The sequence below is a fragment of the Canis lupus genome, chromosome 34 (assembly GCF_003254725.2).
Source record: "Canis lupus dingo isolate Sandy chromosome 34, ASM325472v2, whole genome shotgun sequence".
Lineage (NCBI taxonomy): Eukaryota > Metazoa > Chordata > Mammalia > Carnivora > Canidae > Canis > Canis lupus.
The window spans coordinates 12397515-12469186 of NC_064276.1; the positions used below are offsets into that span (position 1 = coordinate 12397515).

Here is a 71672-nt window from a genome sequence, read left to right on the forward strand (position 1 = left end):
CATGCTCAGGGCTCTGACAATAGGTACAATGGGTCAGAGTAGCAGAGATGACAGCAAGAGGAGTGGAGTCAGTGGACAGCAGGTAGGACGGCCAGGGTGCAGGGGGAGGCCGGCTGGATGCCGGGCAGTCAGACCCTGGGAAAACAGGGGGGCCTCTGCTGAACAGTCCCTGTGCAGCATCTTCCCACTCCTGGGTGCCCGCATGTGCAGCATCTTCCCACTCCTGGGTGCCCGCATCCTGAATCTACAACCCCAGCAATTACTGTGCACACCCATAATCCTCCTTGTGGCCAACACTCGCTGCCCCTCGGTGCTGGGGACCCGGCTTACCCCTCGGTGGCCACTGCAGGAAAGAGGGTCCTGCATCAGGCGACCTGGTCCTCAACCCAGGGCTCCCATCTTGCGGGGTCTCTGAGAGGACAGGGGTCTCTGGACGCTGCCGCACCTAGCCAGAATGGCAGTCCTGCTCTCTGGAAAGACCGGGTCCATTCAGAGCTTTGAAGGCTGTGGGCCCACTGGGGTCAGGGCATGGGGGAGGAGGCCCCTGCCAGGATGCCCCCCACTGCCCGCCTGGTGCATGAGGAGACCCTGATATTTTGAGTTCTGGGGCCTTCTCAGGCTTCTTCATTCCAGGATTCCCCAAACTGCTGAGTTTCTAGGCCCATCACGATCACATTCTAGACAGAGCTCATCCCAAGCTGAAGAAGCACATGGGGAGTAGATGCTCCCCAGGGGCTCTCTGCCCTTGGCCCCGGGGCAAGGGGTGATAGCACAGCCCTTCTGAACTGGCCCAAGTTTCGTGTCAAGTTCCTCCTCGTGGGGGCCTGGGGTGCCCTCGAGCCAGGGAGGGGCCATGGGGAGTGTGTCCACCTGGATCCACGGGGCTGCAGTATGGGGCCTGAGCACCTCCTGCCCTTCTGCCAGGACGAGGAACAGATGTTCACTGGCATTTACACCCCCAAGTGGTTCCTTCAGTGTTTCATCACTCAGGTAAGGCCACCCCAGGACTCCTGCTCCGTCATCCTGGCCACTGACCCCAAGGAGGGCCCAGCTCAACCCCACCCACCAGACAAGCCAGGCCCAACCCTGGGGCCCTAAGACGAGGCTCACAGCCCAGACCCATCTGTGGAAGCCCAGAGGGTCCCTGTAGGAGGTTCCAGGGGACAGGCTGTCTCTGCCTCAGCTCCCCCAGGGAGGCCTGGTTAGCTTGGGTTTTGGATGAGCCCTTGGCCCATTCTGCAGTTAGCCTGGGGTCCTCTCATGGCATGTAGGCAGAAATGGGGGCAGCATCTGTGCCCCCCAGGTCTGTAGGTAGTGCTGGCCAGGATCAGAACCTGGCCCAGTAAGATGACATTGTAGGGATCCAGATACCTTTCCTGCCCTATGGCTATAGAGCTCAAGTCCCTCGCTGGACAGGGATAGGCAGGGCCCGGCCAGAGCCAAGGCAGCACTGTACCCGCAACCCCAAGACCCCACAGAGTCCCGGGGCCATCTGACCTCTGCCTCCACAGGGAAGCTTGATGCACCTGGGATTCTGCAGCAGAGCAAAATGGTGAGGGTGTGGGCCCTGAGGCTCTGACCAGCTGACACCATGAGCTGCCTCATCTCACTGTCCTTCCTGAGGGCACCCCCCACAAGGCAAAAGCCCCTGAAACAGAAGTCCCTTGGGTGGCCTCTCCCCAGGCTCTGGGAGGCAGGGTCGACATGAACCCCACCAGGGTCAGAATGCAGACTGATGGATTGAACCCCCTGAGGCCCTGACCTGTTCTGGATTCTGCCCCAAAGCTGAGCGACCCTCTCAGCGGATGTGGCCTCCTGGGACCTGGGCAAGCCCCACAGATCCAGGTCGCTGACCTAGGAGAGCGCTGAGAATAACAGGACACCTCAGGGTAGGGGTAGCAGGGGCAGGCCGCTGGGCCACACCCTCATCCACACTAGGATCTCCACATGCTGGGTGTCCAGCAGTCAGTCCCCTGGCACCAGTGGGCCAGAGTCCGGGGTCCAGCTGGCCTGCTGGGACCCAGCGAAGGAACCTCTAAGTTGCAGGTCCAGGTCAGGTCTACTGTCCTCAGAACTGCCTCTCAGGCCCCAACCTCAGAACATGTGCCCCTATTCGGGGTTGGCACAGCCTTCCAGCTGAGGGACTCTAGCACTCACTCTCCCATGTGATTTTGGCTTTCCTGTAAAGGACAAGATGATCCCTCTCCCGAGGGGAAGGCGTGCACCCTGAGCAGACCTGAGCCCCTGTTTGCTGTAGAAAGTTCAATAAAGTGAGGTTGTGTTAAAATGCACGGCAAGCTCATTTTTGCATCTGCCAGAGCTCTGTGCAAGAGGAGGGGACAGACCCCCAGAAAGGAGGAGGAGGCCCTGCCCAGTTCCCTGATCTGCCCCTGCACAGGTGCCACCAGGCACACAAGGCTCACCTGCCCCCATGCCTTCCAAGGTTGGACAGACGCCAGGGGCTGGACCATCACAGACTTACTGCGACTCAGCCCATGCCCCACAGGCCAGGACAGGGCTGGGATAGAGTGTCAGATGGGGGCTGGTGGCCTCAGTTCATGACGGTCTCTGCAAAGTGCCCTGGGAGGTCTGTGCTGCGTCTGTCCAGGGAGCCTGGACTGGCCGGGCTCCCGGTGTGCTTCCATCCTTCTTCACCCCGAACCTTTTCTCCTGGGGCACACAGAGCCATTGGGGCGGGCAATGTGGCCCTGGAAGGGAGGTCAGGACAGCAGGCACTTGCAGCTCACGCTCCTGGGGCCCCCTCACCTGGCGGGCTCAGCTTATGAACCTTATGCTATGGCATCTCCTGCACCAGCCTGTGGGAGGATCCTCCACGTCCTAGGGAGTAGGGTCTAGGGGAGAGGGGGGCTCAGCCTGGGGGCCTGGAGCACAGGGGACTGAGGGACCCTGGCCCCAGCTGACCCCCAATGTCCTCTCACCACCTATGTCCTCTGTCCATACAGGGTTGAACCCCGTATCCCATCCCCACCCAGGGACACCCACCATGTCCCTCCCGGCCCAGGGCTGACCCTCAGCCCCCTCCTCGACCAGGAGAGCTGAGCACAAGCCTTCATGCAGGCTCCACAGGCACGGTGGGCACCTGTGCTGTCCCTTGCCACACAGAGGAAGGAAGGAGGTTTCTGAAGGACACACTCACATAGTGCCTAGCAGTGCTCCTGCTTAGGATGGCTGTTGGTGACAGTGTTTTGTGTCCCTGATGCTGGCTCCACCTCCCTGATTCTCCCCACATGAAATGAAGGAGGAGACCCAGTCTCCTCCTGGGACATCAAACAGATCTAGATATCAACAGAAGATTCCTCAGTCACATCATGGTCATGTTCTGGGACTGCTTTGGTGTCAGGTGAGGCTGCTGGGCAAGTGTGGTTCCGGGGGCCCCAGAGAGGCCCAAGGGCTTCTGGGTAAGGAACATGGGGTGTCTGAGGCCAGGTAGAACTGCGCTGGTAAACAAAACACTGCTGCATGGTAAAGTGCTCGGGATGACCCACATGCTCCCCCCGGGGTCCCTGGGATGGGGTGGCCACCAGAATGGGGCCTCCAGATGTCACTGTGTGAGCTGAACCCCCAAGGGGCTGTGGAGCTGCCCCATGAAGAGCAGGGCGCAGGGATAGGTGCCGTGGGGAGGCAGAAAGGGGACCTGGGGCCCCAGGCAGCACCACCACAGCTGGACTAGGACACACATGGACCAAATGAGGGTCGGCCGGGTCAAGGTGACACCCACCCTCAGTGTTTTTATGTATTTTTGAATGTTGGCATTGAATTTTAGACAATTTGCACTGCTTGTAAATATACCTAGTATGATGAGCCCCCGAATGTCGTCCCCTGTACAGCCGACCACACAGGTCCCCGGCAGCAAGTGTGTCACAGCAAACCCCAGACCTGGGGTTGAATTTATCTATAGCTCGTCCAGGTGGCCTTGCACCCTGCTCTCTTCAGCATCTGGGAGCATCTTGTGGGAGCCTGGGCTGTGAGGAAGCCATAGGAGCCTGACGCCCTAGCGGGGAGGACTCAGAGGGGCCTCATGGGTAGACACCCTCCATCGGGCAATGGCTCTTGCAGGGGGTGGGCCACTGCCAGGGCATGAACCAGATCGTGGCCATCCTGCTGATGTTCCTGACTGAGGAGGATGCCTTCAGGGCTCTTACCCAGCTGATGACCTACGGGAGACACGCCATGTACTTTATGGGCTGATGGGCCACTGGACGGGACAATAGCTCAGAAGAGCCTCCCTGCAGGGCTACTCCAGCCATGGGGCAGGTGGGGACCCCCAGCCAGCCTGCTTCCTCACTGGCAAGGGCACTGCCTCCCCAGGTGGCCTTGGGCTCCTGGAGCAACGGCCACCTGTACCACTATTTGCAGACTAGTCTTGCACTCCCGCTGCTCCCTCAGCCCTGTCTTTGGTTGCCTTCTTGCCCCCTAGACCCCCTCCAGCTCACAGCAGATGAAGCCCCAGTGCAGCATCTCCCTACTCCCGGGTGCCCCTATCCTGAATCTAAAGCCCCAGAGAGGGCCATGCACACCCATCAGTCTCCCCGTGGCCTATACTCGCAGGCCCCTGGTGCTGGGGACCTCAGGCCCCTCACCCCGCCAACTACCACAAGGAAGCCCCATGGCTTCCTCCATCGGGTGGCTTCCTCCAGAGGAGTTCCCTGACAGGGCTGCCCATACATGTTGCTCCCAGCTTCAGAGGCATCAAGGAAGGAGAATCAGCTGGCGCTCAGCTGGGACCCACTGCCAGACACATGAATGTGGCCCAGTTGGACCTTCAAACTCAGCGGACCCTCCAACAGAAAGTCACTACATGAACAAGACCAGGGTTGACCAGGACATACCAACTATCCACCCAACACCAGCACCTACAGTGATAAAGATTGTGGATTCAACCCAGAGCTATTAGGATGACACATCCCAAGGCCACATACCTGCACAGCGAGAGAGACACACACACACCCCAAAATGAACAAACGTCAGAATCCCCCTGGATGTTATTGAACAGCAGCAGAATGGTTACATACATGATGCTCTAGTCACTCGGGAGAATAGAATGAAGATCCTACAAATCACGACTACACAGAGGGGTTGAAGGCATGGAGATGTGCCTGTTGGGTTCTGACAATGAGCCAGGAGCGGTAGGAAACATCTTAGGGAGGGTGGGCTTCCTCTTAGCAAAGGACACCTGATCCCTTCGAAGACGGCACATGGTAAAATCTGTACTTCTCTCTTTCTATTTCTGGTTTTCCCCCTATTTTGTTCTTCATAATTCTATTTCAACCTCCCCCTTTCACCCAAGCCAATGACCACACAGGCTTTTTTATGACATTTATTCCTACAAGATGGCAGAACTTTGCCTACCGGTTTCAGAAATGATTATTGCAGATTTGTGCTGATCCAACTAACTCATGCCTTCACAGCTCTTCTCTCCTTGCAGAAGGAGAGGAAACACAGGTCTTACAATGGAAGAAGCCCACTCCCACTCAGGCGGGAACTTCACTTGTGGTGAACGACATCTGGGCAAAGTAGTGACCCAGGGAGCAAATTAGAATAGGTTGTAGGTTAGCCATAGTCTGCTTCAAGTTTTTCCTGATGGAAGCACTTACTTTCGTTTTTTTTTTTTTTTTTTTTTTTTTTTAAGCACTTACTTTCGATGTCATGTTTTATATCTTCATCCATTTATTAGTTTTAAAGATTTTATTTTTATGTAGTCTCTATACCCAACATGGGTTTCAAACTCACAATGCTGAGATAAAATCCATCGACCAAGTCAGCCAGGCATCCCAGTGCCATGTTTTATATCTCTTTGTTGCTTGCCAATCTCTGCATCCTCTGGAACCTTGAGTCCATGACGAGGGAGCTTTAGCTACCTCCAAATCCTGGAACTTCCTGCTATACCACTTTCCTAGTATGACGTGTGCCACTGAATAGCATTTTAAATCAATCGTCAGTAAAATAACTACTCGTAAAGGATCGAGTAGATCATGTGTGCGCCCCGCTCACTGGACTCCCCGGGAAGCTATACTTTCTTTAACATTGATAAAGGTCCAAATGACTCCACCAAACCTCAGAATTTGGGCTGAATTTCTCCCCTAACTCATGCTATATGTCTGGTTCAATTAATAGGTATCAATCCATCAAAGGGAGCCTGGCTGGATCAGTGTGGTTGATAAGAACAAGTGACTCTTGATCTTGGGCAAGTGAGTTCAAGGCCCGTATTAGGTGTAGAGATTACGGAAGAAGAAAATCTTTAAAAAAATCAATCAATCAGTTGATCTGGGGAGACACAGCTCCAGATCCCACAGGGGCAGGGAGCCAGCTTACAGGTCTATGCAGAGTATCATAAGCAGCAGAGCACAGATTCAGAACAATCATAGTCGGATAGCATGGGGGACACACCAGTCTTAATGGTGCTCAGGTGGTGAAGTGAGGGGCAACCATGGGGTGTGCTTAGGGTCCAGGGGTCACAAGGATGGTGGTGCCAACTGTTCCCAGGCACAGGAGTGGGAAATGGGCTGAGAGCAGTGGGTCTAGGGGCCAGCTTTCTTCCCTGTGTGGCCATGAACTGCAAACCCCTGAGCAGTCATGGGACCGGTTTACAGGGACCGGCCAGCAAAGCAGAGAAATGAGAGGTGACCCTCCGGGGCAGGGGAGGCCCTAATGTTTGGAGTTTTGAAACTGAGTCGCTTCTCTGAGATTTAAAAAATTTCAAAAGCTCAGACACAGGCAAGTGAACACAGGGTTCTGACACAAACTGCAGAGTAAAGAGGGCTTGATGGCTCTTCCGTGAAGGCTCACTGCAGCTTGGGGGACGGGACATTCAGCTCCAGGGCCAGGGAACCCAGGGCCCCCCCACCCATTCTGCCCATCAGCCCTGGGAGTCTTCAGGGAGCAGCACAGCGCCGCCTGGTGGAGGCCAGAGGCTCTTATACCGATCCCTGCCTCTGAGACCTGCAGGTGCATCTCCACTAAAACAAGTGGGCACCTGACAATCAGGGGAAGAGGCCCCCCCCCCCAGAAGACTGGTACTGATCCCAAAGGCCTGCAAGGCTTCAGCTCTACAGAGAAAGCAGCGTGTAGCTTCCTTTGTACTTTGTTCTTTCTTTATTATTTTTCATTTATTTTGTACAATCATTTTTTATTAGGTCTTAATTTTATTTGTTAAAGACTTATATTTCTTATTTTTGATTACTCTCATTGTACTTTAATTTTGTTTCTTATTTTAGGATCTAGATTCTTTTAATGATTAATTAATAATTAACAAGCGGGCTAAAACACACCCAGGATCTATGGGGTTTTTTGGAGGGGGTGGATGTTGTTTATAGTTATTCTTTCTGTTTTTCTTTTTCTTTCTTCCATCATTTCTGGGAAACATAATTATATGGAGAAGTTCACCCGCAAAGAGAACACGAGGTAGTACTCACAGCCAGGGATTTAATCAATGCAGATACTAATAAGATGTCTGAACTAGAATTTAAAACAATGATTATAAAGATAGTAGCTGGGTTGGAAAAAGGAGCCCAGAAGACACTACACAATCCCTTACTGTAGAGATAAAAGAACTAACATGTGGTCATTTCAACATCGAAATGCTAAAACTGAGATGCAGTCCCAAGTGGAAGTCCTAAAAAGAAGAAAGTTAATGGACCACAGAGGCAGACTTAGGGAACACGGTTACTTATTAAAACAATAACATTTACATCATAGGAGACTCAGAAGCTGAAGAGAGAGAAAGAGGGGCACAAGTTTTATTTGAACAAATGGTATAAACTTTTCTAATGTGAGGAAGGCCCCAGACACTGAAACCAAGAGTAAAGGGAACTCCCACTAAATTCAAGAAAAGCCGGCCATCGCCAAGGCACATCAGAGTCAAATTCACAAAATACACACACAAGGTTAGAATCCTGAAAACGGTGGGGTGGTGGAAGTCCTTAACCTACAATGGAAGGCGAATCCAGAGAACAGATCTGTCCACACAAACTTGGCAGGCCAGAAAGTTGAGGAAGGAAATATTCAATATACTGAATGGGAAAAGTATGCAGCCAAGAATTCTTTATACAACAAGGCTGTCATTCAGGATAGAAGGAGAGATTAAGAGTTTCCAAGACAGACAAAATATAAAGGAGTTCATGTCCACTAGCCAGTCTGGCAAGAAATTTTTAAGTGGGACCCTTCTAGTGGGGGGGAGAAATAGAGACCAAAAGCAACAAAGACTACAAAGGACCAGAGAACATCAGCTGAAACACCAACTCTACTGGTAGTGCCAAGGCACTCAATTCATATCTTTCAATAATCACTCTGAATGTAGATGGACTAAAGACCCCATTAAAAGATTTAACATATCATGGATTAAAAAACAAGATCCGGGATGTCTGGGAGGTTCAGAGATTGAATGTCTGCTTCAGGTCGGAACATGATGCCAGTGTCAGGGATCGAGTCCCACATCGGTCTCCTTGTGTGGAGCCTGCTTCTCCCTCTGCCTATATCTCTGTCTCTCTGTCTCTCTGTCTCTCTCTTTCATAAATAAATAAATAAATAAATAAATAAATAAATAAATAAATAAAATCTTTATAAAAATCAATCCATCAATATGCAGCCCAGAAGAGCCTAACTTTAGCCTACAGACACCTGTAGATTGAAACTCTATGGATGGAAAAATCATCTATCATTTTAGTGGACATCAATAAAAAGCTGGAAGAGCCATACTTAGACAAACTAGATTTGAAACCAAAGACAGAAATAAGAGATGAAGAAGGACACTATTGCATAATTAGAGACTATCCATCAAGAAGATCGAACAATGGTAAATATTTATGCACCCAATGTGGGAGTAGCTAGATATAGAAACCAATGAACAACAAACATACTGAAACTCACTGATACTAACACAATGACAGGGGACTTTCATGCCCACTTAGAACAAAAGGACAGATCATCTAAGCAGGAAATCAACAGGGGAACAATGGCTAGATTGACACCCTGGACCAGAAGGTACAACAGACATATTCAGAATATTTCATCCTACACCAGCAGAATACACATTCCTTTCACATGCACATGGGAGATTCTCCAGAACAGATCACATCATGGGCCACAAATCAGCCTCAACAGGTACGAGAAGGCTGAGATCATACCACGTACATTTTCAGCTCATGACACTATGAAACTTGAAGTCAACCACAAGGAAAAACTTTGGAAATACCACAAATACCTGCAGATTAAAGAACACCCTACTAGAGAATGAATGGGCAACCTGGAAATTAAAGAAATTATAAAAATATAGGGAAGGAAATGAAAATGGAAACATGTTTGTCCAAACCTCTGGCATGTAGCAAAGGCAGCCCTAGAGGGGAGTACATAGAAATACAGGCCTACTCCAAGTTACAAGAGAAGTCTCAAATATACAACATAAGCTTACAACAAAGGAGCTAGAATAAGAACAGCAAACAAAGTGTAAAACCTGCAGAAGAAGGGAAATAATAAAGAGCAGAAATAAATGATACAGAAACAACAAGAAAACAGTAGAATGGAATAATTAAACTCAGAGCTGGTTCTAAAAATAATTAATAAAATTGATCATCCTCTACCCCAACTTATCAGAAAGAGAAAGGACAGAAATAAATAAAATCACAAAAGAAAGAGGAGAGATCACATGCAACGCTACAAAAATAAAACTATAAGAGAATACTATGAAAAATTCTATGCTGACAACCTGGGACACCTGAAAGATACGGACAAACCTCAGGAAACGTACAAACTACCAAAACTGAAACAGAAAGAAGTAGAAATATGAACAGACCCAGAGGAAGTCGATAAGTTCAATCAGTAATCAACCCTCCCAACAGGGTACTTGGGTGCCTCAACAGTTGAGCGCCTTCATTCAGCTCAGGTCGTGATCCTGGGGCCCTAAGACTGAGGTCCGCATAGGGCTTGGAGTGTACCTCTCCCTCTGTCTCTGACTCGCTCTCTGTGTCTCTTATGAATAAGTAAATAAAATCTTAAAAAAAAAAAACCTTTCCTAAAAAATGGAGGTCCAGGACGAAATGGTTTCCCAGAGAAATTCTACTGAACATAAAGAAGAGTTAATACCTAAATACCTATTCTTCTCAAACATTTCCAAAACATAGAAATGGAATGAAATCTTCCAATCGGGTTCTAAGGGGCCAGCAATACCTTGATCCCCAAACCAGAAAAGGACCCAGTAAAAAGGACGATTGCAGACCAATTCGCCTAATGAAACATGGAAGCAAAAATTCTTAGTGAAATACTAGCAAATCAAATTCAGCAGTATGTTAAAATAATTACTCACCACAATCTAGTGTGATTTATTCCTGGGTTGCAAGGGTGGTTCAATATTCACAAATCAATCAACATGATACACCACATTAATAAAAGAAAGAATAAGAACCTTATCCTATTGATCTGTCAATAGATGTGGAAAAAACATTCGACAAAATACAGCATTCTTTCTTGACAAAAAAAAACCTCTCAGCAAGGTAGGGATAGAAGGGACATACCTCAGCATCATAAAGGCCATATACCAAAGACACACAGCTAATATCATGCTCAGGGGGGAAAAACTGAGAGTCTTTCCCTTACACTCAGAAACGAGACAAGGATGTCCACTCTCACCATTCCTATTTACATAGTACCAAAAGCCTGGGCCTCAGTAATCAGACAACAACAACAACAAAATATAAAAGCGATCCAAATTATCAAGGACAAAATCAAACTTTCATTATTTGCAGAAAACATGATACTGTATAGAGAAAAGCCAAAAGACACCACCAAAAAAAATTGCTAGAAGTCAAAACATGAATTTGGAATAATTGCAGGATGTAGAATTAATATGCAGAAATGTGTTGTATATCGATGCAACAATAATAAAGGAGAAGAAAGAGAAATTGAAGACTCAATAACATTTATAAGTTTCAACAAAACCAGTAAGGTATGTAGGATTCAGGCCACCAAAAAGGTGAATGCCCTGTACTGTAAATACTATAAAATATTGATGAAAGAAACTGAAGATGACACAAACAAAATGCAGAAAATACTTCATGCTCAAGGACTCGAAGAACAAATATTGGAAATAAGGTTATACTACTCAATGGTATCTGTTCATTCAACGTAATCCCTATCACCATAGCACTAACATTTTTCACAGAACTGGAACAAATAACTCTAAAATTTGTATGAAAACCACAGAAGATTGAAAATGTTGGAGAGGATGCGGAGAAAAGGGAACCTTCTTACACTGTTGGTGAGAATGTGAAATGGTGCAGCCACTCTGGAAAACTGTGTGGAGGTTCCTCAAAGTGATAGAAATAGATCTGCCCTACGACCCAGCAATTGCACTGCTGGGGATTGACCCCAAAGATTCAGATGCAATGAAACGCCAGGACACCTGCACCCCGATGTTTCTAGCAGCAATGTCCACAATAGTCCAACTGTGGAAGGAGCCTCGGTGTCCATCGAAAGATGAATAGTAAAGAAGATGTGGTTTTTGGATACAATGGAATATTACTCAGCCATTAGAAAAGACAAATACCCACCATTTGCTTCAACATGGATGGAACTGGAGGGTATTATGCTGAGTGAAGTAAGTCAATCGGACAAGGACAAACATTATATGTTCTCATTCATTTGGGGAATATAAATAATAGTGAAAGGGAATAGAAGGGAAGGGAGAAGAAATGTGTGGAAATATCAGAAAGGGAGACAGAACATAAAGACTCCTAACTCTGGGAAACGAACTAGGGGTGGTGGAAGGGGAGGAGAGAGGGGGGTGGGGGTGAATGGGTGACAGGCACTGAGGGGGGCACTTGACGGGATGAGCACTAGGTGTTATTTGTATGTTGGCAAATTGAACACCAATAAAAAATAAATTTATTATTAAAAAATAAATAAATTTACATAAACAAAATAGCCAAAGTAGTGTTGAAAAAGAAAATCAAAGCTGGGGCACCACAATTTCAGACTTCAAGTTATATTACAAATTTCTAATAATCCAAAGAGTATAGTGCGGGAACAACAAGAAGACACATAGATCAATAGAACAGAGGGAAAACCGAAACAAGACATAACCCATAAACTCTAGGCTGAATTAATCCTCGACAAAGAAGGAAAGAATATATAATAGTTAAAAGACAATCTCTTCAGCAAATGATGTTGGGAAAATTAGACAGCCACCTGCAGAAGAATGGAATTGGAACACTTTCCTACACCATGTATAAAAAATTCAAAACGGATCGAAGACCTAAATGTGAGACCTGAAACCATAAAAAGAAGGAAAGATAGGCGGTAACACATTTGACTTGGCCGTAGGATCTTCTTTCTAGATATGTCTCTGAGGCAAGGGAAACAAAACCAAAAATAAACTGTTGGGACCTCATCAAGATAAAAAGCTCTGCACAGTGAAGGAAATAACCAAAGTTAAAAGGCAACTTACAAAATGAGAAAAGATATTTCTAAACGACAGATCCACTAAAGATTTAGTATTAAAAAATAAATCTGAACATTCAAACATGAACTATCCAATTTAAAATGGGCAGAAGAAATGAATGGACATTTCGTCAAACAAGACATGCAGATGGCCACCAGACACATGGAAAGACACTCAACATCACCCATCATCAGGGAAATGCAAATCAAAACCCCAGTGAGATATCACCTGACACTTGGCATAATGGCTAAAATTAACACAGCAATCGCTTCTCGGCCTTTTGGCTAAGATCAAGTGTAAAATTAACACAGCAGACAGCAGGTTTTGGTGGGGATGGGGACAGAGGAGAACCCCCTTACACTTCTGTTGGGAAAATAGGTGCAGCCACTGTGGAAAACAGTATGGAGGTTCCTCAGGAAGTTAATAATAGAACTACCCTATGACCAGAAATGCACAACTAGGTATTTACCCAAAGGATACAAAGGTACAGATTCGAAGGGGGATCTGATTTTCTTCACGTGCGTTGCAGGTGATTGGCCATGTCTTCCCGGGTTTCCCAGGTCCCTAATCGCGCTCTCCTTGGACACCTCATGTCCCTGCAGACTTGCCCAGCAGAGAGGGATCAAGAGCGAGGACAAGTATCTGGAGGCTGTCTGACCACAACATGATGGGCTCTGACGGAGTCCACACTCTTCTACCCGGGGGGAGGCCGGAATCCGAATGAGCCGGTAGAGGGCATTGCCTCCGTGGCCCCAGGACGTGGTAACACAGGCACGTGCCCTGAGGGGTCCTCGATCATGGGTGCTCTGCGTTCTTTCCTTCAAGGTTGTTGGTCCCTCGTGCCCACAGGCAATCCATCGTGGTGCCACCCATCCCCACACGGAGGATGATGGCCGGCGCTGAAGGTCCGCTCATAGGCCTCCTATCTAAAGGGTCTGATTTCCGACTCCTGCCTGGCTGGCAAGTGCAGCTTCACATGAGCTGCCCGGGAAGCGCCTGGGTGTCATTGGAAACTGCTTCCCCAGATTCAGAGGCTGCCTCCACACCAAACTGAGAGGCTGACCGGTCCATATTGGCGGGCCAAGGGTTCAAAATGCAAGGAGACTACAAAGTACATGTTTTAAAAAACACACCCATATATATATATATATATAAATGTATATGTATATGTATTATATCTCCAAATTACAAAGTCATTGCAACAAATACACCTAAAGAGGAAAAGCAGAACACTCCCAATGAAAAATGACCAAAGTGAAAAGAAAGAATCCACACAACTTTAATTGAAACAATTTAAATAAATTAAGGAAAACGAATTAAAATGACTTTCCAGGGAGGTGAAGCAGGAGGCTCGTGCCCGGGGGCCAGAGGTGGCCTGATTTCCACACGCTTGGGCCAGAATCCTGAGTGATTGTACGAGAGCCACGAAGGGGTCCGGCCAGAGACATGGTGCACAGGGGCTCCAGGGCAAGTCTCTGTGTCAGGGCTGAGATCCAGAGAGGCCTGTGGGTGCCGGGAAGGTGCCCGTCCGGCCAAGGGCAGGAGGCGGGCCCTCGAATGCAGGCCCAGCTCCAACTGTTGCTTTGGGTGGTCCCGAGGCCCCGGTCCCGGGAGACCTCCCTGGTCCGCCAAAGGTCGGCCCCACTGAGGGCAGGGCCACCCAGGAAGCTGTCGGAAAGCCGAGGGCTGGGCCGTCCTGGGGTGGGTCCTCCCAGGCCAGGGTATGTCCCGCGCTGCCGCGTCCTGCTCACTCGACCTGATGGGGCCGCGGGAGCCGAGGGCCGCCTGCAGCATGGCTTCCAGCAGCACCCCCGGTGGCAGTGAGTGGCCAACGCGAGCCCCGCACCTGCTGGGATGCTCCAAGGGCCCTGAGGACTTTTCAGGCTTAAGGACAAGAGAAGTGACCTCCCCGATGGCTGTACACCCGTGGGAGGCCTGGACTCCCCTGGGGTCTGGGCGAAGGGGCTGGAGAGGGGCTTGTATGGGGCTGCCATTGAAGGGAACCCTGGACTGGGCCGAAATTCCCAACCGGAGTCCCGCTTCTGTAAGGCCGCCAGCTGGATCTCGGGGTGCAGAGAGCGGGTCAAGGTGGATCACTTCTTAGACGAGTTGAGGATTATAGAACTTTCACCTCAATGGACCCACCATGGGCAGGGGTTTTCACATGTTCCCTTGAGGTTTCCTCATGGACACATGTTCCTCTTAGGTTTTGCCAAGGAGATTTTCACCCCGCCCCCGCCCCCAACCCCACAAGGACCCCCACCAAGGGTCTTCTCCATATCTTGGCCTGAAATCACATAGCTAGCTCAAGGCTGCCCTTTCCCTAGATACCTGATGATCACCCATTCCCAAAGGCACATGCGGAACTGCCTGTGTCCTGTGGAACAGCCCCCTCAGGCTTCGGTGTGTCCATGAGTTGCAAAGGGATGGTCATCCCTGAATGGGGATGTTTTTGACATCCCAGAAGGGGAGTGCTGAGAGAACGTCACCAGTCGATGCTCCTCAAAAGACTTCTTCCTGTGGCTGCCCTCTTCCCCACACAGGCCCACTCCACGAGGACCCTGACGAAGGAGGCTCCTGTTGACGGTGAGCCAGAAAGGGGCCCTGCAGGCATTCTTCCAGGAGAACCCTTACCCTGGCAACGATGCCAGGGAACACCCAGCCGGGTATCTGGCCATCCCTGAGTCCAGAATCCGGGTATGCAGCCTCAGTGTTTCTCTCATGGTCTTTGGGGGAGGAGTCATGCACACAATGGGGCTAGGCCATTGCCCGTCCTTCTGCGTGGTCAGCTGGGAGCTCAGAACCTATGGCCTGGGCAGGTGCGGTCCCTAGTGGACCTTGCCCTTCAAGGTCCTTCTGAGACCTTCACACGTGGCACGAGGGAACATTGGGACCAAGGCCTGAGGCCTGATGTCAGGTCCATGCCCATGGCCTGCCTGTCCCGAGAGATCCTGTGTCCTGGCCAATCGCTTTCCACACATGAAACACTGTGACTCCTCCTACACGGGAGTGGAAGACATGAAGAGATGCATGGGTGCCTATCCATGACGACACTTTTGTCTTTGCCTCCAGCGGAGAGGAAGCCTGCACACAGGTCCATTTTTGAGGAGAATGACACCCGTTTCTAGTGTTTCCTCGGGTCAAAGTCTCCTCAGCTCCCTTCAATGGACTGTGGCAGAATCTCCATCATCTGCCCATGCAGATGACCAAAGAAGAAATTACTCTTGTTCCCACATCGTCTGTTGTAGGTTTCCCTACAGATCACACTCCTTGGGTGAGACCAACGCCTTCTTCCTTTCTTCCTTGTACACAAAAGGGCTGTGCAAATACAGGTGTCACTGGAGGCACCAAGATGACTCTTGTCCCCACACCATCTTTTGTGTGTTTCCCAACAGCTCCTGCTCCTGGGGTGAGACCAATGCCTTTTTCCTGGTACACCAGAGGGTCATGCAAATAACACGTGCCACTGGAGGTGCAAAGACAGCTCTGGCTTTCCACGGGGCTTGGTTGGTCTTGGGACCTCGTGTCTCTGCCACGTGTGTGGGGTATCCTGCCCTCCTGTATTACCTGACCATTGCTTCTTCTTTTGACCCTTAGGTCTGGTTCCAAAACCAGTGAACAAGACAGCTAAGGTAGAGCTGCCGACTGGGCTCCACATTCTCTCAAGGAGAAGGGCCTCTGGGTGGACAGAAACAGCCTCCAGGTGACTCCCTAGCATCCCAGAAAGGTCCCCTCCTGAGCCGCTCCTTGACACAAGAACGTGTCACTGTGTGCTGACCGGGCTGTGGCAAAAGCCTCAGGAAGGGCCCCAAGATCTGCTATCAGGCTCCAGCCACCCTTGTGACCCCAGATGGCAACACTGCACCTGCCAATGCTGGGATTGCAGCAGGCGGGCTGTTTCTGGGCCAGGAAGGATCTGTGTCTTCTTGTCCTGAACCTACTAGCCAGGACACAGCCTCTTCGGCCATCTACTCATTATTGTTATCCAAAAGCTGGCTTCTGGGGTGGGTCCAGGCTCTGGCTCTTTGGCCTCAGGGAAGGAGAGGCTACGCATGCACACACTGTCACATACCATCACACACACCATGACACTCACTTCTGTCTCCAACTTGGTTGTGCTATTGGCGTCCAAGCCCTCCTCTCCAACCTTGTTCTCTCTTTAGGTCGTGTCCTGAAGGAAGGCAGGAGACAATGGACATCCATTTCTGCATCTCAAGCCAGTATCCTCCTTCAAGCCTTTGAGGAAGAGCGGTTTCCTGGCATTGCTATGAGGAAAAGCCTGGCCAGAAGAACAGGCATTCCAGAAGCCAGAATTCAGGTGAGTTTTTACAGTGTGTCACGGGCATTGTTCCCTGTGGAAGAGAGGGTACCCCTTAGATGGTGTAGGGTAGATGTGGCCTCCTGGGGCGGTGGTACCCGCGGGGTGTGGGACAGAGGCACCAGGGTCAGAGTATTGACCATGCAGTGGGAACCCATCCAAAGGAAGAATTTCCAAATTCAATGTGTGCTTACCAAACACGCTTGTAGTAATGGTGACCAGACCAGAGTGGGAATACGTCTAAGTTGGTCCCTCTTGAGAGAAGCCAAACTCTCAGCTTCAACAACTCAGCCCAGTTATCCACTGAGTAGGCCCCAAAATACCATTAGTGTGTGTGGGCTTGCCGTTCTGTGTGTGGAGATGGGTGTGATGGAGCCACAGGAGCCACACCTTGTGTGGATAACCTAATAGCCTGGATTACAAGCCCTAATCCAGGTGAGGGTGGGGCATAAGTGAGCACAACTGTGTGCCGCTCTTCTGCCTTAGTTCTGCACACAGCACTTTCTGGGACTGGAGGTGTGAGGCAGCTTTCAGGTAGATATAGGCAGACTCTCTGACTCTCGGTTGGTGCAAGAGCGTGAGGAGGCTGCTTCAGGTGGCACGCCTTGGCTTTCCTCTGACGTGTCTTTTCCAAGGTCAGAGGGGAACCTCCAAGTGCTCACCTGAGCTCCTCTTTTCCTCCAGCCAGGTGGGGAGGGAAGGCTGATGCAAACGCAGCTGTTCTGGATGTGGACGATTGCCTGCCCACGCCTTGCCCATGGCCCAGCACAGATGTGCCTGCAGACAGGTCAGGTAACCATGAGGCCAAGTCTCCGAGGCAGAGATTGTGGTTTTCCACAGGTTCATACCCAAGAGTAGACAGGGACAGAGGTGTTGAGGGCAGCCGGGAGCAGACCTCAGGACGTGGAGTACCCTGGCTAAAGTGGGGCAGGCTGTCTCCGAGTCTCAGTCCCAGGACTCAGGGCACAGCTGATCCCCAGGCTGCCATTCGCAAGGAAGGTAAGGGCAAGACAGGGAGTGAAGAGCAGGGAAGCACCTGCCAGGGAAAGAGACCTAGGCCCAGTCCTCTCCCGGCCAGGTGACCGAGGTCACCCAGGGCGTGCAAGGGCCTTTGGAAAAGGTAGGGAGAGCCGTGCCCCAAGATTCAGCCCCAAACATTCACTACCTCTTCCCTGGAGAGAGCACAGGGTGGGGTCCATGTGTGCAGTGGGTGAGGTGGGAAGGGCAGGGCATGGGCAAGAAGACTTGGCATCCTATCCTTCTTCTGAGGCCACGACCCCTCCTCTCTATCCCAGGATTTGTTTCAGAAGAGAAGAGCTCGGCACCCAGGGCAGAGCCCAAGTGGCCCTGTGAATGCCTTGGTGGCAAATCCCAAACCCATGCTCCCAAGACAGTCCCATTGGACCAAAGCCACCTGTCCAGGGTCCCCAGGAGCTCTCTGAATCTGGCTCCCATCGGTCCCCTGGGAAGCATGCAGACGCAGGTTGCAGGGACACCTCCTCTCCCCTCTGTGGAATTTGCCCATCCAGTTTTCTGTGGGGGCTTGGGGAACCTGAGTCCTGGGGGCCAGCCTGGTCCCATCCAATTTAGGTGGGGAGGAGGAAATGCTGCTGCTCCCAGAGACCTGGGTAGCCGTTCCTGCCCAGGACTGACTCCGGGAGGGGGCCTCTCACCAGGTCACGCTGACCTTGGCCTTCCCTCCGCTGAGAGAGGCAGGCAGCTGCATGAGCACTCCAGAAAGCACCCTTGCCCTCCCATGGTGACCCACGGCTTCCACCTGCTGATCCACCAAAACACTGGAGCGAAGGAGATTCCACGGGTAACAACCAGGCCACACTGAGGTGGAGCCAGGGGTCCCACGCTGTCACGGGCACAGAAGCGGCCCAGGATGGGACAGGGCTACAGCCCGCTCCCAGGGAGAGCCCTGCTTGGTGGCAGCAGCCTCCCATCCTGCAAGGCCCTGTGCCCCGCCTTCCCCACAACACCAGCTGTGTGCAGACACCTCCAGTTTCCTACCAGAGCTTTTCTCAGCCGATGAGATGGAAGAAGACACGCACCTCTCGTGGATTGGGCCTCTGCAGGAGGACCCCTGGAAGCACCCCTCAGCGAGGATGATTTTCCCACACTGCTGGACATGCTGCATGACTCCTTGTGGCCTCAGGCCTAGGAGTAGGGAGGCCCTGTCCTCCCCACGCTCAACCCATTCATTCAGGCCTCTGGGGGAACATGGAGCCCTAGCGTGACCCTTAGGAGAGGGAACCCACAGTACGGCCCGGAGACCATTGGAGCCTGAGGCCCAAAGGAGCAGCCATCACTCACCAAGACGGAGGAAGCGCTCCTCTCGGTCCCTTGGGCGGGTATCCATGGCCTTCCCTATGCTCCTCCAGGCCCCCAAAGCCTCCCTAGGCACCCTGGTCCCCGGGCCAAGGACACTGTCCCAGACACCCAAACCATCAGGTGCATGGTCAGCATGCACCAAACCTCCTCCTTGCCGTCACCCTTTCCTTCAGAGCCTGGGAATCCCCAGACCTGGTAGCCTGACCAAGCTGGGAGACCAGGGTCTGAAGGACTCTTCCGCGTGGCTCTTCCCACCGCCAGGAGGCAGTGTCCTGTCTCCATAGGGAGCCCGCAAACAAACACGGGAGGCTCAGGGTCTGGACTTTGCAGCTGGGGGACACAGATGCATCTAGGCTGTCAGGGCAGGATCTGGCCTAACAGGCAAAGCCTGGGGTCTCCCACTAGCAGCCTCCTGTCCCAGGCTACGGCTGGAATGTCCTGGGGCCTCGGCCTGGCATCTCACCCGGAGCACTGCCAACGGTCAGCAAATGGCAGCCAGAGGGGTGGTCACGGCCACGTGGGGCGGTCAGTGTGACTTGGTCCCACTGGGGATCCTTCCAGAACCTCAGCCTCGTGTGTGTGTGTGTGTGCGTGTGTGTGTGTGTGGGTGTGCATGTGTTTTCCTTCTGTGGGGCCCATCAGCAGGCCCCAGGACCCTCAAGGTTCCCTGGCAATTCAAGAAGCAGCAGACGTTAGCTGTCAGCCTGTCGCAGATCTTCCCTCAGCCAGGTCACCTCTCTTCCCTGCCATGGACACTTGAGGAAACCTCATCCTGATTGTTCAAGCTCCATGGGATGACCCATGGCTACAATCAACCACTCCCTGCCTCCCCTATATGATCTCTTGGTGTTGTCATTAATGCCCCGGGCCTTGGCACAGACACACTCACAGGCCTCATTCACCCTTCCCCCACCCAGCCACCATCACTGGGAGGAGGCGCTGCTTGTGCGAGCACTCTTCCAAGGGCTCAACGAGGATGCCTAGGGACACACACTCCAGGCACATGATCTGACCACGATGCTCTCAGCTGAAACCCAATTCACTCCTAACCCCGATGCTCCTGGGTGGGCAGTGAATCTACCCACTCCTCCCACATGGTCGCCTCCTCCCTCTCTCCTTGTCTCCCTCTATTTCTCTAAAGCTCTTTCTGTCTCTCCTCTGTCTCTCTATCTGTATCTCCGATTCTCTGTCTCTCTCTGTCTATCTCTGTCTCCTGACTCCTCTATCTCATGTTCACTCACAGGTAGACACACACAGAGGTCACACTGTCACGGGAGTGGCTTTAACAACTTACTGCCCGGCCTTCCATCCGGGGAAAAATCTCCCTTGGTCATGGTGAATAATCTTCTTAATGTATTGTTGGATCCTATTGGCTAGTATCATGTTGAGAATTTTTGCATCCATGTTCATCAGGGATATTGGTCTATAATTCTCCTTTTTGGTGGGGTCTTTATCTGGTTTTGGAATTAAGGTGATGTTGGCCTCATAGAACGACTTTGGAAGTATTCCATCTCTTTCTATCATTCTGAACAGCTTTAGTAGAATAGGTATGGTTTCTTCTTTAAACGTTTGATAGAATTCCCCAGGGAGCCATGGACTTTTGTGTCTTGGGAGGTTTTTAATGACTGCTTCAATTTCTTCCCTGGTTATTGGCCTGTTCAGGTTTCCTATTTCTTCCTGTTCCAGTTTTGGTAGTTTGTGGTTTTCCAGAAACGTATCCATTTCTTCTAGATTGCCTAATTTATTGGCATATAGCTGCTCATAATATGTTTTTAATAATCATTTGTATTTCCTTGATAAACTCAAAATGGATGAAAGATCTAAATGTGAGACAAGATTCCATCAAAATCCTAGAGAAGAACACAGGCAACACCCTTTTTGAACTTGGCCACAATAATTTCTTGCAATATACATCCATGAAGGCAAGAGAAACAAAAGCAAAAATGAACTATTGGGACTTCATCAAGATAAGAAGCTTTTGCACAGCAAAGGATACAGTCAACAAAACTAAAAGACAAACTACAGAGTGGGAGAAGATATTTGCAAATGATGTATCAGATAAAGGAATAGCATGCAAGATCTGTAAAGAACTTATTAAACTCAACAGCAAAGAAACAAACAATCCAATCATGAAATGGGCAAAAGACACGAAGAGAAATCTCACAGAGGAAGACATAGACATGGCCAACAAGCACACGAGAAAATGCTCTGCATCACTTGCCATCAGGGAAATACAAACCAAAACCACAATGAGATACCACCTCATACCAGTGAGAATGGGGAAAATTAACAAGGCAGGAAACAACAAATGTTGGAGAGGATGTGGAGAAAGGGGAACCCTCCTGCACTGTCGGTGGGAATGTGAACTGGTGCAGCCACTCTGGAAAACTGTGTGGAGGTTCCTCAAAGAGTTAAAAATAGCTCTGCCCTACAACCCAGCAATTGCACTGTTGGGGATTTACCCCAAAGGTTCCGATGCAATGAAACGCCGGGACACCTGCACCCCGATGTTTCTAGCAGCAATGTCCACAATAGCCAAACTGCGGAAGGAGTCTCGGTGTCCATTGAAAGATGAATGGATAAAGAAGATGTGGTCTATGTATACAATGGAATATTCCTCAGCCATTAGAAACGGCAAATACCCACCATTTGCTTCAACATGGATGGAACTGGAGGGTATTATGCTGAGTGAAGTAAGTCAATCGGAGAAGGACAAACATTATATAGTCTCATTCATTTGGGGAATATAAATCATAGTGAAAGGGAATAAAAGGGAAGGGAGAAGAAATGTGTGGAAATATCAGAAAGGGAGACAGAACATAAAGACTCCTAACTCTGGGCAATGAACTAGGGGTGGTGGAAGGGGAGGAGGGCGGGGGGTGGGGGTGAATGGGTGACGGGCACTGAGAGGGGCACTTGATGGGATGAGCACTGGGTGTTTTTCTGTATGTTGGTAAATTGAACACCAATAAAAAATAAATTTATTACTAAAAAATTTTAAAAAACAACAGACACTGCTCAGATTGACACCACGTCCCCAGTTCATTATCAGGAGTATAATAACCTGGGGACACCTTGTATGAACAAGCCCCAGATGAATTTCATGGCAGGTCAGTGTCATACCCCCCAAACAAAGGCTGCAACTTTCCCTCAGAAACACTAGGAGCTGGCCTATGCCAGGGAAGCCATTTCAGTACAGACAAGAGGCTAGTATATCCCCAGGTTCCTGATAGCCTAGGAAATTTCTGACATGGGCCATCCATCCATGAAAATGATTTCGTAAAGGAACGACAGGTAAGAGGATACTGGACTTCTAAAGAAAATGGGAAGTGACAGGCTCTAGGGCTGTCAAGGCCAGAAGGAAGCAAGTGTTTCTAGAGCAAGCCTTTTTGTATGTACTAACTCATTTTATCCACCCCCTGCCCCCCCCACCAAAGAAATACGGGTTTTTGTGGGACTTATCACTGTTTTCTGATATGGTGAGGGAAACACAGGGGGCAAGAAGGGTGCTTGATATCACACATGAATAAACAAATGGTGTTGGGATGCTAAGACACCGAGTCCTGGTTTTCTCAGTTTCTAAAGCAGAATGACAAGGCTTAGTCATGGAAATTAAGTTAAAAGAGCTAAGTCTTGAAAACGCACCTCGCAACATGGCTGGGTTGACAATGAGGTGATCAATAGTGATTACAGAACTTCAATGGCTCTGGAACCATTGTAGTAGAGGAGATGTCCCCCATCCTGCTGGTGGTTCCTTGTGGCTCTGTAGAGGCTTCGTGAGTGACCTTTAATTGCCACATTTCTAATAGATTCTGCACTGATGATTAGGAATGAAGAACCTGGGAAAGTACTAGGCCCTCTACATGCACTGGTGTCCAGGTGTCTGAGCCTGGTGACTGGATCTTCTGGGATAGGGTGCCTACCCCCTCCAATCCCCAAGCACACACACATGAGCATCTCACCCACGAGCTAGCTCACCCTCACGCAAGCTTGGGCTTTCCTGTTCCCACACCTTTGACTTTTGTGTCTAGAAATAATGTCTGCTCACATCAGTTCTGCCTTCCTGGAAAGGTGGCTCTCCTGGGTGCCTCCACAGTCATCAAGGAGAATCCTTGTGTCTTTTATGTGAACAAGGCCCTGATCAGTTCTGACCTCTTCCTGATCTCAGGGGCCTTTTTTTATTATTGAAGTTTGATTTGCCAGCATATAGTATAAACCTAGTGATCATCCCTCAAGTGCCTCCCTCAGTGCCTGTCATCCAGTCACCCCATCCCCCCACCCACCTCCCCTTCCACTACCCCTTGTTCATTTCCCAGGGTTAGAGATCTCTCATGGTTTGTCTCCCTCTCTAATTTTTCCCACTCACTTCCCTTCCTTTCCCCTATAATCCTTTTCACTATTTCTTAGATTCCTCATATGAATGAAACCCTATGATGATTGTCCTTCTCTGATTGACTTACTTCACTCAGAACAACACCCTTCAATTCCATCCACCTAGAAGCAAAAGCTGGATCTCCATCCCTTCTGATGGCTGAGTACTATTCCATTGTATATAGAGACCACATCTTCCTTATGCATTCATCTGTCGAAGGACATCCAATCGTGGCTCCTTCCACAGTTTGGCTATTGTGGATATTGCTGCTATGAACATTGGGGTGCATATTTCCTGGTGTTTCACTGCTTCTGTATCTTTGGGGTAAAAACCCCTAACCCAACCCTAACCCCTAATTCTAAACCCTAAAACCTAACCCTAACCCTCTAAGCCTAACCCTAACTCTTTCTGTAACCCTATCCCTCTATCCCAAACCCTAGTTGTAGCCCCTAACCCTATCCCCTAACCCTAACCATTAACTGATAACACCCATCCCAAACCCACACCATAATTCCTAACCCAAATGTAACACTAACCCTAAACTCCTAACCCAACCACAACCCTAACCCTAATACTAAACATTAACCCTAACTCTAAACCTAAACCTCACCTTGACCCTATTCTTATTCTAACCACTAACCCTACCCCCTACCCCCAACTCCAACATTAACTCTAACTTATCCCTTACCTTTTGGTTTTGAAGAGTCCCTCCTGATGTTGGCGTGGACCTGACCAATGCCTCCAGAAGCCTCCACAGCAGGTACTGAAATGCCAATTACTGTAAGCATGTAGGGCCCTACGTCAGCCCTCATACTCACCACCACAGGTCCTGAGGAGGCCAGGCTCGCCCCTGCATGGACGCAGCCCCAAGTCTTCCAGAATCCTTGACAGAGGGTTCCGGGGAGGCTGGAGGCTCCTGTCAGTGTGAACGCGGCCCCACCTCTGCCCGAAGCCTCACCCAGGGGCCTGAGGAGGCCGGGGCTGCTGTCAGAGTGGCCGTGGCCCCACATGCTCCCCAAGCTTCCCCAGTGTGGAGGCTCCTGTTCCTGCAGGTGGAGAAGAACCCTGCACCTGCCTCACTAACTGCACAGGACTTTCACTTCTTATCAAAGTATTCCCGGAAATGTGAGAATAAAGAGATGGAGGCAAGGACTGTTCCTCCCAGGGACATCTCTGATAACCACAGCCCTAAACTTCCCTACAGGAAGTGATACAGAGCCTCAGCTTATTCTTCTTCTGGTGGTTGATCTCATTCCCCTGGAAAGCAGACAACCAAAGTCCATCAGTAAAAGCACCCTGGTTATTACTAGCTGCTAATACCCAGCTCTTTCATGCTGCACTAAGGCCAGGCACACAACGGGGCCATGTGTGCAATGGTGGCAGGACTGTGATCTAGGCCTGGCTATGGGGTCCAGGGAAAGGAAAACAAGGGTCCGCTTGTCGGGAGTCCTGTAGCACAGGAAGGGGAGGCCATGCCTCAGGTGGGCAGTGGCTGCTAGGATCCTTAAGTGCTCACTGATGTGGGAGTCCGGACTTCACTCTGCCCCCACAGGCAACCTCAAAGGCTGAGGTCAACCCAGACAAACCTCGTGCAGCTTTGTATTCAGGCAGCAGACTTGATCCCAGGACCAGTGAGCTAAGTGCAGCCTCCCTTCACTCAGATGAGGTGGGCAAGAAGCCCTAGCTCACAGGAGCAGCTGTGAGGCTGTCATGACGGGAAGGTTTGCCAAGTAATAGGAGCTCAGGGCTCAGTCCAGGAGCTCTCTGCTCCCATGCGTCAGGACTCTGGCCCCTCCTGCCCAGTGCTCAGGCTCACGCACCTCCAGGTACCCCTCCATTGCAATGTCCAGCATCAGCAGGTCAGCAAGGAAGGTGCCAAGGAAATGGACAACACCCTGTGTCATCGGATGTGGGAGGAATGAGTCCCCGCTCTCTTGTATCCACAGGGTTCCTCCCTAGGAAACATTTCAGGCCTCAGGCCAGCACCTGCTTCCCACGTGGGACAGACTAGGACCCTGGTCGGCCTCCTCTCAGTTACCCTTCCCTCACCCTCCAAGAACATCAGAGTCCTCCTAATCATTTCAAGCGCGTGCTTTAGAAAATTGTGGTGTACGTATCTCTGGGCCCCTGCCCACCCACAAACCCATTTAGGTTTTTGTTTTGTTTTTCTTTTATTTAATTATTTATTTTTATTGGAGTTCAATTCACCAGGATATAGCATAACACCCTGTTCTCATCCCATCAAGTGCCCCCCTCAGTGCCCCTCACCCAGTCACCCCCACCCCCGCCCACCTCCCTTTCCACCAACCCTTGTTCGTTTCCCAGAGTTAGGAGTATCTCATGTTCTGTCTCCCTTTCTGATATTTCCCTCTCATTTTTCTCCTTTCCCCTTTATTCCCTTTCACTATTTTTTATATTCCCCAAATGAATGAGACCATATAATGTTTGTCTTTCTCCGATTGACTTATTTCACTCAGCATAATACCCACCAGTCCAACCACGTCGAAGCAAATGGTGCGTATTTGTCATTTCTAAGGGCTGAGTAACATTCCATTGTATACATAGACCACGTCTTCTTTATCCATTCATCTTTCGTTGGACACCAAGGCTCCTTCCACAGTTTGGCTATTGTGGACATTGCTATTATAAACACTGAACACAAACCCATTGTGTATCCAGCTTTATAGACCCTCCTCCCAGTCACTTCGAAAGAAGGATTTTAGAAGCCGTGGCAACAGGATGCAGAGCTGGAGTTGAAAGGCCCCACCTGTCTTGATTTGACAGCTTTCAGCTTTCAGGGAAGACCACTCTCCTCTGGGTTCGAGGCCTTGTATCTTAGGCACACTCACCTTATCTGCCGTCCCCTCTTCCTTGCTCTCTGGACATCCATCCCCAGGGTGCCAAGTTTAGATGCCCACTCCTGCAGGGCCAAGGATAAGTTCCTTGAGACCATAATAACCTCAGTCCACTTCCCCCCTCTGTCTTTGGCATCAGACCCTGGACATCTGACCCAAGTCAGCAGCTAGCAATGCTACATTATTGTTAAGATTGCCATGAGTGATTCTAGAACAATCGTAGTTCCAACATTCATTCCGCGTGTGACCTTAAGCTTGCAGCCTGGCCTTCCTGAGCCTGGTTCCTCATTGGGAAAACTGAGAACTCCATCTACCTCCCACGGCCTCCTGAGGACTCAGTGTCCTATTACTATCATCATTGTTGTGGCCCTCAACCGATCCCAACCCATCACTGAGCAGAGGCCTGTCCTCTGGGCTCTCAAGATTGGTACAGGCCCCCATCTGGACCAGCTAGTGACACAGAGAGCTCACATATCCAGGCTAGGGATTCTGGTTGAGCAGCACCTGCTTGTTCATCATAAACGTCCAAATATGGGTGGATACATTCAATCTTGAGGCGGCCATGAAGGTGTCACATCTAACAAACTATGGACGTGGATGATTACGACATGTAGGGTGATTGACCATCTGACACTCTGATTAGAATTGAGACCGAGAGACTGTATCTACTTTATTCCTTCAACTATCATAGTGACTAGAAATGTGTCTGCAATTACTAGGCACTTAATATATATTAATGGATGAAGGAATCCCAACCAGCACTTTCCATACACTGAGCGGACCTTAAGCTCTTGGGCCAGGGTCCTCTAATCTGGTCACATAAAGGACAATAGCAAGACCAATTAGATGGAATCTCAGAAGTCCTTTGCAAACAGGAAAACTGCGTGCTTTCCATGCATGTCTGTAAACCCAGAAGGGCCATATGCCCGTGAGGGTTGATGTTGAGAGCTTCTTCACTGGGAAGAGAGAACTGCTGCACATGAAGATGCCGAGCATGTCCAGCAGCCCTTTCTACAGAGCCAGGCACCAGATAAGTCTATGCCATGTTTTCTCCCATGATTTCTCACAGTAGCCCCATGAGTTTCATCCTCTTACCATACCACTTTTCAGAAGAGGAAAAGGAAGCTCAGAGATGTGCAGTGACATTCTGAAAACATACCGGTAGTAGAAGCGAGCCTCGCCCCCTGTGCTGTGCAGTGGGTGATCACTCACCTGTTGAACTGTTGGCCCAGGACCTGTTGGGCTGGGGTGAACACCTTACATATGCAGGAAATGATTGGGAAGTTTGAGAGGTTTCTATCCTGGAAGGATGGTATGAGGACTGTACAGAATTCTCCATTGTAACTTCCTTGAGCATCAGCGTGGTACAGGCCTCATCCAGGGACAGGGTTGATCCCTTTTCACACCAGAGAGACAAAGAGGGGCACTGTAGTCAACTTCAAACCAGGAACTGTTGAGGGCAGGGTTTGGCACTCAGACCACAGACTTACGTCCCCTCAGGAACATTGTACAGGACAAGGACTTGAGTGCCCACACAGAAAACAAGTTCTAGGCTTCAAAGTACAATTGTTTTTAGGGGAGAAATGGTAAACCATTGGTAACTAAACACATTCTGTTACCTGAGGAACAACTCAGCGTTTGTAGTTGAGTGTTTCTCCAACTAATAGCTTTTATGAAGACAACTATGCCATTGAGTCATCAGTAAACATCCCCACTACCAGTAGGAGAACACAAAGGGTTAGAACCTCAAATGCTGCTCAAGATCACAAATGCTGGGCCTGAGAATAGACCAAAGCATGGGATGCATGGCATTTCCCCTAAGCTTATGTGGCTTGGTCTGTTCCTGACATGGGAATAAAGGGTCAGGGAAAAACCACCATCTTCTTCAGGTCCCAGGGGAGCCAGTTGTTTCTAGTCTGTGTTCTGGGCTTGACCCGATCATCTCTGGGTCTTGAGATTGGACATGAATGTGGACCTGTTATCACCCCAGAATGCCAATTGATGTAGTTGGTGGCCTGATGCATCTGTGATTGTCAGGGGAGATGGAGTAGTTGAACCCTTGGAGCAGCTCATCAAAGATTTCCTGGGTGGATCTCTAAAATAAGAGAGAGCCAGCTACCAGGGCCAGGAGGCATCAGAGGCCTTCCACTTAATCTGGGGTTCCATGTAATGACAGATCCAGCAACTAAAGAAGTCTGTGGGGTCATGTAGGGTGCTCCTTGCAGCACTGCAGAAATGGCAAGAGAATGGCATCAGGTCAAGTGCCAAGGGCCTTGAAAGGCTGAATCCTGTGGCAGACGGCCTTATTTATAGAGTACTATGAAGATCTATAGGGACATAGCTCATGACCTGTTGGGTCTACAATGATTTGATGAGTTCTGAGAGAGGAAACATTACAGAGAAACATATAGAATGGCTTCATCCCACCCTTCCTTTTGTGTTAAATCACACTCTTTATTTTTTAAAAAATTTTTGTTGTTTTTGTTTTTGTTTTTGTTTTTGTATATCTTTTAATTAGAGTTCAATTTGCCAACATAGAGCATAACACCCAGTGCTCATCCCGTCAAGTGCCCCCCTCTGTGCCTGTCACCCATTCACCTCAACCCCTCTCCCACCTCCCCTTCCACAGCCCTTTTTCATTTCCAAGAGTTAAGAGTCTCTCATGTTCTGTCTCCCTCTCTGATATTTCCCACTCATTCCTCTCCTTTCCCCTTTATTCCTTTCACTATTTTTAATTCCCCAAATGAATGAGACCATCTAAGGTTGGTCCTTCTCCGTAAATCACCCTTTTTAGTGTGATGATTTGTAAGGCCTTGGAGAAGTTCTTCAGTGACAGTGGAGTTGGATTCTACACAGGATATCTGGGACGAGAAGGTGAAATAGTAAAAACAGTAGTAAAATGCAAAGATACTCATAACTTTGTGAAAAACAAAACAAAACAACCCCCCCACGCCCTCAAAAACATGAAATATATTCTGCACTATTCCAACATAGGTGAAGAGTGCCTTCCCACCTCAACATATGGCTGGTGGCTAGGCGTGGAGGTTCAGATCTCTTTGCATTTGGGCCGGTGCAACACTCATGTGGCAACACTATGGGAGGGCTCCAGGTTTCTCTCCATGTTTGTGTGGGGGCCCTCTTTGTTTGTGTGGACAACCCTCTTACCATTCTCACAGCCCTGATCCTTGTATGCCTGGTGCACATGATAATTGTCTAGGGAGTTGTAGTAGTTGAAGGCACAGACCATCTCTTCCAAGATCTCCTGGGTGCAGCACTGCAAATACAGTGCCCCATATATACAAGGCCAAGAGACATTAGGGTCCTCCCTGGACATCGCCGCAAGGGGACACTCCCATTAGAAATTGTGTTCTACAGTTCAGGCCAAGAGGGGCCACTGAAAAGATATCCGGCAAGGAGGAAGCCAGATGAAAGAGATTCTTGGGCTCATGACTAACATTCATAGTTGAGCAACACTAGTAGTAGTCCCCAACACTCACCTTCTCATCTTGCCTGTTATGACCTTGGGTCTGAACACAAATGACGTGTCAGGCTTCCAACACCTGGCAGCTGGTTTCTGCCCAGGAAGGGTATGGTCCTCTCTTCTGTCCCCTCTACACACACACACACACACACACACACACACAACACACACACACACACAATGAGAGGTAAGAGGTGTGGGCCTGCTGAGGTGTGATCACAGTGTGGTCTGCTCTCCAGTGTGCTGCCCCACACTGCCTTGTGGTACCTGTTGGTTTCTCCCGCCACATGACCAGAAGCTTCAGAGTAAAGGCCAAGCTGACATAGACAGTGATGTGAAAGTCTCTCACTCTGGACTCTCCTGAGCCCAGAGTGCCAGAAAGTAGGAATATAGCAACAGAACATCTTGTACACTTGACCATCTGCAGTTAAGTGAGCTAGAAAGTGGAAAGGTCTAGATTGTAGGTTCCTGGTTACCAGAGTTCTAAGTTAGTTGTGGGCTTGTCACTAAGGAAGTGAGGTCACCTTTTCAAGATTCCAGCACCTGGGCCCCTTCCTTCAGTCAGACCTATCCAGAACCCCTTGTTGGCAGAGGACTGCTTATCTCAATGTCATCTCTTTAACTGTACACAATGAGCCAAAAAGGCCATAGCCACTACTCTCTGAAAATGCAAGTAAAGTCCTACTTTGAGGAGACAGAGCTGAATTCAGACCTTTATTTCTCTGTTTGCTTTCCCAGTTCTGTGTCCTGCCCAACCCACTGTGTCTCTCACATAGTCCTCAGTTTCCTAACCTGCACAGTGGGGGCCAGGCTAGAATCTGTTTCCTAGGGACATCATCAGGTATCTATGGATGATGTTTATAACATGTGTGGGCCTCTACCCTGTATATCCGAGGTAGAAATTTAAGGATGGAAGATTTACAAGAAGGGGTGGAATGTGACATGAAGTACCGCTCAAACGTGGCCTGGGTTCCAGCAACGTAATATCACAATAGTCACTTTCCGTCTGGCCTCATTTTAATGGGGGCACCACAATCTGGTGAAAATGCTCCAAGATGCAGACATTGTCATCTTCTTTAAGAAAACTGTCCAATTGTTTCCTATTATATTTAGAATGAGATCCAATTGCCTCACTTTGGTCTCTGAGGGCTGCAACCTTCACAATGGCTTCCAGCGATCCTGACCTGTGATATAGGTATCCCTCTGTAGCTCAGAGGTGCTTAGTGATTAGTTTGCTTTTTTATTTATTTTTGTATCTATAAGAAATGATGGTGTTTAACTAAACTTATTCTGGTAATCGTGTCACAATACAGGAATGTAAAATCGTTACGCTGTTTACCTTGAACATACACAGGGCTGTATGTCAATTATATCAATAAAACTGGGGCAAACATTATTGTAATATTCATAAGATAAAAAAAGTTGACTTGGTAAAAATAATGACACCTAAACAAAACTTAAAACAGCAGACCCTGTCTGTAGTCAGTAGATAATGATATAGATAAAAATATCCAACCATTTGCCTAAAAAGAATCGATTCTGATTTTAAAAATCCCATTGAATTAAAATTGAAGTGGATGCAGAAGAATTTTTAATTTGCCTGAGATTTTAAAAATTGATGGAGGAATAAATTAACCCTGAAAACTACCTTTTCAAAAGCTCTTCCATGTTTTGGAAAATTTGATTTTAATCCTTTAAGTATCTGGGCACGTGATGAGAATATTTTGTTAGAGCAAAGTTGTCTCATGGGAAATGGCTGAGATAAAATAGCAGCAGCAAAATGGGAGGGTATAAAGGGAAGACTACATTGTCCTGTGCTCATTTCTCTGTATTTGCAGCTTTTAAATAGAATATACTTTATTGATATACAATACACGTGATCAAAAACCTACCATCTACAAATCAACCATTTATATATTTTATTAACTACATTAAGTTCAGGGAGTACATTTTTTTCTATTTATTTATTTATTTATTTATTTATTTATTTATTTATTTATTATTTGAGTTCAATTTGCCAACATATAGCATTGTGGGATTGTCAAACAAGAAGAAGAAAATTGATAAAAGAGACAAATTTCCTTCTCAGTAATAGAAACAAAGGCAGAGGAGGATGAATGACAGTTTGTGAGCCCACTCTGAGGGACAATTGGACAGGCAGCATCTCTCATCTGGGATTATTAGAGCCCATGTGTTAAATGAGTGAAGCATCAGATCCTCAGTGAGAATGGAGGTGTTGTAAACACTGCCCAGAGGAAGATCAACAGGAGAGCATTGCCATCGAAGACACAGGGCCACCGGTGTTGATGCAGCTGGCCTCTGTCGCATCCCACATATATGTGGCCCATCGAACCCCTGGCTCAGGAGTCTCAATGGCTGCATAGGGATTCCATTTTCAGCACAGCCCCCTTTCTCCGGTTACTGTGCAGGGGCTGTCCTGAGAACACACATCATAGAGCAAAGCAGAACCAGAGGTCAAATCCCAGCTCCTCCATGTACCTGTCAGGAAAGTCTCCACCTTTCTATACTTGCACAAAGGGGAGTAATCCTCACAGGCAGCTCATAGTGTTGTCAGGAGGAGCACCTAGGTAATGTGCATGAAGCACTTAGTACCGGCACAGAGTCAGCACCACACCAGTGATAGCACTTGAGGAGCTCTCTCAAAAGGAGGTGTGAAAGCATAAGGCACGTGATATATACTTAACTCTGAGAAACAAGAGTTACTAGAATGCAGCTTTCTGCTGACATCCTTATAACCTGTACCAAATATATGTGTGCATGTGTATGTCAACTGACATATTTTAACTCTAAGAAAGAAGTCATCGCACACAGGAAGCGGGTTTTACTTATACTCTTGTGTGTTAACATTAGAAACTATCTCAATAGTGTGTTTGAAAACATAGGATGAGTGCCATATACTAAACCCTGAGAAAGAAGTGTTACTAGAAGGCAGTTTTAAACTAGCATCTTGTTTGATGAATTTAGGGTTAGGGTCAGGTCAGGGTCAGGGTTAAGGTGAGGGCGAGGATCAGGAACAGGATCAGGTCAGGGAAAGGGAGAGGGTCAGGGTGAACGTCAGGGTTAGGGTGAGGTTCAGGATTAGGTTTAGGGTGAGGGTCAGGGTGAGGGTAAGGCTCAGGGTCAGGGTTAAGGTTAGAGTGAGGATCAGGGACAGGATTAGGGTCAGGTAAAGGGTGAGGGTCAAGGTGAGGGTCTGGGTTAGGGTGAGGTTCAGGATTAGGTTTAGGGTCAGGGTCAGTGTGAGGGTCAGGTTTAGGGTAAGGGTAAGGGTCAGGATGAGGGACAAAGTTAGGGTGAGGATCAAGATTAGGGTTAGGATTAAGGTTAGGGTCAGGCTCAGGCTCAGGTTTCAGGTTCGGGTTTAGGGGTTTGAGTTCGGGTTCTGGTTTGGGTACAGTATGAAAGCATTGCTTAGGAAATGTACATTTGTAGTGTTTGTTTCTTTTTCCAAGGAAGCTAAGGATTTTTGAGTCTGTTGGTAAACATGGTTTGTGCTCTATTGTTTCATAAATTTATGTCTAAAGAATTCTGATATGAGGGTTCACACTTGCTCACTACATTGTTTTCAAGGGAGATTAAAGTTTCTAAAAGTTAAAATTCTGCTACATGCCTATAGACTCATAGGAATGAGGGGGAAATTCTGCATGTAGAAAACTAAGAGGTATTTTACAAAGATCTAAGGAATGTAAATGCATTTAGGCTGAAGGTAAAAGAAGGAAATTTTGAAATAAATAAGACTGGTTGTTTGGAAAGATATGACATGGTACAAAATATAGATGCAAACCTAGAGCTAGGAATAGAGCCCAGGAAGTTGGAGGGACATATCTGCCAGTAGTGAGTGTTGGCCTTAAGATTAGGGTTTGAGTTAGGGGTTAGGGTTAGGGCCCACGAGCTTGGATGGTCCTATCTGCCTACTGTGTAGAGAGCTGCCGAGATAGCTGAGTTGAGGACAAGACTCAGAGTGAGGCTCAGGCAGGCGCTGAACATTGGCCTGGGCTCCGGGAGCCCTTAGTCTATCTCTGGCTCCTCCTATCTACCCCTCATACAAATGGCACTTTTTCCAACCGGGGGAGGCCAAAATTTATGGTGTCACTCACTAGTCCCCCTTCATCGAAGGTCATAGCCAGGCCTTGCGACTTGGTCGGGGCACCACCCATATTAGTGTGAGGGTTAAAGCCCAGGAGCTTGGACAGTTAATGGGTTAGGGCTAGACTGGACTGTATGTGATGCCCAGGGTGTGCTTGCATATGTGTGTGTGTGTGTGTGTGTGTGTGTGTGTGTGTGTGTATGTGATCTGAGGGTCATGGCATACTCGGGATGGCTTCTGCAACTGAATTCCCACTTACCAACACTCAAAATCCTGAAGAAGAGGGGGAAGTAGGCTGATGCTGCAATCCGAAATCCATTCCTCCTCCCTAAGTACACACACCAGAACCCACCAGAATCGATTGCCAAACCACCGCCTGCTCTTCCACCTCTTCCAGAGGCCTGTTTTGCAGGAAAAAACAGAAGATTGAGAAGAAGGAACAGGCATAGGCAGAAGGGTGGAAGGGGATGGATAAGAAAAAAAAAAGAGGGACAGCCTGGGTGGCTCAAAGGTTGAATGTCCACCTTTGGCTCAGGTCGTGATCCCAGGGTTCATTCTGTGAGATTATATTATCTCTTTGCTCCCATTCTGCCCCTCTCTTTTATCTCATTTATGTTTTGGTGGTCAATGATGGCATTTCTATAAGTATTGCTGGTATATATAAATTTGGGGTTGAGCATCTTCTAACATACAGAACAAAATACACTCAGGACCAAGAGAATCGCCATCTAGGACCCCTCAGGTAGACTACATTCGCTCTCCACTATCGCTTCTTCACCACCACCATCTGCCAGGACCCCCTTTTCTCTTTTTTTCTTTTTTCTTTTCCTCTTTTCTTTACTTATTTTCTTTTTCTATTTTCTTCTTTGTGGTTTTGGTCTTTTATATTGACTACATTGTTTTAAAATTTGTTTTTCATTTTAGTGGTCCTTTTGCTTTAGTTTGTTGTGTTCTTCTTTTTTCATTTTCCATTCTCTGACCTCTTCAGGGTCATCTATGATGTATCTTGCTTAGGTTGCGGTTGATATTTTTGACTCAGCCTGCTCATACAGCCACTCTGCACTGGAAAAATGACTACAAGGAAGCACTCACCACAAAAGAAAGACCAGGAAACTCAATTCTATGTCACGGAGTTAAAGAATATGGATTTCAATACGATGTCAGAAAAATATTCAGAAGCACAATTATAAAGCTACTGGTGGCTCTGGAAAAAAGCTTAAAGGACTCTAGAGTCTTCATTACTGCAGAATTCATATCTAAGTAGTCCGAAATTAAAAATAGATTAAATGAGATGAAATTGAAACTGGAGGACCTAACTGCTAGGGTTAATGAGGTGGAGGAGAGAGTGAATGACATTGAAGACAAGTTGATGATAGGAAGGAAGCTGAGGAAATAAGAGGAAAACAATTCATAAACCATGAGGAAAGGCTTAAGGAAATCAACGAAAGCCTTAGAAAGAAGAATTTATGTATAATTGGGATTCCAGAAGAGGCTGAGAGGGAGGGGGGTCCAAAATGTATATTTGAGCAAACCATAGCTGAGAACTTCCCTAATCTGTGGAAGCAAATAGGCATTCAGAGCCAAAAGAGAGAGAGGACCGGCCTCCAAATCAATCAAACCTGTTCAACACCTCAACTTTCAATAGTGAAACTTGCAAATTTCAAAGAGAAAGAGAAAATCCTTAAAGCAGCACGAGACAAATGATTCTTAACTTATATGGGGAGAAATATCAGATTAATGGTAGGCCTCTCTACAGAGACCTACCTGGGAGGCCAGAAAGGGCTGGCATGGTCTATTCAGGGTACTCCATGAGAAGAACATGCAGCCAAGAATACTTTATCTAGCAAGTCTGTCATTCAGAATAGAAGGAGCAATAAAGAGCTTCCAGCCAAGGCAGAAACTGAAAGAATATGTAGATTGCAAGAAATAACCCTGTAAAACAAAAAGGAAGCCCAAAGAAACAATCCACAAAACAGGGCCTGAATAGGTAATACAATGACGCTAAATTCAAATCTTTCAATACTTACTCTGGACCACTCTCTTTCATCATACAAAAAGATAAACTCAAAAGGGATGAAAGATCTAAATGTGAGACAAGATTCCATCAAAATCCTAGAGGAGAACACAGGCAATATCCTTTTTGAATTCAGCCACAGTAACTTCTTGCAAGATACATCCACAAAGGCAGGGGAGGATAAATAAATTTATTATTAAAAATAATCAAAATAAAAAATAAAAGGAATTTATTTCCACCAACAGCTTGGAGACAAAAAATATTGCACCCCTGTACGTTCTCTATCAAATTTCACCGTCCATTAACACTGACCTCTTAATACTAATAGCCCTTACATTCGTTTTAGTAGGAGGATGAGGCGGACTAAATCAAACTCAACTACGAAAAATCATAGCATACTCCTCCATTGCCCACATAGGCTGAATAGCCGCTATCATTACTTATAACCCTACAATAATAGTTCTAAACTTAACTTTATATATTCTAATAACACTATCTACCTTCATACTATTTATATTAAACTCATCCACCACGACCCTATCTTTATCCCACATATGAAACAAATTTCCCCTAATCACTTCCATAATCTTAATCTTAATACTATCCCTAGGAGGACTACCCCCATTATCTGGCTTCATCCCCAAATGAATAATTATTCAAGAATTAACGAAAAATAACATAATTATTATTCCAACACTAATGGCTATCACCGCTCTACTTAACTTATATTTCTACCTGCGACTCACATATAGCACCGCACTTACCATATTTCCATCCACAAACAACATAAAAATAAAATGACAGTTCGAATACACAAAAAAGGCAACCCTATTACCCCCCTTAATTATTACCTCAACTATACTACTCCCTCTAACACCCATGCTTCTATCTTGGACTAGGGGTTTAGGTTAAATCAGACCAAGAGCCTTCAAAGCTCTAAGCAAGTATTATCTACTTAACCCCTGATAAACAACACTAAGGACTGCAAATCTATCCTACATCAATTGAATGCAAATCGAACACTTTAATTAAACTAAGCCCTTACTAGATTGGTGGGCTTCCACCCCACGAAATTTTAGTTAACAGCTAAATACCCTAACAACTGGCTTCAATCTATCTTCTCCCGCTGCATAGAAAAAAAAAGGGGGGGGGGGCGGAGAAGCCCTGGCAGCGGCTAGACAGCTTCTATGAATTTGCAATTCAGGGGCACTTGACGGGATGAGCACTGGGTGTTATTCTGTATGTTAGTAAATTGAACACCAATAAAAAATAAATTTATTATTAAAAAATGAGTAATTCACCACAGGACTTGGCAAAAAGCGGACTTAAACCCCTATCTTTAGATTTACAGTCTAGTGCTTTTAACAGCCATTTTACCTGTGTTCATTAACCGATGATTATTTTCCACTAACCACAAAGACATTGGTACTTTATATTTACTGTTTGGAGCATGAGCCGGTACAGTAGGCACTGCTTTAAGCCTTCTAATTCGAGCCGAACTAGGTCAACCCGGTACCCTATTAGGAGATGACCAGATCTACAATCTAATCGTAACTGCCCATGCATTTGTAATAATTTTCTTTATAGTTATACCTATTATAATTGGGGCTTTGGAAACTGACTAGTTCCGCTAATAATTGGCACCCCAGACATGGCATTCCCTCGAATAAATAACATAAGTTTCTGATTGCTCCCCTCATCTTTTCTTCTCCTATTAGCATCTTCTATGGTAGAAGCAGGTACAGGAACTGGATGAACTGTATACCCCTCACTAGCCGGCAACCTAGCCCACACAGGGGCATCAGTAGACCTAACAATTTTTTCCTTACATTTAGCTGGGGTCTCCTCCATTCTAGGGGCAATTAATTTTATCACTACTATTATTAATATAAAACCCCCAGCCATGTCTCAATATCAAACTCCTTTGTTTGTATGATCCATACTAATTACAGCAGTCCTATTGCTATTATCATTACCTGTATTAACTGCCAGAATTGCAATACTTCTGACAGACCGAAATCTAAACACAACATTTTTTGACCCTGCTGGAGGGGGAGACCCCATTCTATACCAACACTTATTTTGATTTTTCGGACACCTTGAAGTTTATATTCTAATTTTACCTGGGTTTGGAATAATTTCTCATATCGTTACATATTATTCAGGGAAAAAAAGAGCCCATACCCATACATGGGTATGGTTTGAGCAATGATATCCATTGGGTTCCTAGGCTTTATTGTATGAGCACATCATATATTTACGGTGGGAATAGACGTAGACACACGAGCATACTTTACATCTGCTACTATAATTATTGCCATCCCAACAGGGGTCAAAGTATTTAGCTGATTAGCAACACTTCATGGAGGAAATATCAAATGATCTCCCACCATACTATGAGCTCTAGGATTTATTTTCCTGTTTACAGTAGGTGGATTAACAGGCACTGTTTTACCTAACTCATCCCTAGACATTGTTCTTCAGACACATATTATGTTGTAGCCCACTTCCACTACGTACTCTCAATAGGAGCACTACTTGCTATTATGGGTGGATTTGCTCACTGATTCCTCTTATCTTCAGGGTACACTCTTAATGACACTTGAGCAAAAATCCACTTTACAATTATATTTGTAGGAGTTAATATAACCTTTTTTCCTCAACACTTCCTCGGACTATCTGGAATACCTCATCATTACTCCGATTATCCAGATGCTTATACTATTTGAAATACTGTCTCCTCTATAGGTTCATTCATCTCACTCACAGCAGTGATACTTATAATCTTTAGGATTTGAGAGGCCTTTGCATCTAAACAAGAAGTTGCAATAGTAGGACTCACCACAACTAATATCAAGTGACTACATGGATGTCCCCCTCCATACCACACGTTCGAAGAACCTACATATGTGATCCAAAAATAAGAAAGGAAGGAATCGAACCCCCTAAAATTGGTTTCAAGCCAATGTCATAACCATTATGTCTTTCTCAATCAGGAGATATTAGTAAAACATTACATGACTTTGTCAAAGTTAAATTATAGGTGAAACCCCTATATATCTCTATGGCGTACCCATTTCAACTCGGATTACAGGACGCAACCTCCCCTATTATAGAGGAGCTACTTCATTTTCATGACCATACACTAATAATTGTATTCTTAATCAGTTCTTTAGTTCTCTATATCATTTCACTAATATTGACTACAAAATTAACCCATACAAGCACAATAGACGCACAAGAAGTGGAAACAGTATGAACCATTCTACCCGCCATTATCCTAATCCTAATCGCTCTACCTTCCCTCCGAATCCTTTATATAATGGACGAAATTAATAACCCCTCTTTAACCGTGAAAACAATAGGCCACCAATGATACTGAAGCTATGAATATACTGACTATGAAGACTTAAACTTTGACTCCTACATAATCCCAACACAAGAATTAAAGCCAGGAGAACTCCGACTATTAGAAGTAGACAACCGAGTTGTCCTCCCAATAGAAATAACCATCCGAATACTTATCTCTTCAGAAGACGTTTTGCATTCATGAGCCGTTCCATCACTAGGTCTAAAAACTGACGCTATTCCAGGACGACTAAACCAAACCACCCTTATAGCCATACGACCAGGACTGTACTATGGCCAGTGCTCTGAAATCTGCGGATCTAACCACAGCTTTATACCCATTGTTCTTGAAATAGTCCCCCTATCTTACTTTGAGACCTGATCTGCCTTAATAGTATAACCTAGACTAGATCTACTCATTAAGAAGCTATAAAGCATTAACCTTTTAAGTTAAAGACTGGGAGTTTTAACCTCTCCTTAATGAAATGCCACAGCTAGATACATCCACCTGATTTATTATAATCTTTTCAATATTTCTCACCCTCTTCATCCTATTTCAACTAAAAATTTCAAATCACTACTACCCAGAAAACCCGGTAACCAAATCTGCTAAAATTGCTGGTCAACATAATCCTTGAGAAAACAAATGAACGAAAATCTATTCGCTTCTTTCGCTGCCCCCTCAATAATAGGTCTCCCTATTGTGGTACTGATCGTCATATTCCCTTCCGTTTTATTCCCAACACCCAGTCGCCTAATCAATAATCGGTTAATCTCCATTCAGCAATGACTAATTCAACTAACATCAAAACAAATACTAGCAATTCATAACCAAAAGGGACGAACCTGAGCTCTCATACTTATATCACTAATTCTATTTATTGGCTCAACTAATCTACTTGGACTATTACCTCACTCATTTACGCCCACAACGCAACTCTCTATAAACCTCGGAATAGCAATCCCCCTATGAGCAGGGACAGTAATTACCGGTTTCCGCTATAAGACCAAAGCATCCTTAGCACACTTTCTACCCCAAGGCACCCCTCTTCCCCTAATTCCAATACTAGTAGTCATCGAAACTATTAGTCTACTTATTCAACCCATGGCTCTAGCCGTTCGATTAACCGCCAATATTACTGCAGGACACCTCCTAATCCATTTGATTGGAGGGGCTACCTTAGCTCTTATCAATATTAGCGCGACCACAGCTTTTATCACTTTTATTATTCTAATCCTACTTACGATCCTAGAATTTGCTGTTGCCTTAATTCAAGCCTATGTTTTTACCTTACTAGTGAGTCTATACTTACATGACAACACCTAATGACCCACCAAACTCACGCTTACCACATAGTCAACCCAAGCCCATGACCGCTGACAGGAGCCCTTTCTGCCCTCCTTATAACATCGGGTCTTATCATATGATTTCACTATAACTCAATATCCCTACTTACATTAGGATTCACAACCAACCTGTTAACCATATACCAGTGATGACGAGATGTGATCCGAGAAGGCACATTCCAAGGACATCATACCCCTATTGTACAAAAAGGACTACGATACGGAATAGTTCTTTTTATCGTATCAGAAGTATTTTTCTTTGCAGGCTTCTTCTGAGCCTTTTACCACTCCAGCCTAGCCCCTACTCCTGAACTTGGGGGTTGCTGACCTCCTACCGGCATTATTCCTCTTAACCCATTAGAAGTGCCTCTACTCAACACCTCAGTCCTCCTAGCCTCCGGAGTATCTATTACTTGAGCCCATCATAGTTTAATAGAAGGTAATCGCAAACATATACTTCAAGCCTTATTCATTACAATCTCCTTAGGCGTATATTTTACGCTATTACAGGCCTCCGAATACTATGAGACATCTTTTACAATCTCCGATGGGGTATACGGATCTACCTTTTTTATAGCCACTGGATTTCACGGATTACACGTAATTATTGGCTCTACATTCCTCATCGTGTGCTTCCTCCGACAGCTATACTACCACTTCACATCAAACCACCACTTCGGATTTGAAGCCGCTGCATGATATTGACACTTTGTTGATGTAGTCTGGCTATTCTTGTATGTATCTATTTATTGATGAGGATCCTATTTCTTTAGTATAACTAGTACAATTGACTTCCAATCAGTTAGCTCCAGATCAACCTGGAAAGAAGTAATAAACGTTATATTAACTTTGATAACTAATGTAACCCTAGCATCCTTACTTGTACTAATCGCATTCTGACTTCCCCAGCTAAATATCTATACAGACAAGACAAGCCCCTACGAATGTGGTTTTGACCCCATGGGATCTGCTCGCCTACCTTTCTCTATAAAATTTTTCCTAGTTGCCATCACATTTCTGCTTTTCGACCTAGAAATTGCACTCCTACTCCCACTTCCCTGAGCGTCACAAACCAACAAGCTAACAACAATACTTATCATAGCACTCCTACTAATCTCCCTCCTAGCTGCGAGCCTAGCGTATGAATGGACCGAAAAGGGGCTAGAATGAACCGAATATGATAATTAGTTTAAGCCAAAAACAAATGATTTCGACTCATTAGATTATGATTTATCTCATAATTATCATGTGTCCATAGTATATATTAATATCTTTCTGGCATTCATTCTTTCTCTAATAGGTATACTTGTTTATCGATCACACCTAATATCATCGCTACTATGCTTAGAGGGCATAATATTATCACTATTTGTAATAATATCTGTAACTATTCTCAACAATCACCTCACATTAGCCAGCATGATACCAATCGTACTACTAGTATTTGCTGCCTGCGAAGCAGCATTAGGACTATCTCTACTAGTTATAGTATCTAACACCTACGGGACTGATTACGTACAAAACCTAAACCTTTTACAATGCTAAAAATTATCATCCCTACTATCATACTAATCCCCCTTACATGAATATCAAAGCCTAACATAATCTGAATTAACACGACAACATATGGTTTGCTAATCAGCTTAATCAGCTTATTCTACCTAAACCAACCAAATGATAATACATTGAACCCCTCCTTAATATTTTTCTCTGATTCCCTATCGGCACCACTATTAGCACTCACAACATGACTTCTGCCCCTTATACTTATAGCAAGTCAACACCATTTATCAAAAGAACCCTTAACTCGAAAAAAACTATATATTTCAATACTAATTCTTCTCCAATTGTTCCTAATTATAACTTTCACAGCCTCTGAACTCATCTTCTTTTACATCCTATTTGAAGCAACACTGATTCCGACCCTGATCATTATTACCCGATGAGGAAATCAAACTGAACGACTAAACGCAGGACTCTACTTCTTATTTTATACTTTAATAGGATCCCTCCCACTCCTAGTAGCTCTCCTTTATATCCACAATTTCATGGGCTCCCTAAATTTTCTCATAATTCAATACTGAATCCAGCCTCTGCCAAACTCCTGATCTAATATTTTCCTATGACTGGCATGCATAATAGCATTCATAGTAAAGATACCTCTATACGGCCTCCACTTGTGACTACCAAAAGCACACGTAGAGGCCCCTATTGCCGGCTCCATAGTACTTGCCGCTGTACTCCTAAAACTAGGAGGCTATGGCATGATACGAATTACAACCCTACTAAATCCCCTGACCAATTTCATAGCATACCCCTTCATAATATTATCTCTATGAGGCATAATCATAACAAGCTCTATCTGTCTCCGTCAAACAGATCTAAAATCCCTAATTGCATACTCCTCAGTTAGTCATATGGCACTGGTTATCGTAGCGGTTCTTATTCAAACACCATGAAGTTATATAGGTGCAATAGCTCTAATAATTGCCCATGGTTTAACATCCTCAATACTATTCTGCTTAGCCAACTCCAATTACGAACGAATCCATAGCCGTACTATAATTCTCGCACGAGGACTTCAAACTCTCCTTCCCCTAATAGCAGCCTGATGACTATTAGCAAGCCTCACAAATCTGGCTCTCCCTCCAACAATTAATCTTATCGGAGAACTATTTGTAGTGATATCCTCATTCTCATGATCCAACATTACTATTATCCTAATAGGAATTAACATTATCATCACCGCCCTATACTCACTTTATATATTAATCACCACACAACGTGGTAAATATTCCCACCATATCAAAAATATCAAACCATCATTCACACGAGAAAATGCCCTAATGACCTTGCACCTACTGCCCCTACTCCTCCTATCCCTTAACCCTAAAATTATTCTCGGTCCCATCTACTGTAAGCATAGTTTAACAAAAACATTAGATTGTGAGTCTAACAATAAAAGCTCAAACCTTTTTGCTTACCGAAAAAGTACTGCAAGAACTGCTAATTCATGCTCCCATGCATAAGAACATGGCTTTTTCAACTTTTATAGGATAGAAGTAATCCGTTGGTCTTAGGAACCAAAAAATTGGTGCAACTCCAGATAAAAGTAATAAATATATTTTCTTCATGCATAATCACAGCCCTAGTTATTCTTACTTTGCCCATCATTATATCCTCTACTAAACTTTACAAGAATAAGCTATACCCATACTATGTAAAAACCGCTACTTCTTACGCGTTCATAATTAGCATAATTCCCACAATAATATTCATCTACTCAGGACAGGAAACAATCATTTCAAACTGGCATTGAATAACAATCCAAACTATAAAACTATCCATGAGTTTCAAATTAGACTACTTCTCAATAATCTTTGTACCTGTAGCCCTTTTTGTCACGTGGTCTATCATAGAATTCTCTATATGATATATACACTCCGATCCTTACATTAACCGGTTTTTCAAGTACCTTCTCTTATTCCTCATCACTATAATAGTCCTAGTTACCGCAAACAACATATTCCAACTATTCATTGGTTGAGAAGGAGTTGGCATTATATCATTCCTACTTATTGGATGATGGTACGGCCGAACCGATGCAAATACAGCCGCCCTACAAGCCGTCCTCTACAACCGTATTGGAGATGTGGGCTTCATTATAACCATAGCATGATTTCTACTAAACTTAAACACATGAGACCTTCAACAAATCTTCATTACGACAAACGATAATTTTAATCTGCCACTACTTGGCCTACTACTAGCAGCTACCGGTAAATCTGCTCAATTCGGCCTACATCCCTGACTCCCCTCAGCCATAGAAGGCCCCACTCCTGTATCAGCCCTACTTCACTCAAGCACAATAGTTGTAGCAGGAGTATTTCTTCTTATCCGCTTTCATCCACTAATAGAGCATAACCAAACTATTCAAACCCTCACTTTATGCTTAGGGGCCATTACTACACTATTTACCGCAATCTGCGCTCTTACACAGAATGATATCAAAAAAATTGTAGCGTTCTCTACCTCAAGCCAACTAGGCCTAATAATAGTAACAATTGGCATTAACCAGCCCTACTTAGCCTTCTTACACATCTGCACTCACGCATTTTTTAAAGCCATACTATTCATATGCTCAGGGTCAGTTATCCACAGCCTAAACGATGAACAAGACATTCGAAAAATGGGTGGCCTATTTAAAGTCCTTCCCTTCACCACAACCTCCCTTATTATCGGAAGCCTCGCATTAACAGGCATGCCTTTCCTTACAGGATTCTACTCCAAAGACCTGATCATCGAGTCCGCTAACACGTCGAATACCAACGCCTGAGCCCTCTTAATTACACTCGTTGCCACATCCCTAACCGCTGCCTACAGCACCCGAATTATATTCTTTGCTCTACTAGGCCAGCCCCGCTTCTCCCCTATAATCCTTATCAACGAGAATAATCCTCTCCTAATTAACTCTATTAAACGACTCCTTATCGGAAGTGTATTTGCAGGGTATATTATCTCCCACAGCATCACACCCACCACCATCCCACAGATAACTATGCCTCATTATCTAAAAATGACAGCCCTTGCAGTAACCACCTTGGGTTTCATCCTGGCACTAGAACTAAACCTTACCACACAAGGACTCAAATTTAACTATCCTTCTAATTACTTTAAATTCTCCAGCCTCCTTGGCTACTATCCAACCATTATGCACCGCCTCACACCTAAAACAAGTTTAACCATTAGCCAGAAATCAGCATCTATACTTCTGGACTCCATCTGACTAGAAAACATCCTACCCAAATCAATCTCATATTTCCAAATAAAATCTTCTACCCTTATTTCAAATCAAAAAGGTCTCATCAAACTCTATTTCCTATCGTTCATACTAACTATAATCCTCAGTCTACTAATCCTTAATTACCACGGGTAACTTCCATGATAACCAACACACCAATTAATAATGATCAGCCTGTAACAACCACCAACCAAGTCCCATAACTGTACAGAGCCGCAATACCCATAGCCTCTTCACTAAAAAACCCAGAGTCCCCCGTATCATAGATCACTCAATCCCCTATTCCATTAAACTTTAATACTACCTCCACCTCGTCATCCTTCAAAATATAGCAAGCAGTCAACAATTCAGACAACAAACCAGTAATAAAAGCCGCTAGAACAGCCTTATTTGAAACTCATACCTCAGGGTATTGCTCAGTAGCCATAGCAGTTGTATAACCAAATACTACTAATATACCCCCCAAATAAATTAAAAATACTATCAACCCTAAAAAAGAACCCCCAAAATTCAGAACAATCGCACAACCAATCCCACCGCTAATAATTAGCACAAGCCCACCATAAATAGGAGATGGTTTAGTGGCAAAACCCACAAAACTCATCACAAAAACGATACTTAAAATAAATACAATGTATGTTATCATTATTCCTACATGGAATTTAACCATGACTAATGACATGAAAAATCATCGTTGTATTTCAACTATAAGAACATTAATGACCAACATTCGAAAAACCCACCCACTAGCCAAAATTGTTAATAACTCATTCATTGACCTCCCAGCGCCGTCTAACATCTCTGCTTGATGGAACTTCGGATCCTTACTAGGAGTATGCTTGATTCTACAGATTCTAACAGGTTTGTTCTTAGCTATGCACTATACATCGGACACAGCCACAGCTTTTTCATCAGTCACGCACATCTGCCGAGACGTTAACTACGGCTGAATTATCCGCTATATGCACGCAAATGGCGCTTCCATATTCTTTATCTGCCTATTTCTACATGTAGGACGAGGCCTATATTACGGATCCTATGTATTCATAGAAACATGAAACATTGGAATTGTACTATTATTCGCAACCATAGCCACAGCATTCATGGGCTATGTACTACCATGAGGACAAATATCATTTTGAGGAGCAACTGTAATCACTAATCTTCTCTCTGCCATCCCTTATATCGGAACTGACTTAGTAGAATGGATCTGAGGCGGCTTCTCAGTGGACAAAGCAACCCTAACACGATTCTTTGCATTCCATTTCATCCTCCCTTTCATCATCGCAGCTCTAGCAATAGTACACCTCCTATTTCTACACGAAACCGGATCCAACAACCCTTCAGGAATCACATCAGACTCAGACAAAATTCCATTTCACCCTTACTACACAATCAAGGATATCCTAGGAGCTTTACTCCTAATTCTAGTACTAATGTCGCTAGTTTTATTTTCACCAGACCTACTAGGAGACCCAGACAATTATATCCCTGCAAATCCCCTCAACACTCCCCCACACATTAAACCTGAGTGATATTTCCTATTCACCTATGCCATCCTATGATCCATCCCCAATAAAGTAGGAGGGGTTCTCGCCTTAATATTTTTTTTGCCTTTTTTTTTTGCCTTAGTATTCTCTATCCTAATTCTAGCAATTATCCCCTTACTTCACACATCCAAACAACATGGAATAATATTCCGACCCCTCAGTCAATGTTTATTTTGATTACTAACAGCTGATCTACTCACACTAACATGGATCAGAGGGCAACCAGTAGAACACCCCTTCATCATTATCGGCCAAATCGCCTCCATTCTATACTTTACTATCCTCCTAGTCCTACTACCAACTATCAGCATTATCGAAAACAATCTCCTAAAATGAAGAGTCTTTTTAGTATACTTATTACCTTGGTCTTGTAAACCAAAAATGCAGACTAATTATCCTCCCTAAGACTCAAGGAAGAAGCACCAGCTCCACGATCAGCACCCAAAGCTGAAATTCTTCTTAAACTATTCCCTGATAGTTTCCTTGTGACTGACCTGTCGCTACCCTCGCCGCCGTCTTTGGGCCTGCGGAGGCTTTGGCTCCAGCAGCAGACTCACCCCAGGCAGGGGACTCTCCCGGAGCCAGGCAGGAGGAGGCTGTTGGCGGCCCCCAGGTCCCAGAGGACAGAGTGACCTCGAGGGCATGCAGGGCCCCACCTTCTCGCTGTGATGATAGTGGCCCCATTTCCTGAGCATTGTTATCCACTTTTCCATTTGCAGGGTCTGCTGGTGATGTTTCTGGAAAAGGACATGCATGGGCAGCAGATGAGCCTCCAGCCCTAGGACGTGGGCGCACAGTGCCGCGTCCAGTCTCCCTGTGGGGACTCAGAGGAGCCAGGAAGGCACAGACCTCTTCCCTCTGACCATGGCTGGGGGTCTGGGGTGCGTTCCCAGCAGCCCTGGCAGCACTGGGACAGGGCATTTGGGGAGACACCCCTGGGGACGTCCTGGGGGGTGGGGTATGTGGACAGCTGGCCCCACGCCCACTGCCCAATACTGCCTGGTGCCCAGGACGGGCTCTCACCTTGGCCTCGAGGGGGCTGAGGCCGGGCAGCTCCTTCTCCCTGGAAGGCAGGAGGCACAGAGTCCTGAGGCCCAGGCCCGACCCCACAACCCCCTGTCTGGGCCCAGGGCACTCAGAGGGGAGGGTACCCCAGGGAAGGCAGGGGCTTCCCACTGCCTGTGGTCGGGCAGGGGCAGGGTTTAGCATCATCCCATGAATCCCATGGAGACTCTACTCAGCGTGCCTGAAACAGAGGGGACCCTGTGGTGGGGACAAATCTGTGCCAGGAACATGGGGAAAGGAGGGAGCAGAATGGCTCCACTCGCCTAAATCCCGAGGGAGTTCAGGATCCTCTGAGATTGGCTGGGCATGAGAGAAAGGGCCTGTCTGCTTACAGGGAGCAGCCTGACAGCCTTACCTGCTTCTATCGGAGATGATCTCCATTTGGGCCTGACCTGACCTGGTGACTCTGGTCCCCACCTGAGGCTCACCTGGACCTGGTGACTATGATCCCCACATAGGTTCATCGGCAACTGATGTTTAGGATATGGGATGGACCCTCACTTGCTACTGCTGCCCAGGTCCATCCCCAGGGTCTCACTTGTTCCTGGTGATTGTGGTCCTTGTCTGGGCTGACCTGGTGCATCCTTGGCTCTGATCCCCTCCTGGGCCTCACCTGCTCTTGCAGGGTGGTCCCCACCTCTAGTGGGTGCTCTAGTGTCTATGATACTTGTCTGGGCTTCAGCTGTTTGTATTTGGCTATGATAAATAGCCCTTTCCAAAGCCATCAGGGTCTCCAAGTCCTCTTGCCTGGTGATGCAAACCAAACACATCCAAAGATGACACCACATAAAAACCTTCAGAGGACACATGCGTCTGTGTGCCTCCTGTGGGCAGGTCCACATCTGTCTGACTGGAGGGTGGAGACAACCCCATAGCTCTGAGGGGGATGTGCTGGGCTGGAGGATCACACATGGGCACTCACAGTCTGTAGCTGGCTCACCTACAGTCCACTTTCCCAACCATTGTCCCAGACATGCCATCATGCTGAGAGGACAGAGCTCTCCCACCCTCTTATCAGGAGCACAAGGGGACCCAGGAGGCTGCGGGGACTGCTGACCTGATGCTTGGGGTGACGTCTCCCAGCCCAGGGCTGGTGCTGGGATTGCAGTGGATGTGCCTGCCAGAGAGTGTTCCTGTGGGCTTCGGGTAGACTGAGGGTTTCTGTTAGATTCCACAAGCACAAATACCAAAGGGAAAAAGAAATGAACTGGACTTCATCAAAATTAAAAACTTATGACATTAAGAAAACTATTCACCATGACCAAGTAGGATTTATTCCCAGGACACAAGGCTGGTTCAACACTTGTAAAACAATCAATGTGATTCATCATATCAGCAAGAGAAATATCAAGAACCATATGATCCTCTCAATAGATGCAGAGAAAGCATTTGACAAAATACAGCATCCATTCCTGATCAAAACTCTTCAGAGTGTAGGGATAGAGGGAACATTCCTCAACATCTTAAAAGCCATCTATGAAAAGCCCACAGCAAATACCATTTTCAATGGGGAAGCATTGGGAGCCTTTCCCTTAAGATCAGGAACAAGACAGGGAAGTCTACTCTCACCACTGCTATTCAACATAGTACGAGAAGTCCTAGCCTCAGCAATCAGACAAAAAAGAAGACATTAAAGGCATTCAAATTGGCAAAGAAGAAGTCAAACTCTCCCTCTTCGCCGATGACATGATACCCTACGTAGAAAACCCAAAAGACTCCACCTCAAGATTGCTTGAACTCATACAGCAATTTGGCAGTGTGGCAGGATACAAATCAATGCCCAGAAGTCAGTGGCATTTCTATACACTAACAATGAGAATGAAGAAAGAGAAATTAAGGAATCAATCCCATTTACAATTGCACCCAAAAGCATAAGATAACTAGGAATAAACCTAACCAAAGAAGTAAAGGATCTATACCCTAAATACTATAGAACACTTCTGAAAGAAATTGAGGAAGACACAAAGAGATGGAAAAATTTTCCATGTTCATGGATTGGCAGAATTAATATTGTGAAACTGTCAATGTTACCCAGGGCAATTTACACGTTTAATGCAATCAAAATACCATGGACTTTCTTCAGAGAGTTAGAACAAATCATTTGAAGATTTGTGTGGAATCAGAAAAGATCCCAAATAGCCAGTGGAATTTTAAAAAAGAAAGCCATGGCTGGGGGGCATGACAATGCCAGATTTCAGGTTGTACTACAAAGCTGTGGTCATCAAAACAGTGTGGTACTGGCACAAAAACAGACACATAGATCAATGGAAGAGAATAGAGAACCCCGAAGTGGACCCTCAACTTTATAGTCAACTAATATTTGATAAAGGAGGAAAGACTATCCACTGGAAGAAAGACAATCTCTTCAATAAATGGTGCTGGGAAAATTGGACATCCACATGCAGAAGAATGAAACTAGACCACTCTCTTGCACGATACACAAAGATAAACTCAAAATGGATGAAAGATCTAAATGTGAGACAAGATTCCATCAAAATCCTAGAGGAGAACACAGGCAACACCTTTTTTGAACTCGGCCACAGGAACTTGCAAGATACATCTGCAAAGGCAAAAGAAACAAAAGCAAAAATGAACTATTGGGACTTCATCAAGATCAGAAGCCTTTGCACAGCAAAAGATACAGTCAACAAAACTCAAAGACAACCTACAGAATGGGAGAAGATATTTGCAAATGACGGATCAGATAAAGGGCTAGTTTCCAAGATCTATAAAGAACTTCTTAAACTCAACACCAAAGAAGCAAACAATCCAATCATGAAATGGGCAAAAGACAAGAAGAGAAATCTCACAGAGGAAGACATAGACATGGCCAACACGCACATGAGAAAATGCTCTGCATCACTTGCCATCAGGGAAATACAAACAAAACCACAATGAGATACCACCTCACACCAGCGAGAATGGGGAAAATTAACAAAGCAGGAAACCACAAATGTTGGAGAGGATGCGGAGAAAAGGGAATCCTCTTACACTGTTGGTGAGAATGTGAACTGGTGCAGCCACTCTGGAAAACTGTCTGGAGGTTCCTCAAAGAGTTAAAAATAGACCTGCCCTACGACCCAGCAATTGCACTGTTGGGGATTTACCCCAAAGATACAGATGCAATGAAACGCCGGGACACCTGCACCCCGATGTTTCTAGCAGCAATGTCCACAATAGCCAAACTGTGGAAGGAGCCTCGGTGTCCATCGAAAGATGAATAGATAAAGAAGATGTGGTTTTTGGATACAATGTAATATTACTCAGCCATTAGAAAAGACAAATACCCACCATTTGCTTCAAGGTGGATGGAACTGGAGGGTATTATGCTGAGTGAAGTAAGTCAATCGGAGAAGGACAAACATTATATGGTCTCATTCATTTGGGGAATATAAATCATAGTGAAAGGGAATATAAGGGAAGGGAGAAGAAATGTGTGGGAAATATCAGAAAGGGAGACAGAACATAAAGAATCCTAACTCTGGGCAATGAACTAGGGGTGGTGGAAGGGGAGGAGGGCGGGGGGTGGGGGTGAATGGGTGACGGGAACTGAGGGGGGCACTTGACGGGATGAGCACTGGGTTTTATTCTGTATGTTGGCAAATCGAACACCAATAAAAAATAAATTTATTAATAAAAAAATGAAAAAAATTAAAAACTTATGCCAGCAAAATTTTGACCAAACTACCCACCCTGAGTGCAATGATTTGTCAATAGTCAGTGGGGGGTTCTGAAGGGAGTACAAGGGCCTCCATGTTCCAGTTCGTGAAGAGCAAGTCTGCTTATGGGCCGTGAGGACCCAGAAGCCCTGACTGTCCACCCTGGACCACAGAATGGGGGAATTGGTCATCACCTGCCAGGGTACATGAACCTAGGACAGGCTAGAAAGGTCATGGCTTTGGTCTTCCCTGCACAGAATAATGCTTACAGGGGAGTGGGGGGCCCAATAAGCTGCCTGAGCCCTGACCACAGCCTCCTTCCCTGGCCTGGGGTAGCAGGGAGGCAGCCCTGACCTGGTGGAGCTGTGGAAGGGCTGCAGGAGCTGCCTCATGGACATCACAAGGGGGTCGGTGTGTTCTCACCCCAGCCCATGAGGCCAGCTCCCCCACTTGGACCCAACGGACCCACAGTGGCCCGAGGGGAGCAGGGAGCAGCTCCCACTCACATGTGACCTGTCGCTGTTTGAGCACCTACACATTATACGCAGGAGTACTGGGGAGAGTGGGATAGCTCAGGCACTGTGAGCCAGATCTGGAACACGAGTGCCTCCAACTGCCTGTGGACGCAGACTAAGCGCCAGGCAGCAGTGGAACCCTGGGGCACCACAGTTCCACCCACAATGGGGTCCCATGTCATCACTGTAGGTCAGCAGGGTCCAGTCAGCACTTAGTCCTTCACCCTGAAAGCCAAGGGTGTGAGGGGAGGTCCTGTCACTATGCCAGGTGGGAGGGATGCAGGCACCCTTCCACATCCGTAGTTCCCACCCTCAGGCCCTCCAGGCCTCTCACGCTTCTAGGTAGACTGGGTGTCCCAGCTGTCTGCCCAACCTCAAGGGTCACAGCATGGATTTTGCCCATAAGAACATTTGAGGGGCTCCTGGGTGGTGCAGTCGGTTAAATGTTGACTCTTGATTTTGGCTAAGGTCAGGATCTCGAGGTTGTGGTGTGGAGCCTCACGGGGGGCTCGGTCCCCGGCTGGTGGGGAGTCTGCTTCAGAATCTCCCTTTCCCTCTGCCCCTCCCACTGCATGCTCTCTCAAATCTTTTAAAAATCAACATTGAAGACATTTGGGAGATCTTATCATCTCTGCAGAGGTGCCTTCATATGTGTAACCGCTGTGTAAATGCCTTTCAGGGACAAACCGTGATTTCTATCAGAAACCCCTATTAATATTTATTGAAGTATAGTCACCATACAATGTTACAGTAGTTTCAGTGCTACAACTTGGTGACTCCATTCTGTACATTACTCAGCTCTCCCCATGACAAGTATAGTCTCCATCTGTCCCCGTACAAAGTTACAATAGTACTGACTCCATTGCCTAGGCTGTACTTTCTAAATTTCTGTGGCTTATATATTTGAGAACCAAATGCTTACAGCTCCTAATATTCATCTATTTTGCCCATCTCACATCCACTTCCTCTCTGGCAATCAGTCAATGTGAACCATCACATTAACAAGAAGAAGGACAAAAAGCATACGGTCATCACAATAGTGGCAGAAAAAGCATTTGACAGAATACAACATAGTGTATTTTGAGCATAGTATGTTTTGAGGACATTTCCATCAACAGAATAAAGGCCATGTAGAAAGGCCTGTTGCTGACATTGTACTCTATGATGAACACCTGAAATCGTCTCCCCTAAGAGCAGGAAAAAGACCAGGAAGTCCCCTCTTAGCCCTGGAAGTCCTACCATAGGAAACAGACAAGGAAAAGAAAAGGCATCCACACCTTTAAGGGGGAAGTCAAACTATCCCTATTTGCAGAAGACACAGTACTAGAAACAGGAAACCCTAGAAGCTCCACCAGAACTGTTAGACTTAATGAGTGACATCACTTGGGGACACATAATGAACGTAGAAAGATTGGGAGCCTTTCTGTGTACCAAAAATGAACACTCAGAAAGGAAAATAAGAAAATGATTCCATTCTCCATAGCATCAAAAAGAACAAAATAATGAGACTGAACAAAGGCAGGGAAAGGCTGGTACACTGAAAACTGGAAGACTTTGGGAAGACATTGGGACTCCTGGGGTGGGAGCCTTCCTCTTGTGAAAATGTCGATAGTCCCTGATACAACCCTCACTTTCAATGGAATTCCTATGAAAATCATGGTGGCAGATTTTAGAAATAGGAAAAAGAACCCTAACTTTTGTCTGCCCCTACAAATGACCCTGGACAGCAAAAACAGTACTGAGAAGCAGAACAGAGCTGGATGCTGCACTTTTCTATTTCAAACTATGTCACAGAGCCACAGAATTAAAACTGTGTGACTCTAGGGTCCTGTCTGGCTTAGTCAGTTAAGAATAGGACTCTCAGTCTCACCTCAGGTATTGATCTCGGGGTCATGAGTTCAAGCCCTGAGCTGGGCTATGAATGAGGGAAGGAGCCTAATTAACAAAAATCAGACCCACAATGGTGTGGTCCTGGCATAATCGGATTGAGCAGAAGAGAACCTGGAAGGAAATTAACTCTGATATGATCAACTGATGTTTTTTGAGAATTTTATTTTAAATCCAATTAATTATCATATAGTGTGTTACTCATTTCAGAGGTAGAATTCAAGAGGTGTTGGATATAAAACCCAATGCTCATGACATCACCTTCCCTCCTTCATGCCCATCCCCCTGTTACCCTGTTTCCCACCCCCTTCCCTCCAGCGACCCCCAGTTTGTTTCCTATGATTAAGAGACTCTTTTTCCTCCCTCTCTGTTGTCATCCTCTTTTTCCCCTTCTCTTCACAGATGTCCATCTCTTTTGCTTCTTTAATTCCACATAGAAGTGCAACCATATCGTAATTTTTTTTCCTGACTGACTTATTTCAATTAACATAATACCCTCTAGTTCTATGCATGTCTTTGCAAATGGCAAGATTTCATTCTTTTTGAATGCTGAGTTACATTCATATATATCACATATTCTATATCCATCCATCTGTCCAAAGACATCGTGGCTTCTCCCGCAGTTTGGCTGTTGTGGATACTGCTGCTGTGAACATTGGGGTGCAGGTGTTCTGGCGTTTCACTGCATCTGTATCTTTGGGGTAAACACCCAGTAGTGCAATTTCTGTGTCATAGGGTAGCTCTATTTTAACTCTTTGAGGAACCTCCATACTGTTTTCCAGAGAGGCTGTACCAGCTTGCATTCCCACCAAAAGTGCAAGATTTTCCCCCTTGTCCAGATCCTTGCCAACATCTGTTGTTTCCTGTCCTTTAATTTTAGCCATTCTCACTGGTGTGAGGCGGTATATCACTGTGGTTTTCATTTGCATTTCCTGATGACAGGTGATGTGGAGCTTTTTTCACATGCCTGTTGGCCTTTTGTAGGTCTTCTTTGGAGAAAAGTCCGTTCATATATTCTGCCCATTATTCATTGGATTTTTTGTTTTTGAGTGTTGAGTTTGACAAGTTCTTTAGAGATCTTGGACACCTGCCCTTTATCATTATGTCATTTGCAAATATCTTCTTCTATTATGTAGGTTGCCTTTTAGTTTTGTTGACTGTTTCCTCTGCTGTGCAGAAGATTTTTATCTTCAGGAAGTTCCCAACAGTTCATTTTTGCTTGTTTCCTTTGCCTTTAGAGACCTGTCTTGCAAGAAGTTGTTGTGGCCAAGGTCAAAAGGTTGCTACCTGTGTTCTCTAGGATTTTGATGGGTTCCTATCTCACCTTTAGGTCTTTCATCCATTTTGAATTGATCTTTGAGTATGGCGTATGAGAGTGGTCTGGTTTCATTCTTCTGCATGTGCTGCCCGATTTTTCCAACACCACTTACTGAAGAGACTGTATTTTCTATTGGATATTCTTTCCTGCTTGGTCGAAGGTTAGTTGACTAACTTCTTTTGGTTAGGGTTTCAGTTAGTGTTACGTTTGGTCAGGAGTTCGGGTTTTGTTTAGGGATGGGTGTTAGGGGTTAATGGTTAGGGGCTATGACTAGGATTTAGGATAGGTTCTGGGTTTGGGTTCAAGGCAGGGTTACAGGTAGAGGTTGGGTTAGGTTTTAGGTTTTAGGATTAGGAGTTAGGGTAAGGTTAGGGTTAGGGTAAGTAAGGGTAGGGTTAAGGTGAAGTTTAGGGTTATTTTAGGATTAGGATTATTCTTAGGGTTAGGGGTTACAGTATGGGTTTAGGGATGGTTGTGAGGGGTTAATGGTTAGGGTTAGAGGTTTGGGTTAGGGTTACAGTTAGGGATTAGGGTTAGAAGGTTAAGGTTAGGTTTTAGGGTTTGGATTGGGTGTTAGGGGCTAGGGTTAGGAGATCGGGTAGAGTTAGGGTTTAGGACTAGGGGGTATGGTTAGGGGTATTGGTCACAGTTAGAGGTTGGGGTTAGAGTTTGGGTTAGAGGTTAAGGGTAGAATTAGGGATAGGATTATGGTTGGTGTCAGGGTTAAGGTTAGATTTTAGAGGTCAGAGGTTAGGTTAAGGATTAGGATTAGGGTTTAGGTTTAGGGTTATGGTTGGAGTCATGGTTAGATGTATGGATTAGGGGCTAGTGATTCGTGTTTGGTTTTCAGTTAGTGATAGGTCCAGGGATAGGCGAGATGAAAGTTAGGATAAAGATTAGGTTAGGGTTATTGTCTCTACACAGGTAGAGTTTGGATCTGGGCATCTTCCTGTCACTGGGACTCCTAGTATCTTCAATGGGTTAGTTTTAAGTGTTTTATTTAGGTTTTGGGTTAGGGTTTCTGCTTGGCATCCATCCATTCAGAGGCATCACTATAGAATCAAACTCTATAGTTTGATATAGTTGTCTATGAGAACTATAGTTGTCTATGAGAATAGACATGGCCGGCATCTCCCGAGCTGAGATAAGGAGGGGGTATATGGCTCTAAATACGATTTATTTGGAAATCAATTTCCTTATTCATTTTATCTCTTGTGTGCACTGGTGTCATCAATACTAACAATTGTTATTTTAAAGTTTTACTTGAATTCCTATTTGTTAACATAGTATAATACTAGAAAATGTAGCACACTCATGTGATGGAATATTATTCAGCTATATAAAGGAACAAAGTTCTGATACACACTGCAACATAGGGAAGCTTTGCAAGCATTATGCCGAGCAAAAGGAGCCAAAAAAAAGTGTCCACGTTGTAGGATTCTATTTACATGAAATATAAATATATATAAATATAAATACCCAGAAGAAGTAAATCCACAGTGATGAAGAGCAGAGGAGTGGTTACCAGGGCTGGGGGTGGGGAGGAAATGAGGATGAATCACCTACATGGCAGAGCATTTTATTTTAGAATAATGAAAATGTTGCCAAACTAGAGAGTGGTGATGGTCACCTGATATTGTGAATGTACATAAAGCCACTGAATTGTAGACCTTAAAACGGTTAAAAGGTAAAAATTATTTTATGTGTATTTGAACAGAAAAAATATGAAGACAAAATATTCCTTACTGTTAAAAAGAAGTTGGTCAACTAACCTTCGACCAAGCAAGAAAGAATATCCAATGGAAAAAAAAAACAGTCTCTTCAATAAGTGGTGTTGGGAAAATCGTGCAGCCTCCGTGAGGTTCCTGTGGGGCCGTAGAATCAGAAGCCTCCTCCCCTCTGACCAAGGCCACTGGGCTGTCCTCCTTCTTCCCTCGTTTGCGACCCAAGGTGACCTCCTCCTCCTCCTCTTCCCTCTTCCTGCCCAAGCTGGTCGGCCCCTTCCTCTGCTGCCCACCCTCCCTACCTGATGTTGCTGTGTCCCTGGCATCTACCTGCAGCTCCGCAGAAACCTTCAGGACTGTGGAGGTCCTGTCCTGGGGGTGTGAGTGAGGAGCACCCCTCCGATTCGCCCCAGACCAGACCATCCTCCTATAGAAAGCAGGCTATCGTCCCAGAGCCCCTTAACTCGGGAGTCCTTGCTGAAGGACAGGACACCCCCCAACCCAAAGCAGGAGGCACACACCTGGACCTCCCCACAGCAGGTATGGATGCCACTTCTCTGAGTGCCCAGGGGCCGGCTCCCAGGCCCAGCTCTCTTCCAACCCACACCCCGCGTTTGCCTCCTGGGTCACTCAGCTCCAGCCCAGTGAAGTCATGGTCTTCAAAGGGCTCCAGGGGACGAGGTCCTGATCAGGGGGCATGGGCCAGCCTCCAGAGAGGCATTCCTACAAATGCAAACCCCCACCTGAGATGGATGAAGGGGGCAGAAAGCTCTGTCTGTGACATTCCATGGTGACAGGTCAGCATCATCCCAAGGATCCCGTGGGGACCCTACTCAGAATGCCTGAAACAGAGCGGAACCCAGGTGGGGACTGATCTGGGGCAGGGACATGGGGAAAGGAGGGAACAGAATATCTCCTCTCGAGCCTAGGTGTCCATCGAAAGATGAATGGATAAAGAAGATGTGGTTTATGTATACAATGGAATATTACTCAGCCATTAGAAACGGCAAATACCCACCATTTGCTTCAACGTGGATGGAACTGGAGGGTATTATGCTGAGTGAAGTAAGTCAATCGGAGAAGGACAAACATTGTATGTCCTCATTCATTTCCCTTCAGTGAAAGGGAATATAAGGGAAGGGAGATGAAATGTGTGGGAAATATCAGAAAGGGAGACAGAACATAAAGACTCCTAACTCTAGGAAACGAACTAGGGGTGGTAGAAGAGGAGGAGGGTGGGGGGTGGGGGTGAGTGGGTGATGGGCACTGAGGAGGGCACTTGACGGGATGAGCACTGGGTGTTATTCTGTATGTTGGTAAATTGAACACCAATAAAAAATAAATTTATTAAAAAAAAAGAATATCTCCTCTCCCCGGAATCCTGAGGGAGATCAGGGCCCTCTCAGATTCGCTGGGCATGAGAAGAAGGGACTGTTTGCCCAATGGAAGCAGCCTGACAGCCTTATCTGCTTTACCAGAGATGATCCCCACCTGGGCCTGACCTGATCTGGTGACCGGTCCCCACATGAGCATCACCTGGACCTGGTGACCATGGTCCACACCTGGGCTCATTGGCTACCAATCACCAGGAGCCAAGATGGACCCTCACTTCTACTGATGCCCTGGTCAGTCCCCAGGGCCTCAAATGTTCCTAGTGACTATGGTCCTTGTCTGGGCTGACCAGGCTCATCCTTGGCTCTGATCCTCTCCTGGGCCTCACCTGGTTCTGATGCTCCTGGCCAGCTGTCCCCAGACCTGATGCCCCCAGCCATCAGGCTCTGCTCCTCTGATTTTCATCTCTGCCTGGGCCCTCGCTTCTCAGCTTAGATTCAGATCCCTGATTGGGTCTCATCTCTATTGGCTGGCTATACATCTGGACATCTGGAGCACCTGAGGACTATGATCCCCACCTGGCCTTACCTGCTCCTACTGGCAACAACACCCCTTAGTTCTCATTGGCTGGACTCTGCTATGATCCTCACGCAGTACATAATTGCTGTTACTGCTTATGATACCATTTGGGCCATACCTGCTGCCACATACCTAAGTATACAACCACCTGTGCCTCATGGGGACCTGGTGACTGTGATCCCCACCTGGGTTCATCGGCTACTGGTGTCTAAGATCCAAGATGGACCCTCACTTGCTCCTGATGCCTGGGTCCATCCCCAGCATCTCATTTGTTCCTGGTGACTGTGGTCCTTCTCTGGGCTGACCTGTCATGCTTGCCTCTGATCCATTCCTGGGATTCACCTGCCCTTGCAGGAAGGGTCCCCACCTCTAGTGGGTTCTCTAGCATCTATGGTACTTGTCTGGGCCTCAGCTGATGGTATTCGGCTATGATATCAGCCCTTTCCAAGGCTCGCAGGGTCTCTAGGTCCTCTTGCCTGGTGCTACAAACCAAACACATGCAAGGATGACACCGTATGAAAACCTTCAGAGAACACAAGCGTCTGTGTGCTCCCTGTTGGCAGGTCCTCATCTGTCTGACTGGAGTGTGGAGACAACACCATAGCTCCCAGGGGACATGCTGGGCTAGAGGATAACTCATGGGCACTGACTGTCTGTAGCTCGCCCACCTACCATCCACCTTCCCAGCCACTGTCCTAGGACACGCCATCATGCTCAGAGGACAGAGCTCTCCCACCTCCTTACCAGGAGCACAAGGGAGCCCAGGAGGCTAGGGGAACTGCTGACCTGATACTTGGGGTGACGTGTCCCAACTCAGAGGTGGCGCTGAGATGGCTATGGATGGCTTCAGGTGAGTGTTCCTGCGGGCTTGGAGCAGACTGAAGGTTTCTGTTAGATTCAACAAGCACAACGACCAAAGGGAAAAAACAATGAACTGGACTTAATCAAAATTAACAACTTATGCCAGCAAAAGTGTGAACAAACTACACACCCTGTATACAGTGTTTTGTAAATAGCCTGAGGGAGGATCTGGGGGGGAGCACGAGGACCTCCATGTTCTAGTTTGTGAAGAGCAAGCCTGCTCATGGACCAGAAGGACCCAGAGAGCCCTGATCGTCCACCCCAGACCATAGGGTGGGAGGATTGGTCATCACATGTTGGGGTTATGTACCTAGGACTGGCTGGAAAGGTCATGACTTGAGTCTCCCCTGCACAGAAGAGGCTTACAAGGTAGTAGGGGTCCCGAATGAGCTGCCCTAGCCCTGACCGCAGCCTCCTTCCCTGGCCTGGGGTAGGAGGGAGGCAGCTCTGATCCCATGGAGCTGTGGAAGGGCTGCAGGAGATGCCTCCTAGGCATCACACGGGGTTCGGTGCATTCTCACCACAACCCAGGATGCCAGCACCCCTACTGGGACCCACAGGCGCCACACCCGAGGTGTGCAGGGAGAAACTCTACTCACCTGTGACCTGTCGCTTTGTGAGCACCTACACTTTATACACTGGGGTACTGGGGAGAGTGGAATAGTTTGGGCACTGTGAGCAAATCCAGAGCACAGGTGCCTCCAACTGCCTGGGGTCGCAGAGTAGTGCCAGGCAGTGGTGGAACCCTGGGGCACCACAGTTCCGCCCACAATGGGGTCCCGTGTCATCACTGTAGGTCGGGGGTCCAGTCAGCACTTAGCCTGGCACCCTGAAGGCCAAGGGTGCGCGGGGAGGTCCTGTCTCATGCCAGATGGGAAGGGGTTGCAGGCACCCTCCCACATCCTTAGTTCCTCCCTTCAGTCCCTCCAGGCCTCACCACCCTTCTAGGTAGACTGGGTGTCCCAGCTGTCCTTCCATCCCCAAGGGTTCACAGCATGGATTTTGCACTTAAGAACATTTGAGGGGCTTCTGGGTGGTTCAGTCAGCTAAACATCTACTCTTGATTTTGGCTCAGTTCAGGATCTCGAGGTTGTGGTGTGGAGCCTCAGGTGGGGCTCGGCCCCGACAGCGGGGAGAATCTGCTTCAGAGTCTCCCTTACCCTCTGCCCGTCTCACTGCATGCTCTCTCAAATCTTTTAAAAATCAACATCGAAGACATTTGAGAAATCTTTATCATCTCTGCAGAGGTGCCTTCATATGTGTATTGGGTGTGTAAATGCTTTTTTCTTTTTAATTTTCATTTCTCTAGAATAAATTCCCAGGAGTGCTACTACTGAATTATGTGGTAATTGTATGCAAAATATTTTTTGGACAGAACTGCTAAACTCTTTCCTAGCAGTGATTGTAAGATTTTACAAAACTGTGTGGAAACAGTTTTTTTCAAAGCAATTGTCTAGATACTAGAAGTGTGACTGTTGGACGCTCGGGTGAGATTTATTTAGCCTTGGAAAGAACTGCTAAAATCTCCTCCAAAGCAACCGTGTTTATATCCGCAGCATGAAGGAGCGTTCCTGTCATATACCACCTTCCAGCAACTAGTATCCTCCTTTCTGGGACTTTAGCCTTTCTAGGTGTACCTGGGTGGCTCAGCTGGTTAGGCGTCTGCCTTTGGCTCAGGTCATGATCCCTGGGTCCTGGGATGGAGCCCCGCATTGGGGTCCCTGCTTTGCGGGGAGCCTGTTTCTCTCTCCCTCTGCCTACCTCTGCCCCTACTTGCTTGCTCACTCTCTGTCAAATAATAAAATATTATTATAAATAATATATAATAATTATTATATATAGCATTTCTAAAAGGTGTGTAGCACCATCTCACTGTTGTTCACATTGGCAACTTCCTAATGCTAGAGGATGTAGAGCGCACTTTTGTAGGCTTGCTTATTATCTGTGTCTCATCTTTGTCCAGGTGTCTGCTCAGATAGTCACCCATTGTTAATTAAGTTATCTGTGTTCTTATTGTTATGAGGGGTTTTTTGTGTAGATTGAATAAAAATTAAATAGTTTGAATATCAGATATGTGTTTTGAACACATATTTTCTTTAGTTTTTGAGTTATCTTTAGGTTCCCTGGGCAATGCCTTTCACAGAGTAGCAGTTTTAAATTTGTAAAGCTCACATTACGTTTTTATCTTTTCTGGATCGTGTTTGGTGTTGTGTGTTAAAACGCACCACCAAATTCAAGGTCATGTAGATTTTCTTTTATGCTGCATTTTTGATGTTTTGATAGCTGCGTGTTTTAAGTTTACATACAATGTTGAGTGACTTTTGGTGGAAGTTGTAAAAGTTTTGCCACATATTTCACTTCATATCCTCTGGGTTCCAATTCCTTGTTCCTTAAGTATTTCTGGAGGAGCCCAGATATTGTAGCACATGTCAGTGAGCCATTGCAAAGCTTCTAGGACTCAGCTGGAGCCTTGAAGGAGGCAGGTGGGGCCCTGGCAGTGAGGACCCCGCCTCCTACAGGGCTCCTGCGGTGCCTGAACACCCTGCAGGGGGCGCCCAAGCGCAGGCGCTGCCCCAGGGGGCTGGCAGGTGCAGGGGCCTTGTCCACCTGCAGGAACAGGAGCCCCCGCGCTGGGGAGGCTTGGGGAGCACGTGGGGCCGCGGCCACTCTGACAGCAGCCCCGGCCTCCTCGGTCCCCGGGGTGAGGCTTCGGGCAGAGGTGGGGCCACGTCCACGCAGGGGGGAGCCTGGCCTCCTCAGGATCCGTGGTGGTGAGTATGGGGCTGACGGAGGGCCCGACATGCCTACAGAAATTGGTGTTTCAAAACCCGCTGTGGAGGCTTCTGGAGACATTGGTCGGGTCCACGCAGACATCAGCAGGGACTCTTCAAAACCACAGGTAAGGGATAAGTTAGAGTTAATGTTAGAGTTAGGGGGTAGGGAGTAGGGTTAGGGGTTTGGGTAAGGTTGAGGTTTAGGGATAGGGTTTAGGGGTCAGGGTAAGGGCTTAAGGTAAGGGTTGAGTTAAAGTGAGGGTTAATGTTAGGGTTAGTGTTTAGGGTTAGCGTTAGGGTTGGGGTTGGGTTAGGAGTTAGGTGTTAGTGTTAGGATTTCAGTTTTGTTACGTTTGGTTTAGGAGTTAGGGTTTGGGTTGAGGGATAGGTGTTAGGGATTAATAGTTAGGGTTATGGTTCGGGGTTAGGGTTAGGGGCTACGACTAGGGTATGGGATAGGTTCTGGGTTCGAGGTAAGGTTACAGGTAGAGGTAGTGTTAGGGTTACAGGGTTACGGTTAGGTTTTAGGTTTTAGGATTAGGAGTTAGGGTTGGGTTAGGGGTTAGGGTATGGGTAGGGTTAAGGTGAGGTTTAGGGTTAGGGTTTGGGTTTAGGATTAGTTTTAAGGTTAGGGGTTACAGTTTGAGTTTAGGAATGCATGTTAGCGGTTAATGGTTAGGGTTAGAGGTTTGGGTTAGGGTTATGGTCAGGGGTTAGGGTTTGAAGGTTAAGGTAAGGTTTTAGGGTTTAGAATTGGGGGTTAGGGGCTAGGGTTAGGAGTTCAGGTAGAGTTAAGGTTTAGGGCTAGGGGTTAGGGTTAGTGGTACTCGTCACAGTTAGGGGTTAGGGTTAGAGTTGAGTTAGAGGTTAGGGGTAGAGTTCGGATTACGATTATGGTTGGTGTCAGGGTTAGGGTTAGAGGTCAGAGGTTAGGTTAAGGATTAAGGTTAGGAATTAAGTTTATGTTTGGAGTCATGGTTAGCTGTATGGATTAGGGGCTAGTGATTCATGTTTGTTTTTCAGTTAGTGATAGGTCTAGTGTTAGGTGAAAGTTAGGATTAAGATTAGGGTTAGGGTTACTGTCTGTACACAGGTAGTGATTGGTTCTGGGCATGTGTCTGGCACTGGGACTCCAAGTATCTTCAATGGGTTAGTTTTAAGTGTTTTCTTTAGGGTTAGGGTTAGGGGTTACAGTTAGTGTTTAGGGTTAGGGGTTAAGGTTAGCCTTTAGGGTTAGCGTTAGGGTAAGGATGGGGTTGGGTTAGGAGTTAGGTGTTAGTGTTTAGGGTTAGTGTTAAAATTGGGTTAGGGGTTAGGGTTAGAAGTTTGGGTTAGGGTGAGGGTTTGGATTTAGGGATGGGGGTTAAGGGAAAATGGTTAGGGTTAGGGTTAGGGGTTTTTGTCTAGGGTTATGGTTAAGGGGTTAGGTTCAGGGGTTACTGCTAGGGTTCCGGATTTGGGGTAGGGTTACATGCAGAGGTAGGGTTAGGGTTAGAGGGAGAGGGTTAGGTTTTAGTGTTTAGGATTGGGGTGAGGATTAGGGTTGGGGGAGGGTAGAGTTAGGGTTTAGGGTCAAGGGGTATGGTTAGGGGTTATTGGACAGAGTTCGGCGTTACGATTAGGAGTTAGGGTTATGGTTTGAGTTAGCTGTTAGGGGTAGAGGTAGGGTTAGAATTATGGTTGGAGTCAGGGTTAGGGTTGAGGTTAAAGATTAGGGTAAAATATAAATTATGCTTGGATTAGAGTTAGGGTTAGGGTTAGGGTTAGGGGTTAGGATTAGGGTTTAGATTTAGGGTTATGGTTGGAGTCACGGTTAGGTGTGTGGATTAGTGGCTAGTGATTTGTGTTTGGTTTTCAGTTACCGATAAGTCTACTTTAGGCTAAGTGAAAGTCAGGATTAAGATTAGGGTTATGGTTAGTGTCTGTACACAGGTAAAGACTGGATCCAGGCATGTTCCTGGCACTGGGACTCCTAGTATCTTCAGTGGGTTAGTTTTAAGTGTTTTCTATAGGTTTTGGGTTAGGGTCTGTGCTTGGCATCCATCTAGTCAGGGGTTTCCCAGAGAATCAAACTCCAGGCTTCTGCTTGGGTGAGAATAGACATGGCAGGCATCTCCTGAGCTGAGCTAAGGAGGGGATATGTGGCTCTAAATACTCTTTATTTGGATTTTCAATTTCCTTACTCTTTTTATCTGTTCTGTGCACCTGTGTCATCAATACTAACAATTGTTATTTTAAAGTTTTACTTGAATTCCTGTTTGTTAACACAGTATAATATTAGTTTCAGATGTACAAGATGGTGATTCAACCCTTGGATACAGTGCCTGGTACTCATCCCAGGTGCCTTCCGTCATCCCCATCCACCATTCCCCCTCCCCCCCACCTTCCTCTGGTATTTATTAGTTTCTTCTCTATGGTTAACAATGTGTTTCTTGGTTTGCTTCTCTCATCTCCCCCCTTTGCCAGTTTGTTTTTCTTAAAATCCACATATGAATGCAGTTGTATGGTATTTGTCTTTCTCTGACTTCTTTCAGTTAGCATTTTATTTGCTTTTTCCACATCATTGTAAATGGCTTTACTTCATTCTTTCTGATGACTGAGTGATACTGTGGTGTTATATTGACCACATCTTTTCTGCCCATTCATCTGTCGATGGACACCTCGGTTGTGTTCATAATTTGGCTAGTTGTTGTTGATAACACTGCTATAAACCTTGGGCTGCATGTCCCCCTTCGAATCTGTACTTTTCATCCTCTGGGTAAATACCTCGTTGTGTGATTTCTGAATCGTAGGGTAGTTCTATTTTGTACTTCTAGAGGAATCTCCATACTGTTTTCCACAGTATGCAACAGGCTGCATCTGTCTGATTGCCACCATCAGTGTCAGAGGGTTCCCCTTTCTCCCCATCCTCACCAATACCTGATGTATCCTGTGTTGTTAATTTTATTCATTATGACAAGTGTCAGCTGATATCTTATTGTGGTTTTGATTTGCATTTCCCTGATGATGGGTGATGTGGAGTGTCTTTTCATGTGTGTGGTGGCCATCTGGATGTCTTGCTAGAGAACATGCCCATTCGTGTTTTCTGCCCATTTTCAATTAGATCATTTGTGTTTAGGATGCTCAGATTTATATTTGCTTTATATGTTTTGGATACTAAGTCTTTACTGGATATGTCATTTACAAATATCTTCTCTCATTTTGTATGTTGCCTTTTAGCATTGGTTGTTTCCTTTCGTGTGCAGAACTTTTTCAAATTGATGAAGTCCAAATAGTTTAGTTTTGCTTTTGTTTCCCTTGCCTCAGAGGCATATCTAGAAAGATCCAATGGCCAAAGTGTATTATTACTTTGTTTTAAGTGTTTTCTATAGGTTTCTAAATTACTGTGTATTTCATCTTCTTTTTATGTTTTCAGGTCTCACATTTAGGTCTTTAATCCATTTTTGAATTTATTTTTTGCATATGGTGTAAGAAAGTGATCCAATTTCATTCTTCTGCGTGTGGCTGTCTAGTTTTCCCAACACCATTTGTTGAAGAGACGGTCTTTTTGGCATTGCATATTCTTTCCTGCTTTGTTGAAGATTAATTGAGCATAGACTTACAAGTTTGTATCGTGTTTCGGTTATCCATTCTATTCTATTGGTCTGCGTGTCTTCTTGTGCCTGCACCATACTTCTTTGATCACTAGAGCTCTGTAATATAACTTGAAGTCTGAAATTGTGATGGCCCAGCTTTGGTTTTCTTTTCCATCACCACTTTGACTATTTCAACCTTTTTGGTTCCATACAAATTTTAGGATTACTTGTTCCAGCTTTGTGAAAAAATGCTATTGCTATGTTGATAGGCATTTATTAATGACTTTATTTATTCATGAAAGAGAATTGCAGAGGTAAAGGCAGAAGCAGGCTTCCAGCGGGAGCCTGATGTGGGACTTGATCCAGGATCCCGGGATCATGACCTGAGCCAAAGGCAGATGCTCAACCACTTAGCCACCCAGGTGCCTTGCTGATTCAATGTCTTTGCCAGTTATGGGTCTGTTCACATTTTCTGTTTCTTCCTATTGCAGTTTTGGTCATTTGTAAATTTCTAGGGATTTGTCCATGTCTTTTGGGTCTCCCAGTGTGCTGGCATATAGTTTTTCATTGCATTCTCTTTTGTGGTGTAGCTATCTCCTCTCTTATTTGAGATTTTATTTATTTAGGTCCTTTCTCTTTCTCGTTGATAAGTCTGGCTCCAGCAGCAAGTGACCAGCTGGGCCCCTGGAACAGCTCAGGCAGAGGCCCAGGTGGTGGCTTCCTGCAGAGGGGACTGCACAGCCCTGGAGTTCCATTCCAGGAGCGCAGGCCCCTGAGCCCAGGGTCCTGGGGTACACAGACCAGACTCTTTCGCTCCCCCTGATACAGGCAGAAGTCAGGAGGGCCCAAGACAGCCAGGATGCTCCTGCAGCTGGGTGCCCTGAGCTGTGCAGATCAACACCCCCACCCCAAGAGCATCCAGGCCCCTGTGTACTGGGAGCTGTGGTAGTTACCGCTTTTGTTATTCCTCCTGGGGCCTCACAGGATAAATGTCCCCCACTGAGCCTCATAGTGGCCTCACAGGATAAACAGGATCAACAACTCCCACTGAGCCCTGCACCAGGCAGGGGGCTGAGCAGCTCCCCCAAGTGCTCACACCTGAGAATCAGCACAGCAGACCACTCCCCCAGAAGACCAGGTAGAGGGACAGGAGAAAAGCAATTTATTGACAAAGCAGCACTGGAAAGTTCCAGGGGGAAGTCCAGGGATTTACAGTATATAGAATCACAGGATACTCCCCCTTGTTTTTAGGCTCCGGCTTGATCCATTTTATTACTTAGTTTGAAATCCCAGCTCTTTGTTTCCTTATTCCATTCTACTGTTTTGTTGTTGTTTCTGTATGGTTTATTTGTGCTCTCATCTTTATTATTTCCCTTCTTCTGCAGGCTTATGCTTTGTTTCCTTCTCCTTTTCTAGCTCCTTTAGGTAAAGGATTAAGTTGTGTATTTGACACTTTTCTTGTGTCTTGATGTAGGCCTGTATTGCTATGTACTTCCCTCGTAGGACTCCCTTTGCTGCATCCCAGAGGTTTGGACAAATATAGTTTCATTTTCATTTGTTTCCAAATATTTTTAAAATTTCTTCTTTAATTTCCTGGTTGCCTCATTCATTCTCTAGTAGGATGTTCTTTAATCTCCACATTTCCAAATTTTTCCAAATTTTTTTCTTGCAGTTGACTTCAAGTTCCATAGTGTCGTGGTCTGAAAATGTTATTGGTATGATCTCAATCTTCTTGTACCTGCTGAGGCTGATTTGTGGCCCATGATGTGATCTGTTCTGGAGAATGTCCCAAGTGCACTTTAAAGCAATGTGTATTCTGCTGGTGTCGGATGAAATATTCTGAATATATGCGTTGAGTCCAACTGGTCTGGTGTGTCAAACCCATTGTTCCCCTGTTGATTTTCTGCTTAGATGATCTGTCCATTGCCATAAGTGGGTGTTAAAATCCCCTGTCATTGCATTACTATCAGTGAGTTTCTGGTGTTTGTTGTTCATTGGTTTATATATTTAGGTACTCCCATGTTGGAGGCATAAGCATTTACATTTGTTAGATCTTCTTGATGGATAGTCTACTTAATTATGAATTAATGCCCTTCTGCTCTCTTGGTCCAGTATTTGTTTCTTCTTTCTGTTTTTTTTTAAAGATTTAATTTATTTATCTATCCATGAGAAACACACAGAGACAAGCAGAGGCAGAAACATTGGCAGAGGGACCAACAGGCTCCCCAAGGGGAACCCAATGTGGGACTCGATCCTGGGACTCCAGGATCGCACCCTGAGCCACTACCAGATAGTCAACCACTGAGCCACCAGTGTTTCATTTCAAATCTAGTTTGTCTGATGTAAGTATGTGTCCTCCATCTTTCTCTTGATATCCATTAGGCAGATACATGATATTCCATCCCCTGACTTTCAATCTGTTCCTGTCTATAGGTCTTAATTGAGCATGTGGTAGGGAGCATATGGGTGGATCTTGTCTTTTCATCCATTCTGATACCCTATATCTTTTAGTTAGGGCCTTTAGTGCATGTACATTTTGAGTGATAATGAAAGATATGAACTGAGTGCTGAGAGCCTCGGTGTTGCCAGTAGAGTTGGTGTTTCTGGTGATGTTCTTTGGTCCTTTCTATACTTTGTTGCTTTTGGTCCCTTTTTCCCCCCACTAGAAGTGTGCCCCTTAAAAATTTCTTGCTGAAATGGTTTAGTGGCCATGAACTCTTTTTTTTATCTATCTGGGAAACTCTTAATCTCTCCTTCTATCGTGAATGATAGCCTTGTTGTATAAAGAATTCTCAGCTGCATACTTTTCCCATTCAACATAGTGAATATTTCCTTCCACTGTTTTCTGGCCTTTCATGTTTGTTTGGACAGATCTGCTGCAAACTGGATTCATCTTCCTATGTAGGTTAAGGATTATCGCCGCCCCGCCACTTCAGGATTTTTTCCTTATGTGTGTAATTGGTGAATTTGACTCTGATGTGCCTTGGCAATGGTCGGATTTTGTTGAATTTAGTGGGAGTTCTCTGTGCTCTTGGTTTCACTGTATGGGTCCTTCCTCTCATTAGAGAAGTTTATAGAATTTGTTCAAATAAAACTGTGGGCAGCCCAGGTGGCTCGGCAGTTTAGCACCGCCTTCAGCCCAGGGCGTGATCCTGGAGCCCGGGATCCAGTCCCTCGTCAGGTTCCCTGCATGAAGCCTGCTTCTCCCTCTGCCTGTGTCTCTGCCTCTCTCTCTCTCTGTGTGTCTCTAATGAACAAATAAATAAAAAGTTAAAAAATTAAATTAAATTTAAAAAAATAATAAAACTTGTGCCTCTTTTTCTCTCTCTTCATCTTTTGAGTCTCCTATCATGTGAATCTCATTGTTTAATAAGAGGCCGAGTTCCCTAAGTCTGCCTCTGTGGTCCATTCTCTTTCTTGTTTTTAGGGCTTCCTCTTGGGACTGCATCTCAGTTATACCATTTTTAATGTCGGCCTGACTAGATGTTAGTTCTCTTATCTCTAGAGTAAGGGTTTGTGTAGTGTCTTCTAAGCGCTTTTTCCAACCAAGGTACTATTTTTATAATCACTGTTTAAATTCTAGTTCAGACATCTTATTTATGTGTGCATTGATTAAATCCCTGTCTGTGAGTACTACCTCCTGTTCTTTTTTGGAGGTGAATTTCTCCACCTCATTATTTTTTCCAGAAAAGAAGGAAGAAAGAAAAAGAAAAAACAGGAAAAACAACACTAAGAGCAAAATCCCCCAAAACAGTAATTCCTGGGTGTGTTTCGGCCTGCTTGTTAATTATTAATTATTAGAAGACTCTAGACCCAAAATAAGAAATAAATTTAAAGTACATTGAAAGTAATAAAAATAAGAAATATATGAGTATGTACATAACAACCGAGTGTAAGCACTTAATATAAAAGAAATGAAGAAAATAAATGAATAATAATAATAATAAAAAAGAACAAAGTACAAAGGAAGCTAGATCTTACTTTCTCCATACAGCTGAAGCCTTGCAGGCCTCTGTGATCAGTACTCTTGGTGGCAGCCAGTGGTCTGCGGGGGTCTCCTGGGGGAGAGGTCGGTTATTGATTGTCAGGTGCACACTTGCCTTAGTGGAGATGCACCTGCTGTGCTCAGAGGTGGGGCTCGGTATAAACACCTCAGGCCTCCACCAGGCGGCGCTGTGCTGCTCCCTGAGGACTCAAAGTGCTGATGGATGGGATGAGGGTGGGGGCCCTGGGTTCTCTGGCCCTGAAGCTGAACATCCCGCCCCCCAGTCTGCATTGACCCTACACAGAAGAGCCATCAAGCCCTCTTGTCTCTACAGTTTATGTCGGAACCCTGAGTTCACCCTGCCTGTGACCGAGTTTTTTTTTTTTTTTTTATCTCAAAGAAGCGACTGAGTTTCAAAACTCCAAATTTTAGGGCCTCCCGTGGTGGACACCTGTACTCTTCCTGACCCGGAGGGTCAACTCCCACTTATGACCAAGTAAAGCGGACCCATGACTACACAGTGGTTTGCAGTTTATGGCCACACAGGGAGGAATGCTGGACCCTAGTCCCAATGCTCTCAGGATTTCCCCACTCCTGTGCCTGGGAACAGTTGGCACCACCGTCCTTGCGACCCCGGGGACCCTAAGCACACCCTTGGCTCCTGGGACTGCACCTCGCCTCGCCACCTGAGCATTGTTAAGGATGGTGCGTCCCCCACACTAGCCGACTTCTGAAAGTTCTGAATTTGTGCTCTGCTGCTTATGATCCTGTACGAAGACCTGTCAGCTGCCTGCCTGCCCCTGTGGGATCTGGAGCTGTGTCTCCCCAATCAACTGATTGATTGATTTTTTAAAGATTTTAATTTTCTGTAATCTACACCTAAATTGGGGCTTCAACTCACTATCCCAAGATCAAGAGTCACCTGTTCTTACCAACCACACTGAGCGGCCAGGCTCCCTTTGATGAACTGATACCTATTAATTGAACCAGACATACAGCATGTGTCAGGGCAGCCCACACTCTAGGTTTGGAGGAGTCATTTGGACCTTGATAAATGTTCAAGAAGGCATAAGTTCCCTAGGAGCCCAGGGCGGGGTGCACACACGTTAAACGTTGACAATTTCCTTTACAGTAGTCATTTTACTGACGATTGATTTAAAGTGCCATTCAATGGCAAATGTCGTTCTCGGATTGGGATATGCAGGCAATTCTGGGATTTAGAGGAAGCTAAAGCTCCCCAGTCACGGACTCAATGTTCCAGTTGGACGCAGAGATAGGCAAGCAAGCAAAGAGATATAAAACATGGCACGGGGTGCCTGGGTGTCTTGGTCGAGGGATCTTCATGTCAGGATTGTGAGTGTGAACTCCATGTTGGATGTAGAGATTACATAAAATTAAAATATTTAAAAACTAATA

The 71672-nt window shown here is 46.1% G+C and overlaps 1 long non-coding RNA gene across 2 annotated transcripts; it reads right to left on the reverse strand.

Moving 5' to 3' along the window:
* Positions 1–47330: 47330 nt before the first annotated feature.
* On the reverse strand, positions 47331–60661 carry LOC112662808 (uncharacterized). 2 transcript variants are annotated; one of them, XR_003138849.3, is made up of 3 exons: positions 60522–60661; positions 59848–59949; positions 47331–47719 (listed from the first exon to the last, which is right to left on the reverse strand). It is a non-coding gene; the product is annotated as an uncharacterized LOC112662808 (long non-coding RNA). The 2 variants fall into 2 exon arrangements; XR_007408227.1 differs by lacking the exon at positions 47331–47719 and adding an exon at positions 58510–59543.
* Between the last annotated feature and the right edge of the window lie 11011 nt (positions 60662–71672).